We start from the raw sequence: 60,948 nt of genomic DNA on the forward strand, positions 1-60,948 counted from the left end.
TTACAACAGCAATGTAGTGAGCTTTGATGAAGATGAAGATTCTGAGCTTTGAGTAGAACAGAGTTTCAGCAAGTTAATATGAGTTGTTTTGTTCAGAATCGTTAACCTTGCTTCTCATCAGAACTTCATATTTATAGGCGTTGGAGAAGATGACCGTTGAGTGCATTTAATGCTTTGCGTGTTCCGTACAGCATCGCATTTAATGTTATACGCTTTTGTCAACTACCTCGAGCCTTGTTCACGCTGTGTCTACTGACGTTGCCTTTAATAGCTTTTAACGTTCCTTTTGTCAGTCAGCGTAGCTTGCCACTTGTACTTCCTTCTGATCTGATGTTTGTGAATACAACGTTTGAATATCATCAGAGTCAAACAGCTTGGTGCAAAGCATCTTCTGATCTTCTGACCTTGAAGTGCTTCTGTGCGTGATACCATCAGAACTTCAGTGCTTCTGATCTCATGTTCTTCTGATGCTTCCATAGACCCATGTTATGATTCTGCTTCGACCATCTTCTGATGTCTTGCCAGACCATGTTCTGATGTTGCATGTTGAACCCTTTGAGACAAAGCTTCTGAGCGCTGAATTATGCATACTCTTTATATATTTCCTGAAAAGGAAATTGCAATGGATTAGAGTACCATATTATCTTAAGCAAAATTTATATTATTGTTATCATCAAAACTAAGATAATTGATCAGAACAAATCTTGTTCTAACAATCTCCCCCTTTTTGATGATGACAAAAACATATATAAATGATATGAATTTGCGATCAGAAAGAGCAGACGGCAAAAGACAAATTACACAGCTATAACATAAGCATATGAATATGTCTCCCCCTGAGATTAACAATCTCCCCCTGAGATAAATAATCTCCCCCTGAAATAAATACTCGAAGAACTTTAATAAAAGACTTCCCTGATTATTTCGGTAGAGACGATCACATAAGCTTCTGTCTTCAGAGAATTCATAGCTTCTGACTTCTGCTTCCATTGGACAGCTTCGGAACTAGAATTTCTTTAGATCCCTAGAACACTCACAGCTTCTGATTCCTGCTTCCATCTAGGACAGCTTCAGAACTTGAATTTCTTTGATCTTCAGAACATTCACAGCTTCTGATTTCTGCTTCCATTTAGGACAGCTTCAGAACTTGAATTTCTTTGATCTTCAGAACATTCACAGCTTCTGATTTCTGCTTCCATTTAGGACAGCTTCAGAACTTGAGTTTTCTGGATCTTTAGAACATTCACAGCTTCTGATTTCTGCTTCCCTCGGATAGCTTCAGAGCTTGAATTTCTACCAACATCACTTCATGCTAGATTTGTATCAGAACATTGTTGAATGTACCAGAGCATCATCAGAGCATCTCTACATCCTGAAATGTTACAGAACAAAAACTAAACGACAAAAGTCAGCATGAACGAGTTAGAACATAAAATGTATATTAGAACACATGATATGTATCAGAGCCATATAGGCTAAAATAATGTATCAGAGCAAATAGAATTTTGTCAGAGCAAATAGACAAATATGGATCAAATTCTATTATCAGTGCTTCTGATTTATTCTTCTTTCTTGCTTCTGATTTATGAAGCTTGACAGCACTTAGCTTGCTTCAGTTTCCATGAGTTTATTCTTTTTACAGAATAACACTTCTTATGGTTTTGCTTCTTGTGTTTGCTTTGAAGATTCTCTTCACTTCTTTATACCTGCAAAACACTTAAACCATATAGAACTTGCAGTTCTTGTTAGTAAATGTGTGGGAGCTTTACCCAGCAACTGATAGATTAATCAAATCATTTATCATTTATCTTCTCCCCCTTTTTGTCATATCATCAAAAAACAGAAAAGATTCAGAGACAAACAAAAAGAGACACACAGAGGAGGAAGATGATTTCATTTAAGTTCAAACATCAGGTACAGAAGTACATGAGGATAAGTAAGATCAGATGCACAAAAAAAACAGATGCAACGAAAAGAAAGAAACAACACAGACTCCATCTAAGAAGGCCCTAGCCTTGACAAGATCTTGGCCAGCATTTCTTGAACCTCATTGTTGTGTCCATCTTGCCTCACCATGAAAGCTCTATACTAAGCATTGAGTGAGCTTTGCTCATCCTGTCTCTTCTGAATTTCTTCCAGAGTCCTTGCAAGACGAGAAGATTCATCAGAAGAAGCTTCACCGCTTTCAACCACAGGAATAGCAACTTGATCTGTAGCTTCCATGGATAGATCATTTGCAGGGATTTCCTCAACAGGATCTGATTCAGCAACATGATCTTCAGCATCTGCTTCTTGCATAGAAGCATCTCCATATTCTGCAGCAGGAATTTCCGAGTCTCCATTCTCAAGTGCCTGAAGAATGGCAGCTAGATTCCTGGGAGCAGAAGGACCTTCAATTTCTGGTGGGTTAACAACTTCTGGAATGACCAAGCTTGGGTCTTTCTCAGAAGGGTTTTCCCTCAGATAGTCAAAGAGAGTCTTGAAGTCTCCGAGCAGAACAGGATAATCAGGAATAAAGATAATGATATCCCTGCATGGATTTGCTTCCATTTCAGCAGCCAGTCTTAATTGTTCCATCTCATCCAAGAAGGGCTTCTCTTCCAACAGATGTCTTCCTTTGAGACTAGCAAACCAGAAGTCTTCATAATTCCTCAGAATTCCACGAGGCCGTGGGGCAGCAGCTACACAGGCTTCCTGAAGTTCTAAAAACAGAGCATCTGATTCTCTGCGAAAGATCCTCCAGAAGTTCCGCATAGCAACATCATTCAATCCAGAACTTTCAGCAATTCTGAGAGTATCAAAGATACTTCTGAGATTCCTCTTTATGTTTTCAAAAACTACACCAATAGGGTATACAGGGCGGAATTTTATTTGGGTTTTTGAAAAGGCAGGGTTGGAAGTGAAGTACGGATGAGGTTCTCTATCCAACCTATAAGAAGATTCTGCTTCAGTATCAGAATCTAACACTACCACTTCAGCTTCAGGACGAGGCTTGGGAGTGTAGTTGCAATCACGGAGCAGCTGCTCATGTGATGCAGAGGTTGGAAGAGGAGAATCACAAAGATTGTTTTGAGAGGTGGAGGGAGTATGTTCAAAGGTGGCATTGGGAGAAGGTTGAGATGGAAAGAGAGTTTGAAGGGGTGGTATATCCAGAACAGGATTTATGGTAGGTGGAGAGGAAGGAATGGTTATAGGAGAAGATGGAGGTGTAAGAACATGGACAAAGACAGGTGATTCTGATGTGGCTTTTTCTGGTTCAGGTGTAGGGACAACCTCTATTGGTGCAACTTCTGAACGAACAGCAGGAACAGAATCAGGTTCAGAAATGCATATACCTTTGGAACCTCTCAGAAAAGCTTTGGCCACATCCTCAGTCTTCTTCTGCTTCTTACTCTTCGGCTCTTCAATAATCTTTGCTTTGCCGCTAGAGATTTCTTTCCTTCTGACATATGCCAGAACTTCTGGTTGATTCTCAGCCTCTTGAGAGACATTTTCTTCATCAGACTCTTGAAGAATCATCTTCCTTTTTCTTGTTTTCTTCTTCTCAACAGCTTCTTTCCCTTTCTTCTCAAACTCATCAGAGACAGACTTAGCAACCTTTGCAATGACCTCTTTAGAAACATCTTGTTTCTTAGAGACAGCAGAAGGATAATCATGCTTTCTTTTAGTCCTTTCTTCCTTCTTCTTATTTATTTTCATTGGAGCACCCTTCTCTTGATTTTTGAGATATTTATTTTCTTCTTGTGATAACAAATACCTAGTTTTGACTACAGGTACCTCACAGTTGAAGAAAGTTTCAAACTCAGCAAGAACATGTGCTCTTCTGATTCTTGTATCAGTAAGAGGTTGAGGAGTCTTACTGATAGTCTTAATTACTTTCATCTTCTTCAAAGTGAATGCATTCAGACAAGCCCCAGATGTGACAGCAAGGTCTTTCACAATACCTTCAGATTCCAAGCTTTCAACAATCTTTGAATGCACCAAAAGATTTGAAATAATCCTTCCAAAAGGAATGATTGTTCCACCTTTTTCTCTGAAAGCGTTTCTGGAATCCTTTACTGCTTTCCACAAATGGTTGAAGATGATGTAGATCGCATCAACCTTCTTCCTAGTGGCAATGCAATAAAGAATATACTTTTGCTCATTACTGATGAAATCCGAGGCATGTGTTCCTTTCCTATGGTAGAAACACCCAAGAATGATCTTTGTCCAGATTTTGTAGACATCTCTCAAATCCTTGACGCTTTTTGTTTTCTTGACATTTGGATAGAGAGTGGATAGAACATCTTCCCAAACTGCCCTTTGATCAATCTCAAAAGCCCCTTCAGGGTTTTTCAGATCAAACATCACTCTTAGGATGTTTTCAGTAATAACAACAAACTTTCCATGGACGAAAGAAAGTATTGATTTTGGAGCAACCACAGCATGTGCCCAGAATTCCTTGACAAGATCCGGATAAACTGGGCCAACGAACTCAGCAAACAACGAGGTCCATCCTTGAAAGATGATGTCTTCTTTAAGATGAAATCCATGTTCTTCAAGGTTGTCAAAATCAACAATAAGTTCACATAGAACTTCTAATTTGTCCTTGGGAATAGAGCATGCAACAACAGGAGTAAGTTGCAAAATTTCTTCTTGGAGATGGTGAGGAACAGATGTATCAACATTTTGGGATGAGAAGGCAGCCATGGATGCAGAATGAACAAAAACGAACAAGAGAAGAGAACTGGGTTTTTGATTAGGGTTTTAGAAAACGGCTAAGAACTTTTCAAACGAGAGAATGCAAGAAGAAAGAGAGACAAGGGAGCGAAAAAGATGTATGATATGATTTGAAAAGAATATAAGGAGACGAATATAAAATAGAGAATGAAAAAGAATAAATAAACAAAATGAATAGTTTCAGAATCAAAAGAAATCATTTTCATTAAATGACGAGTGACGTGAGGAGAGAGATCGTGGTAAAAGAAATGATTTAAAACAGTTACCTAGGTCGGCGTCTTTTCAACTGCACGCTTCGTACTGACCGTAGGGACACGTGTTCATCATTAGATAATGGATGACAGGTGTGAAATATTCAATAGGCTTTACGCCTTCTGATTCCGATCACTGCTTCTGAATTGATCAAGTTTCTCTTCTGGAAACACTCCTTCTGAAGTGTGCTGATATAAATCTGAATGATCTTCTGATCCATTACTTCTGATATACACAGCTTCTGGAGATTCACTTCTTTGTTCTGCAGCTTCTGATAAGACAAAACTGTATCTGCAGAAATTCTTAAGCTGCTTTGTTTCATCAGAAACAAGTTTATCATCAAACCAGATATTTATTGATTCGTCCACAATCAATGTTTCAATATTGTATATTCTGTAGCATTTAGAGCATTCAGAATAATCAAGAACGAAACATCATTGCTTTAGAAACAAACAAAACAGATGGTTCCAAGACTAATAAACTTTCTTTTCTGATCTCCTACGAACATAGTTTCTTCAACAGATTTAAGTACCAGAACTTGGAAGACAGTCCTTCTTCCCTTCAAGTGTTGAGACCAACTTGAGTCCAGGTGACATGACATGTTGACTTTTATCTTCTTTGTCGCCAAGAGAATCTGCAAAAGAAATAGTCTTTTTCTTTGGTACCCACATTTTCTTGGGTCCTTTCTTGTTAGATTTTCTCAAGTTCTGATTGAACTTGGGTTTAACATTGTAAGCAATAGGAGGAACAGCATGATAATTTTTAATGTGAGTTTCATGATATTTCCTAGGTTGTGTCACATGCTTTTTGGTGTGTGTTATGTGAAAACTTTGAGCATGTGAAGTGTGCCTAATATCATGGGAGTGGCCATACTTGAACTGATCATACAATGGCTTGTATGTGAATTTCATTTCATCAACAGGTTCAAGTTTGTATGGGGTTTCACCCTCAAAACCAATGCCGACTCTTTTGTTTCCAGACACAGCATATATCATAGAAGCTAGCTGACTTCTGCCAATACTTCTAGATAAGAACTTCCTGAAACTTAAATCATATTCTTTCAGAATATGGTTTAGACTAGGAGTGGATTTTTCTGAATCAGAAGGAGATCCAACATTATTGGATAATTTTAAAAGTTTTTCTTTTAATTCAGAATTCTCCAACTCAAGCTTCTTTGTTTCAAATTCAAATAGCTTTTTCAGCTTTTTGTATTTGAGACTAATCTGAGACTTGAATTCCAGAAGTTCTGTTAGACCGGAAACTAACTCATCTCTAGTAAGTTCAGAAAATACCTCTTCAGAATCTGATTCTGATGTAGATTCTGATCCGTCATCTTCTGTCGCCATCAGCGCATAGTTAGCCTGCTCATCTTCAGAGTCTGAATCATCTTCTGACTCATCCCAGGTTGCCATAAGACCTTTCTTCTTATGAAACTTCTTCTTGGGATTTTCCTTCTGAAGTTTTGGACATTCATTCTTGAAGTGTCCAGGCTCATTGCATTCATAGCACATGACCTTCTTTTTGTCAAATCTTCTGTCATCAGAAGATTCTCCACGTTCAAATTTCTTTGAACTTCTGACGCCTCTGAACTTCCTTTGCTTGTTCTTCCAGAGTTGATTTAGCCTTCTGGAGATCAAGGACAGTTCATCTTCTTCTTCAGATTCTGATTCTTCAGGATCTTCTTCTCTAGCCTGAAAAGCGTTAGTGCATTTCATGATATTGGATTTTAATGCAATAGACTTACCTTTCTTTTGAGGCTCATTTGCGTCCAGCTCTATTTCATGACTTCTCAAGGCACTGATAAGCTCTTCCAGAGAAACTTCATTCAGATTCTTTGCAATCTTGAATGCAGTCACCATAGGACCCCATCTTCTGGGTAAGCTTCTGATGATCTTCTTTACGTGATCAGCCTTGGTGTATCCCTTGTCAAGAACTCTCAATCCAGCAGTAAGAGTTTGAAATCTTGAAAACATCTTTTCAATGTCTTCATCATCCTCCATCTTGAAGGCTTCATACTTCTGGATTAAAGCGAGAGCTTTAGTCTCCTTGACTTGAGCATTTCCTTCATGAGTCGTTTTCAAGGACTCATATATGTCATAGGCCGTTTCCCTGTTAGATATCTTCTCATACTCAGCATGAGAGATAGCATTCAGCAAAACAGTTCTGCATTTATGATGATTCCTGAAAAGCTTCTTCTGATCATCGTTCATTTCTTGCCTTGTCAGCTTTACGCCACTGGCATTTACCGGATGTTTGTAACCATCCATCAGAAGATCCCATAGATCACCATCTAGACCAAGAAAGTAACTTTCCAGTTTATCTTTCCAGTATTCAAAGTTTTCACCATCAAATACCGGCGGTCTAGTATAACCATTGTTACCGTTGTGTTGCTCAGCAGAGCCAGATGTAGATGTAGACTTTGCAGTTTCATCAGCCATCTTTTACTGAAGCGTTTTTCTCTTCCTGAATCTTTTCTAAACACGGTTAAGTGCTTGCACCTTAGAACCGGCGCTCTGATGCCAATTGAAGGATAGAAAAACACTTAGAAAGGGGGGGTTTGAATAAGTGTAGCTTTAAAAACTTGACAGATGAAAATAAATTGCACAGTTATTTTTATCCTGGTTCGTTGTTAACTAAACTACTCCAGTCCACCCCCGCAGAGATGATTTACCTCAACTGAGGATTTAATCCACTAATCGCACGGATTACAATGGTTCTCCACTTAGTCAGCAACTAAGTCTTCCAGAGTCTTCTGATCACACACTGATCACTCCAGGAACAACTGCTTAGATACCCTCTAAGACTTTCTAGAGTATTCTGATCCACACGATCACTCTAGTTACAACCTGCTTAGATATCCTCTAAGACTTCCTAGAGTATTCTGATCCACACGATCACTCTAGTTCCTTACAACTTAATGTAATCAATTCTAAGAGTATTACAATTGCTTCTTAAAAGCTATAATCACAAACTGTGATATTTCTCTTAACGTTTAAGCTTAATCTCACTAATATATTACAACAGCAATGTAGTGAGCTTTGATGAAGATGAAGATTCTGAGCTTTGAGTAGAACAGAGTTTCAGCAAGTTAATATGAGTTGTTTTGTTCAGAATCGTTAACCTTGCTTCTCATCAGAACTTCATATTTATAGGCGTTGGAGAAGATTACCGTTGAGTGCATTTAATGCTTTGCGTGTTCCGTACAGCATCGCATTTAATGTTATACGCTTTTGTCAACTACCTCGAGCCTTGTTCACGCTGTGTCTACTGACGTTGCCTTTAATAGCTTTTAACGTTCCTTTTGTCAGTCAGCGTAGCTTGCCACTTGTACTTCCTTCTGATCTGATGTTTGTGAATACAACGTTTGAATATCATCAGAGTCAAACAGCTTGGTGCAAAGCATCTTCTGATCTTCTGACCTTGAAGTGCTTTTGTGCGTGATACCATCAGAACTTCAGTGCTTCTGATCTCATGTTCTTCTGATGCTTCCATAGACCCATGTTCTGATTCTGCTTCGACCATCTTCTGATGTCTTGCCAGACCATGTTCTGATGTTGCATGCTGAACCCTTTGAGACAAAGCTTCTGAGCGCTGAATTATGCATACTCTTTATATATTTCCTGAAAAGGAAATTGCAATGGATTAGAGTACCATATTATCTTAAGCAAAATTCATATTATTGTTATCATCAAAACTAAGATAATTGATCAGAACAAATCTTGTTCTAACAAGAGGGTGTACCTGCAAGGTACTCCGATGCCAAAGTAAGGAAACGAGCAAAGGAGTGCAAATACAAGCTAAGAGTTAGAAAGAAGTGAATACCTGACCCTCTAGTGAAAGAGGGTATTTATAGCCCCTAGCGCTGCGCCATGATCTCGCTATTTGGGTTGGATGCCCAAGCCCAATTAGGAGACTGCCAGGTTTCCTAGGCGGAAATATCGGAGGTGCATGAATGCCCTCTGTCCTGGTTAACCGCTCTGAAGTTTACGGGAGACGCGGTCTTTTAGGGACCACGTGGACTCCGCGTTATTCGGGGGTTGAATATGAAGGAGCCCTACGAGGAGCAGGGTCCTCGGCGGAGAGCCTGCTCGTGGAGAGCAGGGTCCTCGACAGAGAGGATGCTCGCGGGGAGCATCCTTGCCGGGCGTCAGACAGTTCACGAGGAGCATTATGTCGAGCATAGTGGAGACGAGCATTCCAGGTCCAATTATGGGGCACAGAGGGGTTTGGGCCTCTAAGGCTAAGTGGGCCGAAACTAGATTGGGCCTAATCTTGGCCCAGTTCAGAACAATATATATATATATATATGATCGTACCTGATCAGAAGGATCGTCAAGGTCGGTAACGAGATGAGCTTCCTGTGAATTGGGGGTGTACCTGCAAGATACTCCGATGTCAAAGTAAGAAGAGAGAGCAATCATTGTGCAAGTACAAGGTAGAATGAGAATGAAAGAAGTTACCCGACCCTTTAATAAAAGAGGGTATTTATAGCCCCCGCCATTAGGTCAAGATTCCCTAATTCAGTTTTCAAAAGTCAAAATCACATAGAGATTGTACTTAAGGTCAGGAGTTCGAATTCAAAAAGATACAATAAATATATTAACCTAATAACTACTTACATATTGTCATAAACTTATAAAATAATATTTCTATTATTCTTACAATTATTTTTTAATTATAAAATTACAAAATTAAAAATATACTAACCTAATAAACTATTTCCATATTTTCATAAAACTTATTAAACAATATTAATATTTTTTTAAAATTATTTTTTAATAAAATTAAAATAAGATAAATTTTACATGTTTATTCCATATAATATATCTCAAATATTGTTAACTTCTTTCTTTTTATTTAAAAAATAAATTGTTATATTACTCTTTCATGACACCATTTACAACAAAACAAAGAATACTCATATGACAAGCTAATTATATGACAAGCTAATTGTTAGTTTTAACATTTGATACTAAAATCACTTTGTAATAACTTAAATATAATATAATACATATATTATTTTCTTATAAATCAAAAACATGCTCGGGATTAAACTCATTACATCATTTTATTCTTATTATAAGAAATATTTTGAAAGATATGGATTTAAAACTCATTTTAAACTAAAGATTCTAACACAAGAATCACTCCAACTAAATATAGTTAGTTAACTGAATTTATTTCCTAAAATTCACCAATTCTCAAAAGACAAAAACACACATTGAATTTTTATTTGAGGTTATTAGTTCAAATTTTAACATACGTAAAAATAATCAAATATCATTGTTTTAATATCAAAATAATAAACTTATAATTTAATCGTCATATATAATTTATATAAAACAATTATACTTTTTTGAGAGATAATTTAATTTTACACAAATAAAGTTGTATCTAAAAAATCATTTTAATTATTTCAACTATATAAAATATGAAAAATATATTAAACACATCCACGCAACGTGCGGATCATATTCTAGTTCAATTAAATTCACAAATTCTTTGACGCAATCAAATCTTTTTGTATTTTATCCAAAATCATCTGATGTATCTCTGATATATCTTATTAAATTGGTTGATATAGTTTTCCTTCCTCTTGGTATATCCAACATGTAGATATGTATCAATTTCATTGTATATTAAATGATCTTTCAAATAATTTGAACTCACATCCAAGGTTGTCATGATGGCAACCCTAGCCACATGTCACCTAGGTAGCAAATCTGTGGTGTCGTTTTCTTTACCTCCCCGTTTCACTTGGGAGGACGGCACGCTAGACCCTTCACGCGAAATTTGGAAGGAGAATGCGCCCGTGGCGGGATGAATTTTATTTCAGTTCTTCCTACGATATCACACGAACTTTCTTATTGTCCTACGAGTAGGAAAGGGAAAAAAAGATCTCAACTAAACCCTAGGAGTTTGCTAAGTGTGGGGATTTCACCTAGACTAGAAATTCTGGAGTCCGGGAGGTCGGTTATACATAGGGAAGTGTTTAAACACCCTACATATCTGTAGTACTCTACAGGAACCTTCTCTGTGTCATTGTGTTTGTGTTTATTGCTAATGATTGGGAAAGTTTCTCCTTTGTGTTAGGAGAAGGAATTGAATTGAATAAAAGAAAGACAGACTGACTATTTTTGGTATTTTATTAGCTCGCTGAGATTCCTTGTGAACCTCATGCCTACATATCCCTAGTGGAAGTCAGAGCTTAATGTAGTTCGGGGAACTAACTAGGGAAATTACTTGTTTTTTTGGTGCCTTGCTTAAAGCTCAAGGTTGAAGCTTGAATTAAATCTCTGTTTACAGTAAAGAGACATGAAATCATCTCTACAGAGAGGTATTTGTACTATTCTACCACAAACATTTAAAGGAGTGACAGAATAACTGAATTCATTTCATTCAAGAGGGGGACCTTACTTGTGTATGTGCAAGTATACCAGTCAAATGCCTCTTAAATGAAAGAAAGATGCTTATCCAAATTAGGGAAAGTTACCACATGTCTGGGTTTTACTGCCAGCTCATGCCTTTCAAAATCCTAAATGGGAGACTTGATTAAAATTGAAATTGAAATGTTTGTTTGAATGTGGTAGAGTAGTAAAAATATCTCTCTATAGAGATAAGCTATGTCTATCTACTGTATAAAAGATTTGGCTTTAGCTGGCTTGTATGAGGCCCAAGCTTGAGGCTTTTTGATTGATTAATTAATTATTATTGACTCTGGGAGATGACTCCACTGGGGATTAATTACAGGGTATTTTTGTGTTCTGTACAAAGCCCAGAATTGAGGCTGACTCTACTTAGGGAGACTCTATTTATGTGCCTTGTACAAAGCCCAAGGTTGTGGCTAACTGTTGAGGATAATTGAATGAATGACTCTATTTTATGTGCCTTGTACAAAGACCAAGGTTGTGGCTGACTCTAGCTAGGGAAAACATTATTTTCTGCCTTGTACAAAGCCCAAGGTTGTGGCAGACTCTTGAATAAACTGAGTATGGATGACTCTATGGGGAAAAGATCCTAGGTGTTAGGAATCTTTGACACATGAAAATATGGTTTAAACTGCCTTGTACAAAGCCCAAGGTTGTGGCTACTGAATGATGCAGAACTCACTGGGGAGACTCTATTATCTGCCTTGTACAATGCCCAAGGTTGAGGCTGACTCTTGACAGGGGAGTTTTATTGTTTGGTGCCTTGTATGAAGCCCAAGGTTGAGGCTAACTGTTTTTGTTGGTTTTGACTCTACTGAGGAGATTTTATTTATTAAAAGACTGTTTTTCTTTGGAAGCTAACCCTTTCCAGGGATTTTGACTCAGCTGGAGAAATTGTCTGTTAAAAGACTGATTTTATCATGTTTTTGGAGGCTGACCCTTTCCAGGGGTTTTGACTCTTTTGGGGAAATTATCTCCTAAGAGAAATGAATCTTTATTTTTTTATTAATTGACTTTGGAGGCTAACCCTTTCCAGGGAATTTTATTGAAATGAAGGAATGTGTGGAAGCTAACCCTTTCCAGGGAATTCTATTAAAAATGAAAGAATGTGTGGAAGCTAACCCTTTCCAGGGATTTTGTTGAAATGGAGGTTGATTTTAATTGACTTTGGAGGCTAACCCTTTCCAGGGATTTTTATTGAAATGATTGGCAGAAAGATTATCTAGTGGAGACTTCTTGTTTAAAGCCCAAGATGAAGGCTGACACATGCTGAGGAGAAAATAAACATAGATCCTAGACTCTGCTAAGGAAGATTGATGAAGATCAGGGTGACAGAGACTGTCCATGTCTCTCATTCCAAAAGGTGTACTCAATGTAAAATTGAGACAAACTTAGCTTGTTTAAAGTCTGGTTTAAATTGGAAGAAACTCACCAGGGTAGGCTAAAAGGTGACTAAAGACCTGTTCCTATGTTTATAAGAAACCTGATGGGTCCTTGTATACAAGCTCAAGAGGAAGCTGGAAATGCTTTTAAGAAGCCTGTGGGTCCTTGTACAAAGCCCAAGAGGAGGCTAATCGAGGGTCCTTGTTATAGCACAAGAGAAAGCTATGTAGTTTTGAACTTATTTTGGCTCTAAGAAAATGGGTAAGAGGTTTCACCGGGAATAATTCCTCTTTGGGTGGATGTGTCCTATTATTTGGATTCTAAGGTTTTTACCAAGATGTTTCACCGGGAATAATTCATCTTGGGGGTTTGAACTACAGATCTCTAATTAGGAAAGAGCCTTCACCGGGAAGACATTCTCAATCCTAGGTCATATTCCTATAATATATATATAGTTTAACTGTCCTAAGGTTTATACTCAAACGTAGTTCTAAACTAATATATATGCACAGTTTATATTTGACAGTAATTTAAATAAAGACTGTAAATTGAAAGCTTGTAAAGCCTAACCTGGATGGAGTGGAGGCCATTGAAGAAGTATGTACAGAGCCTGAACAGTAATTTTTGTTGTTTTGTTGATAACAGTTGAATATATATATGATAAACAGTTAATGGTTTTTGAAAACAGAAGAAGTGAAGATGGACAAAGGTCACATAGGTATCTGAAGAGTTTCACCGGGAATAATGCCCTTCAAATACCAGAAGAATGTTTTGAAAACAGAAAGAAGATTTTGAAAATACAGTTTTGAAAACAAGCTAAGAAGAGAAGGTTTTTGGGACTTACACTCTATTAGAGGCCCAATACTTTACAGTACTGGTGTAAAAGCAATTTGAAAATGATTTTGAATGATACAAGGTTTTGTTGTTTGAAAACCCTAATCATTTGATTTATTCGGAGATTGAAAACAGTTTTGAAAATTGACAAAAGTCAACTTAATTAAGGTAAAAATAAAGACTTTTAACTAATTAAGACCTAAACAATTAGGGTTTTATCATAAAATTATTTACAAAGTGATTAGGTTAAAATAAAGTGACAATATATATTTAAAGTATTTAAGAAAGCACTTAAAAACATACTATTTTAAACCTAATTAAAATTCATGAAATAAATAATATTTTTATGATTTTTTTGACTATTCACAAAATAGATATATTAAATAATAGGTGTATGAAAAATGAAGTGAAAATGATTTAATTTGATAGGTGAATTAATTGTGTGAAGTTGTGAAGAAAATAGGTGTGACAAGTGATAAAAAATTAGGAATGTCTCCACCAAGGCTTGAACTCACGCCCTTTAGGTCACATACCCAAAACCAAACCACTGGGCCAGCGCGCACATGGTGATAGTGATACACATCCAACACATTATATTTTCAGATAAACGTGTAAATCATGAAAAAAATAAAAGGAATAAAAAGTCTGGGGCGAGGGGGATTCGAACCCCAGACTTGAGGCATGAGGAGACTAAGAGCGCATGTGAGGCCACTAGGGCAAACGATGTATTCGTTTAAAACACGCTTTCAGTTAAATATATTTTAAGCCCTCCCCTAAGAATTCAAAAATGGCGCCACCCACCATCTTCATCTTCAACCTCAAGCTCTTCAAATTTGAATTTCTGAACTTACTCGTTTCTCAACCAAACGTGATGATGTAAAGATGAATTTCACTCCAAATTTCCTCACGAATCTAAATATGTAACTAATATCTATTTATATTAACTACATCTAACTAATTTACCAGAAATCGTGAAGAACCCTAAATTTTAAAAATCAAATTAAATGACTATACTGAAAGATAAATGAATGATGATAGAGGGTTTTCAATCCTCTGATGATGCTGAACAAGATAGAATCGAGCTTTATCACAAAGAGTGCTTAAATTAAAGAGGTGGGGTTCAGAAACTTACCTCTGAAAATGGAGGTCGTGAGGATGATAGAGAGCACCTGGGCTTGAATGAATGATCTCAATAGCTTCCCTGAGACTCAATGATGCTAACTGAATGCTTATTGGAGCTTGAATCCTCCTGAATTGCTCTATGGACCTCCCTCGATTTCAGCTTCAAGTGAACATGGAGGTTGTTGAATTTGGAGTTACAGATGAGCTGCAGCCATCTGGTTAGCTTCACTATGACCTGAGGAGTGTGCCTGGATGATTGGCTTGGCTTGAAACCTCCTGAATTACTCTATGGACCTCCAACTGCAAGTGCTCCAAATGAGAGGTGGAGATGATGATTCTCCACGCCCAGCAGTGTTCCAGAGGTTTGGATCACCTCCAAATGCCTCCCTCAATGTGTTTGAATACTTATTTTCAAAGAGAGAGCTTTGGTTTGAAGAATCCGAGTCTTCTTGCCAAAGGACCTTTGAAAAAACTAAGTATGAAGAAAGAAAAGAGAAAGCAAGAATTTTGTTGCTTTGGTGTGTTTTTTGAATGAGAATGAGGCCTCTATTTATAGGCAATTGGTTCAGTACTGATTGAGAGAGTGAGCTTGCTTAGTGGGAGAGTTTTGGTTTCTTAGCCATGAAGAAATTCAAAGAATATCCCAAGTGCAATGATGAGAATTTTGATTCCATTTGATCAATCCCCTAGCCCTCGATTTTGCTTGATCTTAGGGGACAATTCTGAGCCAGAAATAAGCTCTAATTGGTTGGTGAGAAGATTCCTTGGGTGATTCATCAATTTGCCATAAATTCACAAATGTAATCATTACATAATCACATGTTCTTGTTTTTTTTAGAATCTTCTTCAATTCTTATGGCATGGTGAAAATGAATGCATGGCATTGTTTCAGATATGTTATGGGTCGGGTAGCATCCATAATTGAGGTTATGTGCACAAAATTTCAAAGTTCAAAAATGATGCATGACCTATAATTTCACTTCATGAGGCCAACTTTGAACAAGCATAACTCTTAGCTCAAATTGAATTTGGAGAAGGTTGAACACAATTTGGAAAGCCCTAAACATCTACTTCAAATCATTAGTTTATGTCTTCTTCAGAATCATTTGGGAAATTTGTGAAAAATGAGCCCAAAGTTGGATGAAAACTAGGTTAAAACACTTAGAAAATTTTCTAAGTGTTTATGACCTAAAACTTCAAAATTTTCAAAACCCTTAAATGGTTGATCTTTTGAAAAAAGTTCTTATGTGAGATGTTGTTTTATTTTGCAAGATCTACAACTTTCATGTTGGAAGTTTTTTGAGTTGTGTAGGTGAAATTTTGAGTTCTCACCATGCCCTCAAAAACCCTAATTCTCGACTTTTTGCTCCTTGATGAATTTCTTTGAATTTCTTTGGTCAAATGACTTTGACATCCATATATTGATGATATTGATCTTTGAAAGTCATTTTTTGACCAAAAACCTTAAAAGTCAATGATGATCCCACACAGTTGACTTTTCCTGACAAAGTGAATTTTTGGGCTTTTGTGTAGAAACAAGATCTTTTCCTCAAATGAATGATGTAAATGGATTATATTGAGGTAGTAGAGATTCTTAAATCATGTCTTGAGTTTTGGATCCATGCCCTGATTAAAAGTCAACTATCTTGGTGAATTAGGTCAAAAACCCTAATTGTCGACCAGAGGACAATGATGAGTGTAGACTTTGAATTGAGGTGTAATGTCCAGTGGATCTTGTCATATGAGTTATTTGAAGATGATTAATGTCTTTGAATGGTTTCCTGGGGCTTTTTAGGGTTTCCCAAAGGTGATCCCTGATTTTAGTCCTTGATAAGGCTCAAAACCCTAGTCTGTTGATCTGAGTAATCCTGTACTTAGATGATTGGGTGTCTTAATCAATCATAGGTGTAATAATGAGGCTTTTGAGTCTTATGATTGTATTAGAGACTAATCCCTCTATTGATTGATCCTTTGCCTGAGTTTTCTTGTCTTTGAACACCCTCGATTGAATGTCAGGCTGTTCTGGGTACTTGCTTTGACTTGATGAAAAATCCTGAAGATATGTCATCTCAGGGGGGTCAAAAATTAGGGTATGACAAAATCTAAATAAATCCTAATTGTATTTTTACTAATTTGTCACCTATCTATTTTGCAATTGCAGTAAACAAAAAAAATACAAATACAATTTTAATATATATTAATTATTAAAAACGTATATATAAATATATATTTTATATTAATAAACAAAATAATAATAATAATAATTAAAATAATATTAATGACAATCATAATAAAAATAAGAATAATTTTAAAAAATTTCATACAACTTATATAAACGAAAAATTCAAATGATATTTTATTTAAAACATTATAAATAATTTATTTAATAATAATAAATGATGTTTTAAAAAAAAATCTAATTTATTGTCTTTCATATTAAAAAAATTAATAATATAATTGTAAACATAATTTAAATGGCCTGCAAAATAAATTTATATGCAAATAAAAAATTAAATATCAATTGTTATAAAAAAATATAATTTCATTTCTAATATACCTGTGCAAAGCACGGGTCGGCCGACAATCTAATTTGTTAAACAAGACTCTAAACAAGGGCGTATGATTTCAACAGACCTATTTTTCTGTCCATGGCAACGAAAGCCCTGGTAAACTCTTTCAATTCATCTTTATATTTTTTCAGCATTCGATTTGGCATATATCTATTACAAATTTATGGTCTAATTATTTATTTATTTTGAGCTATGCTATATGTACACTAAGTTCTTACACCTTTGCAATTTACAAAGTATATAAGCAATGGAGTTAGTGTTGCACATGTTTCAATATTTGAGAAAAAATTATTAAAAAATTGATGACTATATGTTCATAGTATAAGGTGTAAATGTATAATTGAGTGTCATGATAGCATTTTACAAAATTAATTAATCCCATCGCCAATATGGTGTAAAAAGCTTTGATTTACTCCAAGCCTTATGCACTATCGGTGCTCATGTATCTACAAGTTCCAAGAAGCATCCCATATATATATATATATATATATATATATATATATATATATATATATATATATATATATATATATATATATATATATATATATATATATATATATATATATTATTTTATAATGAGAGATAAGAGGAATAAATATCAATCATTGGATTTATCAAGAGAGAGAATGTTAACACATTAATGTGGCTATTAATTTCTTTCTCTTGATGAATCCAATGAGAGATGGATCATGAGAGATGGATATAAATATGTCTCTGAACTTATAAAACAAGAATGAATTAACTTTTGAATCCAAATAAGAGTTATACTATGAACAAAGAACAAAATAATAATGATGTGTCTGATTAGCCGTATAACTTTACGAAAAAGCCCTTATGCTTTTACAACATATTGTTCGCTGAGACGCGATGTACATGCTTTCACACTTTCTCTCTTTCATACTTTGAAGCTACAAGACTTGTCAGATAAATCAGTCATACAAACACTTGCTTAAATTCTTTTCAGAAACGAGGCTTGAGATTTATTCTAGTTGAGTGCCATCATCAGAGGATATTTGGAGTGATCAATAAACCCTAGCTTGCATAAATAAACCATATGCTTATTATCTTCAAGGAACAATTATCATAAATAAAATCGTATTCATCTTCAAGAGAGCTTCGCCTGGATCACTAACTTGCAAAACATGGTTCCTCACTGAGTACTTGAGCTATTACACATTTATTTCATGGGACTCGTGCATATGGAAAACCTAAGTGGAATAAGATATGTTTTGTGTATGTTGATGACTTCTCAAGGTACACTTGGGTTGACTTTCTTTGATAATAATCAGATACTTTTACCGCTTTTAAAAGCCTATGCCAACTTTTACATTATGAGAATGGGAAAGAAATTGAAAAGATTGTTTGAAACCATAATGATCATGGATGAGAATTTAAGAACTCTAGGTTTTGTTAACTCTATTCTTATGAAGGTATATCTCATGAGTTTTCAGCTCTCATCAATCCTTAACAGAATGGGATTGTTGAACATAAGAGTTGAACACTCAAAGAAATGGCCAGGGTCATGCTTCATGCCAAAACTATACCTAATTACTTTTGGGAAGAATCCATGAAAAATTCTTGCCACATTCACAATTATGTGATCATTCGACCATGATTCAAATCTACTCAATACGAGGTATGTAAAGGAAGAAAGCCAAGTGTAAATTACTTTCATATTTTTGGTAGAAAATTTATATCCTTGCAGATCGAGAGCAAAGACCCAAGTAGGATGCTAAAAGTGATGAAGGAATCTACTTGGGATACTCTACAAATAGTATGACATAATGAGTATTCAATAATCATAGAAGATCTATGATGAAGTCTATAAATGTTATTATTAATGACATACAACTTGATGATGTCAATGTAGAATAGGGTGAGTACACTACTCTTGAGCAGAATGCCACACCAGGTGTACCAGACAAAGTTACAAACATCATTCTGTCTCCTGAAGATGAAAACTCATGAGGTGTACAGGATAATGTTCCGGTAAATAAAGAGTCATCCACAAGAATTCAGAAATATTATCATATAGAAAAATTAATTGGGGATCTATATGAAGGAGCCATTACCAAATCCAAGGAAGTAGTTGTAAATATGTGTTTCATATCTAAAATTGATCCCATGAATGTCAAGGAAGCCCTAAAGGATGAATACTAGATACTTTCTATGAAGAATAACTTGGTCAATTTGAAATAAATAAAGTTTGGGACCTGGTCCCCATACCCAACTCAACCAACATTATTGGAACCAAATGGATCTACAAAAAACAAGTCATACGAGAATGGTAATGTCACGAGAAACAAGGCTAGTCTAGTTTCTTAAGGATAAACCTAAATATAGAGGGTATATGTTGATGAAAATATGCTCGTGTTGCTCGCTAGGAAGTTGTAAAAGTGTTACTTGGAATATCATGTCTTCTAAAATTCAAATTGTATCAAACGGATGTTAAACTTGCCTTCCTGAATAGATATATAAATGAAGAATTTTATGTTGAACAACCCAAAGGGTTAACTTATCCTAGTTCACTAGATCATGTGTACAAGTTTAAGAATACACTCTTTGGGATGAAACAAACTCCTAGAGCTTGATATGGACTACTCATTGAGTTTATCATTAGAATGGCTATGTGAGAGGGGGAATTGACAAAACATCCTTGGTCAAGAAAGAAAAAGGAATACTCATGATAACATAAATTTATATGAATGGTATTGTATTTGGAGGAATGTCAAGCAAGATGGTTTAATATTTTGTTCAACAAATGCAATTTGAGTTCATAATGAGCTTGGTAAGTGACATTACATAGTTTTTTGGTTTCTAAGTTAAAAAAATTTAATATGACATATTTGTGTCCCAAAGCAAGTATGATGAGAATGTTTCCAAGAAGTTTGGCCTTAAAACTGGACGGCATAAACGTGCTCTTATTGCCAATATGTCAAACTCGCTAAAGATGATCAAAGAGTGATTATTGGTCAAACTATCTGTATAAGTATTATTGGAAGTATACTGTATATATCTCACTTCTATTCATGCTAACATCACCTTCTTTTTAGGTGTGTGTGCTCATTATCAAACTAACACTAAAATGAGGTAAAATTCTGACAAGCTCCATCAAATTTTCACGAAGGGAGGAAGATATTAAAGAAAACATGAAGACTGGCTGAAATTTTTAGATACACGCACAAGCACTTAAAGGCTAGAATAGTAGCCCAACAAATTAGGTTTAATTGAGATGGAGCCAACAATTGAAGTGACATCAAGAGCCTTTTACTACTATAAGTATTATATTTTATGACAACACTTTCACCTCACCCAACAAAAAATCGAGATAAAATTCCTAGACGTCCTACATTATTTTTTTTCTCAAAAAATATCATTTATTCCCTTAGTTTTAGTACATAACTGAGGGGTTGAGATTCTCTAACTTTAGGGAGGGAACTTCCCTCTAACTTCCCCTCTATCTCTCTCCTATAAGACACTCTCTCTCATCATATTTCCCTCCATTTTTTATTTTTCTTTCACTTTTTCCTTTAAAAAATTGCCTAAAGTCACCAAAGTTAGAGAATGCAAAGTTAGAGAATCCTACTCCATAACTGAGGGGTAAAATAATTTTTCAGGGTACATGCTGCAAATCCCACCAAGTGCAGTTTTTGTTTTTATTTCTTTAAAAGTGGCACATTTCTTTTATTTTAGCTTTCATTTAATTATTAAATAATATATTCCATCGGTTCTCTAATAATTGAGGGGTATGATACCGATATTTAACTTGTAAACATCATTATTAAGGATGGATTGCAAGACAGAAAAATTCTTTGATTATGTGTTGTTGTTCTTCTAACACCAACCTTTAACAAATCATTTTTATGTTCTTGCAATCTACCTCACTTAATGGTGTTGATTCTGTCGTTGTTGTTGTTTTTGTTGTTGTTGTTTCCACATCTTGTCATTGTTGAATGGTAAAAGAAAACATTGTTATATTTTAGAATAACTTCTCAATGTTGTCTGTCAAAGAAAACATTCTATGAGATGTTGCTTTATTCGGTTGACAATATTGACAAATTTATTCTCAATATTGAAATGTAGTTGTTTAACAAAACAGGATCTTAAAAAATTTGTTTAGAATATAGTCCTTCGTTTGATTATTGCAACATATAAAGAAATTGGTGAATGATATAAAATTGAAAAAGTAAACAATACATATTATTTTAAATTCACCATTTTTTTTGCAATTAAAATAATCTATTAACTCGGCAGTTTAGACACCGAAGGGAAAAGTCCCTATTTTCTTTTATTTTATATTTAAGCAACTTTATTGAATTTCTTTGTAGTCCATAAACAAATTTTTATCGTCAATTTATTGAATATCAACGCGCAAGATACTATCAAAACATTAATACACAAGAAATATTAATGATAAGCGTGAAATCGTCACTATTAGAATTCAGAACGCTAATGTCACACTATACATCTGAATCACTAACATTATGATCATCAAACATGGGTAATAAAAACATTAGGATGGAAAAAATTGACCCTTAAAGAAAACTAAAAACAAATAATTTCTTGTCTTTATATAAATGATAAATTATTATTATTTTCTAACCTATGTTAATTTAACTTTAGAAACAAATAAATGAGAAGTCATTGAGAGCATATTAAAATATAAGAATATGCAACAATTTTTGACATTTGATCTTCATCAAAATTCACAGGAATGATGATGAAGATGTTTTCAGAATTCTTCTTCAAAATTATATTGATAGGTTTAAACACAAAATATGTGAAATTATAAAAATTTATGGACTACAAAAGCTATATATTTGACATCGGTTATTTGTATAACTAATAGGTAAAGTTGAGTGTTTTTCTATAAAATACAAAATTGAAAATTGTTTGGGTTCCAACCTATGAGCAGTACATTTTTTCTCTCGGTTTTTCAATAACCAATAATCAAAGTGAAAATTTTTTATGACGTTCTTCGTTACTTCGTCTTTAAAATTGTAATAAATAAAAGAGGTTTTTCCTTAGAGTGTTTTCTTGAACTTTTGATAGGTGGTGCTATATGGTTGTCAAGGGTAGGAATATCAATGTCCCATCCCAAGGAATTTTCCACTTCCAAGAAGAGACTCGAGGGGTATCCTCCTAAGATATAGTCAATACTCAAAGATGCATGTATGGTCTTACAGATTCCGTCGCAAGTCTTACTACATGTTCGACCGGAGGGTATAGAAAGATCTCATCCATATCTTACATGTTCATTTAAAAAATGAACAAGTCTAAGAAATAACGGGTCTTAGAATTTCCCTCTCACATTGCATAATTTGACAAGGAAACATGCTACTTCACTTCAGAGATATTCATAGTTAAACTTAATAAGAGTATACATTTGAATACCATCCAACAAGCAAGTATTGAAGAGTAATTCAATATTCAGAAGTTGTGATGTGGGCTGATCTTCTGATGGTTACTCAGAAGATGTCGTTGACCAGAAGATGTTATCTTTTGGGTCCCATTAGCTTAGCTGTTTAGTAGTAAGGGTACTTTAGTATTTTGTAGTACTGGTAGTACTGTTTGTACTTTAGACTTGTTCACTAAGTTTACTGTTTTAGGGCTTATGTGGCAAGATTTTCTTTTCTTATAAATAGCCTTGTAGTAGCTGTCATTTATAACAACGCAAGTAGAATACAACATTTATTCTCTCATCTCTTTTGCGCCGTTATTCTATTATTCTCTTTGTCACCATCTTTATTCTTTGTGCACCAACAATTGGTATCAGAGCTCCGGTTCCAAACACAGGGAAACACGAGTGAACGTGAGTTTGTGTGACTGTGTGATTGATTTTGTTTCGGGGAAACAAAGTTGTGTTGAATCACATTTTTTCTTGATTGTTTGTGGGTTGGGAAACACTGTGTGAGTGTGAGTGAAATCTGTTTTTGTCTGCACAAGTTTAAAGATGAGTGGAAGCAACTTGAATACCAAACTTCCAGTTCTTGATGGTAAAAACTGGAATAGATGGATGATTCAAATGCGTGTATTATTTGGTGCTCAAGATGTTCTAGATCTTGTCACTGGAGGATATATTCCGGTTGCAGCGGATGCAACGGAAGAACAAAGAGAAGCGCAGAGAGAGACGAAGAAGAGAGACCAAAAGGCGTTGTTCTTCATCCATCAGTGTGTGGATGTGAATGTGTTTGAGAAGATTGCTGATTCTATGACGTCAAAGGAGGCGTGGGATATACTGGTCAGGTGTTACGGTGGTGACGTATCAGTGAAGAAGGTGAAGCTTCAATCCCTGAGAAAGCAATATGAAAATCTCAACATGAAGAACAATGAGAAAGTCTCTGATTATATCTCTAGAGTAATTGTGATCACTAATGAGATGAAGGCTTGTGGAGAAACTCTTTCTGAACAAGTAATCATAGAGAAGATATTGAGGTCACTTACTCCTCAATTTGATTATATTGTTGTATCCATTGAACATTCTAAAGATCTGGAAACCATGAGAATAGAAGAGTTGCAAAGCAGTTTAGAAGCACAAGAGTTGCGTCTGACTGAGAGAACTTCTGAGAGAGAAGTTGAGCAAGCTCTGAAGGCTTCTTTTGTCAAGAAGGACCAGAAGCATAGACGTGGTGATAGATTCCAGAAGGAAGCCTCAACTTCTGATGATAAGAGATATCAGAAGGGAAAGGATAAAAAGAAAGTTCAATGTTACTGTTGCAAACAGTTTGGCCATTTTGCTAGAGACTGTTTGGCAAACAAAGGAAGGAGATCAGAAGAAGCAAATATAGCCAGAGGAGGATCAGATGATGAACCTGTGCTATTGATGGCTTCAGAGTCGGACAAAAGATGTTCGTCAGAATGGTGGTATATGGACACTGGGTGTTCAAATCACTTGACTGGAAACAAACAATGGCTGATAGACTTTGACTCTGAAAGGAGGACAAAGATCAGATGTGCTGATGATAAGTACCTATATGCAGAAGGTATGGGAAATGTCAAAGTCAAAGTAAAGAATGGAAAGACTGTTCTGATCAAGGATGTTTGGTATGTTCCTGGAATCAGAAGCAATCTGATGAGTGTGGGTCAGCTCATTGAGAAAGGTTTCTCAGTTGTTATGAAGAATAACCTCTTGAAGTTGTATGATTCCAATCAGAAGTTGATTATGCAATCTGAACAGGGAAGCAACAGAACATTCAAGGTGAATGTAGAAACAGCTGAAATAGAGTGTCTGAGTGCTGAAGGCTCAGAAGGTGATAGTAAGCTGTGGCACAAGAGGTTGGGGCACTTGAACTATAGAAGCCTGGGGCATCTAAGTTCTAAGAAGCTTGTACATGGCATTCCAAAGATTGTGAAGTCTGAGAAGTCATGTGAGGTATGCATGAAAGGCAAACAACCCAGATTGCCATTTGTATCAGAAGTTGCTCCAAGAGCAAAGCATGCTCTGGGAGTAGTGCACTCTGATGTGTGTGGACCATTTCCAGAACCTTCACTTGGAGGAAATAGGTATTTTGTGTCTTTTGTGGATGAGTTCACAAGAATGACGTGGGTAACTCTCATTAAGTTTAAGAATGAGGTGTTTACAGAATTCCAGAAGTTCAAGGTGAAGGCTGAGAAGCAGAGTGGTCAGAAGATAAAGATTCTCAGAACGGATGGTGGAGGCGAGTATAACTCTACAGAATTCCAGAAGTTCTGTGATGATAATGGAATTGAGCATGAAGTTACTGCTCCTTATACTCCTCAACACAATGGTCTTGCTGAACGTAGAAACCGTACTTTGCTTGATATGACGAGAAGTATGCTTAAAGAGAAGAAGCTTCCTCATAATCTATGGGGAGAAGCTGTTGCTACTGCAGCATATGTGCTCAACAGGTGTCCAACGAAGAGGCTGAAGGAAATTGTTCCTTTAGAGAAGTGGACTAAAGAGAAACAGAGTGTTAGTCATCTGAAGGTTTTTGGTTCTGTGTGTTACAAACACGTTCCAGAAGCTAGAAGGAAGAAGCTGGATGATAGAAGCAAAGTGATGTTATTGGTGGGGTACCACAGTACAGGTGCATACAAACTCTATTGTCCAGAGACTAACAAAGTTGAAGTCAGCAGAGACGTCATTGTGAAGGAATCAGAAGTTTGGGATTGGAAAGAGTCTCAACCAACTTATGATGTAGAGATAACTTTTGAAGAAAAGTTAGAGTCAGAAGATGAATCTTCTGAAGACGAGTCAGAAGATGAAGCATCTTCTGAAGATGAGTCAGAAGGAGAATCTGATTCTGATCCAGATTCTGATGATGATCCAGATTCTGGTGGTAGTCATGATTCTGGAAGGGAAAACTCTGAAGACATAGGGTCTGGAGGACAAGCTTCTGGAGATGATCATGGAGGTGGTGACTCAGGAGTAGCTGACTCTGAAGTAGCTCAGCGACCACAAAGAGTCAGAACTATACCAAGAAGGTTTGCAGATTTTGACATGTTGCAAGACACAGAAGTTGACTCAGAAAGAGAGGTCATTCAGTGTGCTATGTTAGTAGATTCTGAACCAGTGAGTATAGAAGAAGCGCTCAAGAAGAAGGTCTGGCTGAATGCCATGAAAGAAGAACTTGAGGCTATAGAAAGAAACAAGACTTGGAAGCTGACAGAACTTCCAAAGAATAAGAAAGCCATCAGCGTCAGATGGGTTTTCAAAGTAAAGCTGAAGCCAGATGGATCAATTGGTAAACACAAAGCAAGGCTAGTGGCTAGAGGTTTTCTTCAGAAACCTGGACTAGATTACTTTGAGGTGTTTGCTCCTGTAGCTAGACATGAAACAATCAGGCTGGTGATTGCGTTAGCTGCAAACAGAGGATGGTCTTTGATGCATCTGGATGTAAAGTCTGCATTTCTGAACGGTCCATTACAAGAGGAGGTATATGTGTCACAACCCCCTGGCTTTGTGAAAAAGAATAAGGAAGGGATGGTGTACAAATTACACAAAGCTCTGTATGGATTGAAGCAAGCACCCAGAGCTTGGAATTTGAAGATTGATTCATTTTTCAAGAAGCAAGGGTTTCAGAAGTGTGAGATGGAATATGGAGTTTATGTGCAACATTCTGGAAGCAATATGATTCTGTTGTGTCTGTATGTTGATGACATATTGCTTACAGGGAGTTGTCCAGAAGATCTGATGAAGTTCAAGAAGGTGCTGATGAATGAGTTTGAGATTACAGACCTTGGGAAAATGTCATATTTTCTAGGGATGGAGATTCTGTACTCAGAAGATGGTATCATTCTGCATCAGTTGAAGTATGAGTTAGAACTTCTGAAGAAATTCAAGTTGGAGAATTGCAAAGCTGCTGTTACACCGTCAGAAGTGAATCAGAAGTTGGACTCTGATTCTGAAGGTGAAGATGTTGATACTACGGTATTCAAACAGCTGGTTGGTTCTCTAAGGTATTTGTGTAATACCAGGCCTGATATATGCTATGCAGTTGGATTGGTTAGTAGGTTCATGAGTAAACCTAAGTGGTCCCATTACCAAGCTGCTGTCAGAGTCTTGAGATATGTCAAGGGAACTCTGAAGTTTGGCATATTGTTTCCTTCTGGGAGAAAGGAAGAATCAGAGTTATTGAGTTATTCTGATTGGTGTGGAGATAGAGTTGATAGAAGGAGTACTTCTGGATATTTGTTCATGTTTCTGGGAGGCCCTATCTCTTGGAGTTCCAAGAAGCAACCTGTTGTTGCTCTATCAACCTGTGAAGCTGAGTACATCGCAGGCGCTGTAGCTGCATGTCAAGCTGTGTGGCTTCTGAATCTATTAGAAGATCTGAAGATTAGAGTGAAGAAGCCTTTGAAGCTGATGATTGATAACAAGTCTGCAATCAATCTTGCCAAGAATCCGGTGTTACACGGAAGAAGCAAGCATATTGAGACTAAGTATCATTTCTTGAGAAGCCAAGTCCAGAATGGAACATTAGAAGTTGTGCACTGTAGCACTCAGAAGCAAGTGGCAGATGTTCTGACAAAGGCGATCAAGACAGATCAATTTCTGCTCTTGAGGGATGGAATTGGCGTTGTCAGCTTTGAGTGAAGAATATGAATTAAGGGATGGTATTGAAGAGTAATTCAATATTCAGAAGTTGTGATGTGGGCTGATCTTCTGATGGTTACTCAGAAGATGTCGTTGACCAGAAGATGTTATCTTTTGGGTCCCATTAGCTTAGCTGTTTAGTAGTAAGGGTACTTTAGTATTTTGTAGTACTGGTAGTACTGTTTGTACTTTAGACTTGTTCACTAAGTTTACTGTTTTAGGGCTTATGTGGCAAGATTTTCTTTTCTTATAAATAGCCTTGTAGTAGCTGTCATTTATAACAACGCAAGTAGAATACAACATTTATTCTCTCATCTCTTTTGCGCCGTTATTCTATTATTCTCTTTGTCACCATCTTTATTCTTTGTGCACCAACAGCAAGAACTAACAATATGATTATTCCTAGTAAAAAAAATGTTAAGATTCAATTTTTAGAATCGTCTATTTGGGAAGAAACTCAGCCTTGATATAAAAATTAGATGACCCACTGTCTATTTAAGAATTCACGTAGCAGGTTCAAAAGAGATAAGATATGAGTTCCTCAAAAAGCTTAACTATTTGAGCATTAGAAATGGTTTAATTAAACCCATATGAGTTTCTTAGGAAACTAATTGTTTATTAAAGGAAGTTTTCTTGCTGTAAATAAATACTTAATTATAAATAAAAAATACATTATAAAATGATACTTGTCTTTCACAATATTCCACCTGGTTCCTCAAAGGACTTGATCACCTTTTCCATGTCAGCAAGCTTGTCAAAGAATCGTGAGAGGAACTCTTTGAATTTGTAAGACTTAAATATAGGTGGATTATGTTCATCGATAAGATCTTGTGCTGGCTCTATGAAACAATCACCTGATGGAGCTATAAAAAATGCAACAGATGTGCGAGCATGACTTGAATTTGTCACAGCCCTGTGCTCAGCACTTTGTAGCTTACCATTGCTGATTATCTATAACCAAGTCAACAAAATTTGAATATTATTAAGTGAAGCAACTTTATGGAATGTGTATAGATTAATCATTAGGTGTACCTTTAATGCATAGCCTATATTGATGACAAATGCATGAGGAAGAGCCTCAACACCAATCCATTTTCCATCCTTTAATACTTGAAGACCAGATATATCATCTTGGAGTAAAATGGTGATGAGGTAAGCATCATAGTGCTTGAGTAAACCAAGTGTTAAACTCGGATTAGGACATGATGGATAATGATTAGCAGAGATAATCATTGATCCGCTAAGATCATTGTCAAAATGCCCACACTCTAGACCAAGCCCTTCACTAATCAAATTCATAATCCTCGAACCCAATTCCTTAATTTTAACCGAAAAATCTCCAACACATTTTCTGCAAGACAATATCTATTAGAATTTATATATAAAGACATGTGTGAATCAGGGTGTAAATATCACAATTACTTGTTGAACAAGTGATGACTCCAAACATAAATGGCTTGAAAAACGATGTTTAATTATAAAAATATTCAAAACAATTTTCATTACTATTAATTATACATTATATGACCAAACTTTCACCTTTATCAACAAATAACCAATGCATATGTCCTAGGAGTGATTATTCACTTACCTGTAAGAAGCTGGATTTTGAGGCCACAAGTGTTGCCACTCCTCCAAAGGATAAGCAGAGTGTCTAAGACACTCCCTCCAATAATGAACCTTTTCAGTTTCATAAAAGTAAGAGCTAGTAAACTTCTTACATGTCTTAGTAGAGTCATCAGGATACAAGTTATGCTCGTACTCATCAGGAAACTGAAACACCTCCTTAAAAACACTCATTGTTTCCTTCATTTCATTCTCAGGAATTCCATGATTGATAACCTGAAAGAAACCAAACTCCTCAGCAGCTTTGATAATTTTCTGAACTGTGTTTGCTCTATTACCATCATGTGCTTCCCTGAGATCAATCACTGGGATGCTGTGGCTGATTGGGATTTTGACATCACCTGGTCTTGTTTCTGGTGGGAATATGTAGTTCTCAGGCACAGATTTCATGCTTGACCAGTTAGAAATATGCTTCTCCATATTCTTGATTAAACTTAGTACACAATGATAATGGTGAAGACTGAAGAGTAATACTACTCCGACCTTATTTATAAGCAAATATTTCATTTTGAGGTTCATTGAGTAATGAATGTATTTGGTCTACTTTGCAAACCAGATACATTCATTATTCAATGAACCTAAAAAAGGAATTTTTGCTTATAAATAAGGCAGTAGGGAGTACATCATATGCGATATTTATGTTATCTTTTCTTTGTAGCAAAATGCGGTGCATTCAAGCATGCATTATGATTTCAGGACGTGTGTTTTGGTTGTATTTGTTTTTAAAAGATAAGGGAAGAGATTCTTCGGAAGATGCGCCATATTTAATTTTTTGGACTCATCCATGTAAAATGATATTGGTTTGAAAAATAATATTTCTTATTTTAATTTCGATATTGTCTAGGCAAACACCCGTGCGATGGGTTTGTTTGAAATATTACTTTTATATTAAAAGTTATAATATTTAAGATAGAAAAATATTTGATTCAATGAAAAATATAATATAAATTTGATTTGATATAGATGAAGTTAAATAGCATAAATAATAAAATATATTCTCTTTTAAATGATCATATATTTTGTATTCAGTTATATACTTTTAATAATTGAATAGAATGATTATGATTATTTTTAGAAGTGAGAATATATTGGACTGAGATAATTTTGTTAAATTTTAAATAATTTGTTAAAGTTAGACTAATTTTTATAGTCTGACCTGCCTTTTTAAATTTTTAAATGGTCGGTTAACCTACTTAAAAATCTAATTCATTAAAAATATATTACAATAAGTAATTTAATTATTTCTTTTATAGAATAAAAACTAAAAGATTAATAATACTAAATTGTATTAATTTAAAGAAAGTTAATAATATTAAAAGATTAATAATTTTAAAAGTTTTTATTTAAAAAAAAATTGACTTGACCGTGATCTGGGTAGAATAAGTTGTAAATCTATAGCGTGTTTGCACTACTAGAAATACACGTATTACCTGCGGAATTTCCTGCGGAAATTTTTCCGCAGGTATACCTGCGGATTTTCCTGCCACTTTATTAAATAAAATAAATTCTGCTGCGGATAAGAAATTTGCAGAAAATTCCGCAGGAATACCTGCGGAATTTGCTGCGGAATATATATTTCCTCCAATAAATCTGACTACAAGACAAAATCCGCAGGTAATTTCGCAGGAAATTTTTCTGCGGATTTTGCTGCGGAAATCTAATTTTAAAAAATTAAACCACAATACATATTCCGCAGGTAATTCCGCAGGAACATTTCCTGCGGATTTTGCTGCGAATTAGACATATTTATATTTTTTCTAAAAAAATTAATTTTTGTTTAAATTTAATAAAAAAAATTGATCATTATTTTATCTACGTTATTAATTATTTTTATAATGTATTTTAATTAAATTTTTTATTTTAATCTTAGTTTTTAATAAAATAAAATGTATGCAAATTTTTATATATATTTATTGAATTATTCAACTTATATTTTTATGATATATTTTAATTAATTTTTAATTTACTGTTAGTTTTCAATAAAATAAATTGTATGCAAATTTTGATATATATATTTATTTAATTATTCAACTTATATTTTAATAGTAGCTATAAAAGTTTTAAAAAATATAATTACAAAATTATAAGAAAAATTAAAATTATAAAAAAGTGAAATATGTTTGACAAGGAATCGAACCACAGTTTTAATCCCAAAAACTCTAAGTCTTTACCAATAGGACAGTAAATTTAACTTTAATACATTTGAAACAAACATAATCTATACATTAGTAATGTTATATTTTAAACTAATTGTTAAACCACTAAGCCAATAGTATCAATTCCTTGCAACGTCTACAATATCAGCTCCTTCAAACAAAATTGGAAAACCTAAAAAGCAACCTCGCCGCAACCCTTGCCGTAGCCCGATTTCTGTTGCCGCAACCCTAGCCGTAGCCCGATTTCTGTTGCCGCAACCTCGCCGGAGCACGATTTCGCGAACCCTAGCACCGTCGTCTTCTTCATCTTCACACTTCAACTCAGGTATTCAATTTGTGTTCCTACTAATGTCGTTTTGCTTGCTTTTCCATTCGACTTTCTTGCTCCTGTTGCTTGTTCTCATGATAATTGTGGGTAAAATCATAGTGGTACTGTCTTGAGATGATAATATATGTCGATTTATGGGGTTGTTGCCAGGAACTTTTGGGAAGACACGTTCACTAACCTCTGCATCAAATTTGGTTGAAGTTGTTCACACTGGTGCGGCGTTGCATTGCTGGTCATCTCCCTCCAATATCGTAAGTTACACATCTTTATTTGATGAACACTGTCAGATAGGGGGATTCATAATTTTGTAATTGGTTTTGATTAAAAAACAGAAAGAAGATGAAGTTATTTTGACTTCAGTAATCCCAGCAGCAGTAACTCAGTAATTGTTTGGATGGCTTTGTTGTTTGTTGTGATTCTCATCATCAACTACATACCTTGAGTGCTTAGTTTCTAGCTTTTTAATAGCTTCTTTATGTATAATGTATGGATAATGTATGAAGTTTAATTACTCTCTGTTTTGGTTGTGTAAATGTAGTATGAACTTTATTGGCAATTAAAGAAGAAATAAAAACTTTACTAAGAGATCAGAAACAAATACTTCACTTGAGACCTTGAAATTGACATATCATCAACTGAAAAACTCCTAATTTCAGGATTATGGCTTGACTCTTTGTTATTAATTTATTCATCTCAGGTTAAATATGTATATGATGGTTACTGCTCTTAACTGAAAAACTCCTATAATGTTATTTTTCTGTCAGCAGTTCTGGTGCAGAAACTTTTGATTACAAGCTAGCATTTACATTTTCTATTATTGTCATTTCTTTTTATATGTTTTTCCCTATTAGATTCTTTTGCTAAGCTATTTTAATAGTAATATTTCTCTGTTTTACAGAAGCACCAGGGAAAGCACACCTTGTAGTTTAATAAGGGATTCAAGTTCCATTCATACCCCTGGTTCAACCACAAGACAAAGAACACACAGAAATCTAAGGACAGAAATATAATTGAAGTATGATGAGTACAATTGTTGTCTCCTTATTTTTTTCTCCTATGTTTTCATATAATGATATTTTCTTTATGTTATCTTATAATCCTTAGGTACAGAGAAAGAATGAAGACTACATATGATAAAGAGTTTCTATCCTAACAGTGTTGCACTCTAACTTTTCAAGTTTTCCATTCCTTTGAATTCTCTCAAACTATGCCGCCAAAAAAGTCCAAGAAGAAGAATATATCAACTCAATTCACTCAACTCCAACCCAATCAATCCCAACCTATTCCATATCTTATTCAACCCCAACCCACTCCACCTCAACCTATTCCATATCTTATTCAACCTCAATTCACTCAACCCCAACCTAGTCCTCATATCATTCAACAAACCCCATATCCAAGTAGGCCTCAACTCACTCAACTCCGACCACAACCACAACCTCGTCCTCATTCCACCCAATCTCACCCTTTACCAACTCAACCCCAACCCAATCAACCTCAATCTCGATCACGGCCTAAACCCACCCAATCTCACACTCAACCTTCTCAACCTCTACCTAATCAACCTCAATCTCGACCTATCCCTTCTCAACCTCATCCTAGTCAACCTCAATCTCGACCTATCCCTTCTCAACCTCATCCTAGTCAAACTCAATCTCGACCTATCCCTTCTCAACCACATCCTAGTCAAACTCAATCTCGACCTATCCCTTCTCAACCACATCCTAGTCAAACTCAATCTCGACCTATCCCTTCTCAACCACATCCTAGTCAAACTCAATCTCGACCTATCCCTTCTCAACCACATCCTAGTCAAACTCAATCTCGACCTATCCCTTCTCAACCACATCCTAGTCAAACTCAATCTCGACCTATCCCTTCTCAACCTCAACCTCAACCTCATTCTCAACATCAATCTCGACCGATCCCTTCTCAAATTATGGTCATTGAAGCCCCATCTTCATCTAGCCATGTTAGTGGAGACACCGTTGGAACTAAAATCCCAATACTTCCGGAAGGTGATGGGTGAGTCTCTTACTCGCATTATTTTCACCACTTTAAGTCAATATTTGTGCTTAAAATGTCTTTTTTTCAGGTTTGATCATCATAAATTGGTAGTTGCAGAAATTTCCCACATCATACGCACTCATTTGAGTGAGGGAAAACCATCATGGAAGAAATTATCATCTAATCAAAGAGATTCTTTCTTTGACTTATTTCAGGTAATCTAAGCATTGCCTAAACATTTGAGTTAGGTTAGGATTGATTAATCTCTGAATAAGAAACAGTAGGAAATTAGAAAACTAAACCTTTAAAAAACAATAAGTCATTAGAACCATGAAGTAACCTTAGGTGGGGACAAATTCAGCATAGAGAAAACTAGACATGTAATAAATTGGTGAATTTAATGTTATGATTGATGAGTGTTTTTAGATTCACCTAATTGAATATGCTAGATCTAATATGAAACTTTTTCAAGTAGTCTTGTAAAACATTTATATAATTGTGTGGGGATGTCCTTAAACCTTAATGTGCTTAAGTGTCTTTTCTGTTTTTTCATCTTCTTTTCTCCATTATGATTTTTGAGGCTATGTGATGCAGCTAACCCGAGCTGCACAAAATTGATCTGTTTTGCTCACAATACATGGTTTTTTTAATACAGAAAAAGTTTTCATGGCCACCGGAACACAAGGTTACGGTGCGACGTAACTTTGAAAGAAGAGGTGCAGCAAAGATGTCTCAGCTACTACAAGATGTCCGCAAAGACTTGGAGTATAGACCGGGTTGGATGGGAGCTGATGTGTGGCAGCAATTATTGGAACATTGGAATTCGTTAAAGTTTAAAAAAACATCTGAGACGAATAAAAGAAACCGGTCTTCTATGGATGGCGCATCTCTTCACACCGGAGGGTCTATTCCTCATCGTTTGCATTGGAAAAGAATGGTATATATTATATGTTTTTCATTATATTTCGGTACAGAAAATATACTGACTTGTTAATTTTGAAGTTTAGTATCCAAGGATGAATGGTTGTTGTCATGAGAGTAACTCAAATCAATTATAGGGATTGTGTCTAGAGATTTAACTTCTGAAAGATTTGGTCTTTTGCTTTGTGGGAAGATGAATTTATAAAGCATTTTTATAAACATAGTCAAAGAAGGAAAATCTAGTTTATAGTATAGTGACATACAGGGCACACTACCAGACCATTTATAAATCCACAAGCTCTATCATCGAACAGACATATAATGTTGGTAGGGAGTAAAAGTTAGAAATACAATTATCTAAATTAGAAGCAAACTAGTAAATCTATTAACTTTTTATATGAAATAAAGAGAATTAACTATCACCTTTAATGGAGTCCAAAGGGATGAGAAAGTAAGTTTATCTTTCTAGTAGGGAGATCCATATATGAAGTGGAATAAGATGTGAGTTCTAGTAGGGAAATCACATAATCGAACCGAACTGTTATTAAATAATCGAATAGTCTTTTAGTTAATGAACTGAATCATAATCTACTTAATAGTTTGATACGATAGTAAAAGAGAAACATATATGAAGTGGAATAAGATGTGAGTTCTACTTAGATGTAACCATGATTGAACTGTTTCTTTGTTGCAGGTGGTGTTTTGAATTAACTAACTGTACATAGGATATAGACAATTCTGTTTTTAATTATTGATCAGTGTTATCGTTTTGGTTAGAGACACTGGAGAATATGAGTATAATTTGACATGTTAAGTATCACTATACCAATATCATATACTTTGATACATAAAATTATTGAGTTCTATTTCTTTTGTAATTTGTAGAGGAAGGAAAAGGGTGCAGATCCATCATTGACCGAGTTCTATTTTCGCACACATCGGAAAAAGGATCAAAGTTGGGTTGGAGTTCATGCTGAATCTGCATATGTAAGTATTTCGGGAAGTGTTAATTTGATTGAATTTTAAATCTACACACAAGTCTTTTGGAAAATATCACTTTTATTGAATTTAGTTCCTTACTATTTTTTTCAATTTTCTTTTAGGATAAATTTGAACAGAAAAAGTTGGAGATTTCTTCTCAGAATCCAACTATTCCAGGAGAGGACGAAGCTGATAGTCAACCAACTAATGAAATGCCACCTGATTTGGATATATGGGTAGAGTCGGTTGGAAAGAAGAAAGGGAATAGGGTATTTGGTCTTGGAACCGCATCTAAGACTTTGGTTTCTGTATCAAAGAAACCCTCAAGTCTTTCAAGTGACTCTCAAGAGGTTGATGTTTTGAGAAGTCAAGTCCATGCCTTAAATGCATCGTTGCAAAGACAAGAACAAGAGAAGATGGTGATGAGGCAACAATTGCATCGACAGGAAGAAAAGATGGCCGAAGCGAATAATAAAATTTCATTTTTAATGAATCATTTAGGATTTGTTGGGTCTTCTTCTCATCCACCACAACCCATTAATGAAAGTGATCACACAAATGAAGATGTCGTCGATGAAACAGATGAAGAAGACCTTAGTAATGAATTTTGATTTGTATTTTTTTCATTTTGACTTAGTTTTTGGATTGTATTATCTTTTTAACCTGTCAAACAAATGATTAGTAATAACTTGATTTTTTGAGTCATTTTTAGTAATGACTATGTAAGTACTTCTTACCAATTATGTTCTATGAATTCAAGTTTAATTTAAATTGAAAATTATAGTTTTATTTTATATTATAGTTAAATATATATAATGGTTCAAAAGTTTATTAAAATAAAAAAATTATTTAATTTCAGAAAGAAATTTCCTGCGGATTTACCTGTGGATAGACATTTCCTGCAAATTTACCTGCGGAATTAGCTGCGGATTTACCTGCGGATTTACCTGCGCATTGTTTCCTGCGGATTTACCTGCGGAAATACCTGCGGAATTACCTGCGAAAACTATTACCCACGAAGGTTTTAGCTGGGGACATAAATCCGCAGGAAATTCCGCAGGAAACACGTTTCCTGCGGAAATTTAGCAAAATTCCGCAGGTAATTCCGCAGGAAATACGTGTATTTCTAGTAGTGTTGGATACGCGTTGGAACTACCAAAAGTACGGTGAACTTTCACGTTAACTAGTAACAAACCCGTGCATACGCACGGGTTCTAGTTTGGTACGGACATTTGTTTATATAATATATTTATTTTAAATCAAAATTTTTGGATCATAAATATCATTTTTCGTATATGAAAATATATAGATCAATAATAAATTTTTTCCCATAAACAAATATTATTTAAGTTTAGGTATTATTTAGAAAAATATCTGGATCGATAATAAATTGTCATATATAAAAATATATTTTTTCTCATATACCATTTTTTAATTAAAAATTTTTGGATCACAAATACCAACTTTTATATAAAAATATTTAGATCATTAATAGATTTTTCTCATATACAGATATTATTTATGTTTAGGTATCGTTCACAAAAATATCTGAATCAGTTGTAAATTTTTGTATGTAAAAATATTTAGATCAATAATAATTTTTTCGCGTATACCTTTTTTGAATAAATGTTTTCGGTATCATAAATACCATTTTTCACATATAAAAATATTTAGATCATTAATAGATTTTTCCTATATATAAATATTATTTATGTTTAGGTATCACTTACAAAAATATCTGAATCAATTGTAAATTTTCATATATAAAAATATTTAGATCAATAATATTTTTTCCCGTATATGTTTTTTGAATAAAAATTTATCATAAATATCATTTTCATATATAAAAATATTTTGATCAAAAATAGTTTTTTTCCCGTATACCTTTTTTGAATAAATTTTTTTGGGATCATAAATACCACTTTTCATATATAAAAATATTAAATCATTAATAGATTTTTCCCATATGCAAATATTATTTATGTTTAGAATTGTTTATGTAAAAATATTTAGATCAATAATAGTTTTTTCTTCCCGTAGAGCTTTTTGAATAAATTTTTTTGGGATTATAAATACAATTTTTCGTATATAAAAATATTTAGATCAATAATAAATTTTTTTCCATATACAAATATTACTTTTGTTTATTTATCATTTACAAAAATATCTGAACCAATAAAATTTGACTATAAATAATAGTACTATGCTACAATAGAATAATTTAAAATGTAAATAATAATTTTTTTATTAACAATTATTTAAAATGATCATAATAATCTTTTTATTAAAAAATAATTTATTAGAATATTTTTATTAATTATTTATTAGAAATAATAATAATAAAGTAATAAAAAGTGAAAAAGTGAAAAGTGAGTTGGAAAGTGAAAAATGAAAAAGTGGAAAGTAAAAAGTGAAAAAGTGAAAAGTTAGTTGGAAAGTAAAAAATGAAAATGAAAAACTGAAAAGTGAAAAGTAAAAAATGGGTTGAAAAGTAAAAAGTGAGTTGGAAAAACAAAAGATATTTCTTACTCCTAAATTATTAATTTAGACTAAGATAACAAAAATGTATGTTAATGATTTTCAGAGCAGCAACTTTTTTTATATTATAGATGTATAAACTCAGTTTTGATAGCTTCTCAATTTTTAAGGTAACATATCCTTGAAATGCACAAATAGAATGTTGAACGCATATCAAACATAACTAGTCTATAAATCTATTCTCACCACTAGTTTTCATTGTTTTCTTTTAGAGTGTGTTTGAATGAAGTATTTTAACGAAGTAATGTAATGTTTTGAGATAATTTAAAATGATATGTACAAAATATATTAATTGGATACAAAAATGAAGAATTTTAAAGTGATTCAAATTTATGGACTATTTTATCTAAATTAAACTTAATCATTTTAAAATGACATCAAAAACCAAAGATGAAATTCCTCTCATACTTCATAGAATACATTTGTTAATATTATTTTTTCAAAATTTGCAAATCGATCCTCATATTTTTCAAAATTATAAAATTGACCCCAAAAAATTTCAATAAATTACAAATTGGTCCGTAATAATTTTTAAAATTTACAATTTGGTCCTTCAAATATTTTAAAATTGCAAATTGGTACTTACTTTTCAATTTTTTAATTTGGTCCAAAAAGTTTAAATTTTATAAAAAATGACCCAAAAAATCTAACAATGAATTATCTTAATACTCCATCCAAACAAAATAATTTAATAATAATGAATTTCAATTGAATCATTTGAATTACTTTGAATTTTTAATTCTTTTAAAATTTCCAATTACCTCAAGTTATAATGACTTGACCCAAATGACTTGAGGGAAAGTAATTTTTTGAGGGATTTGAAAATGATTTGACCAATATCTCTTGTTTGGACGAAAAATATGGAAAATTGTTTAAATCATATAAATTTATGATGTATTTTATTCAAGTTAAATTTAAGGAATTTTAAATCACACTAAAAAGTAAAGAATTTGAAATTGCTCCTTCACTCTATATACTACAAATGTTAAATTGTTTATTATTAATTTTTGAAAATTTGCAAGACGGTCCTCATATTTTATAAAAATTTCAAATTCACCCATAAATTTTAAAAAATTACAAATAAGTCCTTAGTAATTTTCAAATTTTACAAATTAGTCTCTTCAAGTTTTTAAAAATTGCAAATTGGTCCCTAGTTTTCATTTCTTAAATATTTTAAAATTTATAAAAATGATCTCAAAAATTTACCAATGAATCATTTTAATATTTCATACAAACAAATGAATTTAAAAATGAATAGATTTCAATTGAATTACTTAGAATTTTAAATTCCTTAAAATTTCTCAATTACCTCATCCAAACACACTCTTAGTATTAATTTTAGAAATTTCTTAATACACCTCTATATGATGAAAAACACATCTGAAAATTCTAAAATATCTTTTGGATAGGCATATCCGAACACACTAAATTTTTAATTTTAGGTGTTTTTGGATATACATATCCGAAGTATTCCAATATTTCATTTTCAGGGGTTTTCGGGTATGAATATTCGAATTAACCAATATCTTAAATTTCTTTTGATTTTATTTGATTTCATTTTGAAGAGATATTTATTTATAATATAGTTATAATATAATTTAAGTAGTTATTATCAATAAAGAATAATTTAAATTTTTAATTGAAAATTAAATATTAAAGTAAATTTCTATATGAAATTAAACAAAGACTGCAATTATTAAATTTAGGCAGAGAAATGTAATTATTTTTTATTTATATAAAATTATGAATAGGTTTTGGATAAAATACATAAAAATTATTTTTTAATTTAATTCTAAAAGTTAAATTTAATTTTGATGACACTTTTATTTAGAAAAATAAAACTGATATTTCTATTTAATTTTTTTTTAAAAGTTTTTATCATAGATTGACAATTAATTATTAAGTTGTGATTAAAAAATTTATTATATTAACAATATATTTATATTATAATTAAAAGTTGAATGTTATAAAAATTAATAATATTAAAATAGGAGATTTAATATTTAATGAATACACAGTACGTTAACTTGTAAAAAATGATGAATAATTTATAAACTATAGGGATCATCTATAAAAAAATTCAAAATCAAATCAAATATTTTTTCAAAATAAATAAATATTTATTAATTAAATAAAAATACTATATTATAAATAAATAAAATTGAATATTTATTTATTATATTATAACTATATTATAAATAAATATTTTTACAAAATAAAATTAAAAGATATTAAAGATATTGGTTATTTCGGATATGCATTTCCAAAATATTCCAATATTGAGTTATTGGGTTATTTGAGATATATATCCGACACCATTTTCAGGTGTTTGTGGATATGCACATCTTTACGGGTAATTTAATTTTTTTTTTTTTGCGAGAAACCTCTAAAAGCATACGGATGTGCTAAGAAATTCTCTTAATTTTAGTAAAATTTTTTTTTTAGTTAATGACAAATATTTATGATGACTTTTTACATGTTTAAAAAACAAAAAATTGTATCGTACTTTTTTATATTTTATGTTGACATATTGGTCTTGTTTTTTTATATTTATAGTTAATCAATTAAAGTTTTTATCTTTATACAAGAGATATGATAAAAAATATGACTAATAATAATTAATTATTTCATATGTGAATCGTATCTAACAATGACAATTTCTGGTGATTTATTTATAAATATTTATACATTTAACAATAAAAAAGATAAATAATAAAACTAATATTTTTCATTAAATAAACTTTTTTTGAGAATGATACACAAAAAGTTGGGGAATAAGCCAAGAACCCACTCAAAAGTATCTAAATCTGAAAAGAAGCAAACTTAATCTATTTTATTTTTACATAATCACTTCTAATATCAAGGGGGTAAAGAATCAAAAAGAGTGAAGGTGTTAGATGTGCGGTCTAAATTAGCAAAAAAATCCGCACAGCTATTACCTTCCTTTCAAATGTGAGTAATAATAAAATTCATATCCAAAACAAACTTGATGCAGTTGAACCATATGTTTCTGAGCTGTCAAAGAACCTGATCAATACTAGCATAGGAGAAAGCATTAACAATCAATGTTGAATCAAATTCAACCTACAGATTATTCACTAATACTTTTTATGATGAAGCTTTCATCTCCAATATGATAAAAGCCGAGAGGATATGTCATAGGAGCGTAATATTTTTTTATTTTTTTAGTAAGATAAACCACATGTTACATTGGTGTTTTAAAAAATCAAGGTAACATAGCTATAAGTTAGCGCCTTTTTTAATCCATAAAAAAAATAAACATGTTATCTCTGTTTTTTTGAGGACCAAGGTAATATAGCTTTAATTAAGGAACCTCGCTTTATCCCTAACTTATAGAAAAGTTCTTAAAGAACTCTCCTATCAGGTATGGGAAAATTTGTTTCCTCTCGAAAAGTCTTTATTATTTCCTTCATGAAGTTGAAAATGGTAAGAGGAAGATTAACTCTGATGTTATAGGTAAAGAATAACATGAGATGCTTGTCATACTAAATAAGTGTTTCTAGTTCTTTCTCTCTTGGCAGGAGTTTTACCACTAGAAGTTTAAACCAAAACATGACAATTGGGATTAGAGAAGCAGGACTGTAGAGATTATTTTGGTTGGCAAAAAGTCAGTGAAGGTGAATTGCCTAGACATTGTTGAATTCATAATATTTAACATAACTACCAAGCTCTTCACATATAATTGTCATAACAATCAGTGATGGAGTAATTGATAAATTAATAGCATTGGCATAAAAGTATATGTTTTCCTGATGACCATGTACAACAACGGAGGCATTAAACCAGAAATCTTTAACAAGGTTAGTGGATATGGGACCATGTAGAATGTTAAAGCAATCATTCAACTTTTGTTTGTTAACAGCTTTCCTCAATTTTGGTTCAAAACGTTCGAAATCATTGAAATCAACATTCTTTTCAGTGATAACGAAAAAAGATTTGCATCCATTTTTTATAAGGAAAAAAAAGGAATTTGAAACAAGAAAACAGAGAGTTAGTAGTAGGACGTTGAAAATAGGAAAAGCCTTTGAAGCAATATTTAAACTTCAAACTTTGAAGACACGACAATTTGATAATCAAAAAGAGACTTTTCGACTTTATTATATAGTTGATCATTGTTATTCTAGTGATATGATTCTAATGCATGTGTGACACGTCGGTGTTCTAACCTCTCTTTAATTGTATTTTTTATTTTTAAATTAAATGTTCTTACTCGTCGGTGTTCCTAGAAACCGAGGTAACATTTAGCATTAAAATTGGAACCTCTATATTAATTGTATTTTTATTTGTAAATTAATTGTTCTAACCCGTCGGTTTTTCTAAAAACCGAAGGATAATTTAGTATTAAAATTGAGGGTATTTATCAAATCCTTGCCATCCACTTCATGACTATGAACGCTCGAGGCATTACCATTAGTGGTCCACGTGAAACATAAATAAATTCCATTATAAAGAAGTTCTCTATCATGAATTGCATTATGAATATCAAGAATTGTGCCTCTCAAGCAAGTATCAACATGAAGAGTTTAAGGTTTGCAAGAATGTTTGCCATGAAGAGTTCTCTATGATGAATTGCAAGAGCAGAAAGTTATTTGGTTTTAAGGTTTGTGTTCTATAATATTTATTAGAACAAAAGAATTATATATTTATATAACCCTTTTTCTGACTATCCCACTTTTTGTTCATATAAAAAATAAATGCATGCAAAAGCGATTGAAAACATCCTTGCATCTAGCATTTGATCTATCCTAAAATTATATGATTTGAAGATCTAAAATCTAGATCTTCTGGAAATTAATTTACCTAATCCTTTTTTTGGTTTTGAAAAAAGAGCTTCATAGTAATTGATCTTTCTCAGAATATCAAGGAGCTGAAGATCCAACATATGATTTTCATGGACAATTAATGTAATATTATGGGTAAAAATTGTAATGAGTTTTATTAAAAAAAATTGACCCCTTGGTTTTCTTGATAAACCGAGATAAAAGGCGCTAGTTTTTGTAAATAATAAAAGTAGAGAAACCAGGGTTCGAAACCATGCGCTAATAAACTTTTACCTTGGTGTCTTAAAAACTGAGGTGATAAGGCTTTACTTTATATGACGACCTTATTCACCTCGCTTTTATTGCCGAGGTAAAATGCATTTTGCGCCTGACATTAGAAGCGTTATTTGTAGTAGTGACTCCAATCTCTATCCTTGACCAATTCAATACCACGCAAAACTCCACAAAATTCTGTGAAAAGAGAAGATTTTCATCTAAGAGGCTCGGAAAAAGCTAAGGAGAACTCACTTGTGTTCCTTTGGAAGATTCCACCGCAACCCGGAGAATTGGAGTTTTACACAAAGGAACCATCGACATTACATTTCATCCAACCTAAGGGAGGAGGGTTCCAAAAAATTCTTTACTTAAAGGGGCCCTAGGAGGATTAATCTTGATTTGGAACGACTTGAGGACTTGAAAATCAAACAAATAATGTCAAAAATAGTGCGTAGAATTTGCACAACAGATTTTCATTTGTCTAATGATTGAGGCTTTCACATGGACGCAGTTGGGCTTCTTGTTGAGGAAACAAACAACATTTATTGCTTCCCAATTGGCATTTAAAACTAGAATATATGCATACAACTTTTATCATAAAAGAACCTTGAGGAGAGGAGGCTTTTAAAAATACATTCCAAAAATTAAGGATTGAAATATGAAAATTATAAATTAAGAAGATCTGACAACCAGTTCCAGAGCTGAGTGGCAAAAGAGCAAGAGAAAAACAAATACAAATGATAAGAGTTCTCGACATGCTTATTATAGAGAAAGCACTTGGAAATAACATTAAAACCCCGGCAAATGAGTTGCTCATCCGTAGGAATTTTTGTCGTGATGCATATATATATATATATATATATATATATATATATATATATATATATATATATATATATATATATATTATCAATATTAATTTTAAAAATTTGTAGCCGATGTTAATATTTAAATATTTTTTTAGTAATTTTTATATATTAGTGAAAAATATTTTATTTTTATTTATATCTATAAGGGACCATTCATATTGATGTTTATAAATATTTATCAATGACAAATATGTAACTCGTTATTTATCGATGACAAATATGTAACTCGTTTATTTTTATATTACTCAATGACAAATATTTGTCATGTGTATTTTATGTATTAATAATAATTGGCTAGTCCATCATTTAGCCAAAAAAATACGCAACACAATAATATGTTTGTGTAAACATTGGGCCTTGGGCCGATATCAATCAAAGCTAATTTGTGGGGTTTTCCCCTTTTCAAAAAAAATTAATATTATACTCCCTCCATTTTAAAATGAGTGTCATTAAAGTTTTTGTAATTTTACTAAATTAACTTTATTAATATATTGAAACTAGTGTACCAATTAATAATTAAATGACACAAATAAAAAATAACAATTATTTTTACATTGAAAGTGAGAATGACATTCATTTTAAAACAAATTTTTTTCTCTAAAACAACATTCATTTTGAAACTGAGGGAGTAAGAGGTTTTGATATTTTAATAAAGTGGCGCGGTAAATTTATATTTTCCTGTAAATATTAGTTTATACATGAATGCAAATTTAATTTTAAAAGGTGGGACATGTTTCTAGAAGAGTAAAGTCATATAAGGATTTATTTGTGTTTATGGTGGTAGTTGATTAATATAAGTTTATATAAGGATAGTAAAATGAGAAAAAAATAATTTTATTATAACTTAATGCATCTTTTGGTCTCTTAAGTTAATTTAAGTTTTTACTTTAATTTCTTATTGAATAAATCTTACATATTAGTCCCTTGATCTATAACAATTTTGTAAATCAGCTTAATCTCTTTTGTTAAATATTGAGAAAACACGTTAACTTTTGCAGATATGGCAGTCTAGGTGGTATTGCGTTATCTTACACTACTTTTATAAATATTTGGAATTTATTAGCTTTGTAATGAAAGGCTTGATACCCCGTAAAACTTAATTTCATTTCATTTTGTGACCAAAGTTGAAACACTAAGAGGAGAAGAAGACAACTGCAAACCCTAGTTCCTTAGAAAACGAAGTAAGACGAAAATGAAAGTGCTTGAAGAGAAACAAATACCACCCTCCATTATTCAAAGGTACAAATACTGATAACTCACAATTTGTAAAATAATCAAACCTTATTACTTGACTTTATTTTGTTGCTAGCAAGCTTTTTTAGGTTAATTTAAATTTATTTTCCTGCTTTAGTTTATTTTGTTTAAAGCACAACATGTGCTCTCTTTTGTGAGTTTAATGTGTTTGTCACTTGTGTATGACTGTTTTATGATAAATTTGGGCACAACAGAACTAGAGTGTCACTTCAAGCACAATTCCAGCAGGTCTTAGAGGAAAAAGAGGTTATAAGGATTGAAGGTCCTTGGCATTAGAGAAAACATGGCAACAATGTGAAAATTGGAGTGTAAGTGAGCTTGAAAATTGAATGGATATGATTAAACACTACTAGAAAAAATAATGCAAAAGCTACTATGCACAGAATTGCACATGTTGTTGTCTCCCTGCGCAACAGACCTATTGCAGGACGTGTTGTCCCATGTGTGCTTGAATTGTACTACCTGAAGCTGACATGAAGGAAATGAGAAGGACTAATTTTTGTTTATTGAGCCAAAACAAGGAATATTCACAAGTCCCATAATACAATGACAAGACAAAACTCTAAAAGTTAGAGGGTATAAAAGACACCTTTGGGAAAAACTGGAGAGATGTTTAGAACTTGAAAACTTGCGAAATTACTCTAAAAAATATCATATTGAAGAAGAAGAAGAATAAGAAGTTTGAACCTGTAGTGAGGTGTTATTTCACTCCTCCCTCCATTGAAAAAGTGTTGAGCATCCTGCGTGATAGAACTCACCCTTATAGATTGAAAGGAGTAGAGTTCCATACTTAGATTTATATTTTCTTTTAGTTATTGTTAAGAGATATTGCATGTACGAATTTGTGATGTTGTATTTATTTTATCCACTATAAGCTAAACCTCTTTATGTTGAGCAATGTGAAATTTAATGAAAATTAATATTTTGTGTTAACATGGTGTTGTATAAAGTAATATTTTATGTTAAATATGTAAAATAATGTTATATATTTGTTTCTTTGCTTGATTGTAACATCCCATACATATATGTCTGGAATAATACGTATGTAGAATTAATTTTAGGTATTAAAAACAAAAATAGGCATCTAAATTACACCATGATCAATGTATGATACAAAACATATGTACTAGTAAATGAATAATAAACATGATATCTCAAAATAAATTACACGATCCAAATGATACAACGGAAACTAAAAGAACCAGTTGAACCATCATCAACGTCCTACTCGGGTCGTCTTTACTTTTGCCTTAGTCTTTCCTCGAAGTACCTAAAATAGCAACATGAGTGGGGTGCGATTACTAAATCTTGGTGAGATCTAGACTAAACCATTGAGTCTGCTTGGCTCTACAAGGTGTACTAGTACTATTGACACAACGGTTTATTCCAATTTGTATACCACATAAGCATACAAGTATCACTCATAGAATCTAAATGATTCGCCTCTAGTGTATTTGACGCCTACCATCTTCACACTATGCTTCAATTACCTCAAGAGTCTTATAGTATAGTGAATGTCTTTCCCCGACCAATAACTCCTCATTCGAAATGGGATTCGGGTCACAGAGCATTCACGAACTGCGAAGAAATCTTTCCCCAACCAATAAATCTTCAATCGAGTTAGGATTCGTGTCATGGAGAATCCACTCGTCAATGGACATCTTTCCCCAGTCAATAAATCATCGCTCGAGTTGGGATGCGCGTCACCGATTTCCATCACGAAGTGAAAAGTCTTTCCCCAACAACAGTCGTCATTCAAGTCACGGGCTCAACCCATCTTTAACTTCAAAACATAAGTTATTGGAATATTGCCCTTTCGGCTCGCCCGACGACTTCGCCTCGCCTACGCATCCAGCTCGCTGGGCGAATTTTCCCTTGTTCCTCATTTTTGCTTTGGTTCTTTTCTTGTTCACTTGAACTTGCACTTGTTGCACTATTTCTCTTGTTTTACTTCACAATTAGCAAACACATACCACATGCAACAATTATATGCATTAAAGCTCTTATTCAAGCAAACATGGGGACTTCAATCATCAAAAGCATTAAAAAGATCTTTAAAATATTAAAATTTGGTTTGGAATTTATATGCATATTTGACACTTATAAGTGACTATACTAGAGATAGACTAGGAAGAAAAATCAACTCATGAAAGTTGTTTGTTTCTCGTTGATAATCTGATTCACCAAGAAACAATCAACAATAGCATTGTCAATAACTGAAGCTGAGTATATTACAGCATCTAGATGTAGCACTCAAATCCTTTGGATGAAAAGAGAGCTAGAAGACTTTAAGATATACTAGAGTACTATCCTATTCTTTGAGATAATACTTCTGTTATTTGTTTATCTAAGAATCCCATTTTACATTCTAGAGCTAAGTATATTGAAATTAAACATCATTTTATACGAGACTATTTTTATAAGGGAATTTTAAATTTTAAATTTATTGATACAGATCATCAACGGGCTGATATCTTTATAAAACCCCTTGCTGAAGATAGATTTGTTTTCATTCTAAAAAATTTGAAAATGCAGTTATGTCGAGAATGAAAAGATGAAAATCTCATAATGGTTATTTCTCACAATGATAAAATGAGACTCTGAGATTTAGTGTTTCTAAGCGGTGTGTCTACTGAAGTATGAAGGTCTCATGTATCAGAAGCTTCCTAAGTCAGATCATTTTAGAAAATTTATGTCTTATGGACTCTAAAGCGTTTATTACATTAATTGATGTCAAGCAAGCGAAAGGTTTTTGGTTAAAATTAAGATATTTGTCTTACTCTAAAACACGTTTAATGCTTGAGTGACACATTGGGAGAAGTTATTTTCCTTGTAAATAGGTAAAATCTCGCACGCCACACCTTTATCATATCTTTGTACTATTCAAGATTTCTTATCATCATTGAAAAAATCTCTATTTAAACTCACTTCACTCACATTTCACACACTACGCCCTTTTCATCCCACACTTTCTCTCTTTCAAACCAAAATATTTCTCCGCAAATGAAACCCTTGTTCTTCACCATGGCTGATCATCAAAAACAAACTGAGTCCTCTCAACAACAAGAATAATCTTAAGAACAACCAAATGAAGGAATTCAAGAGATGCAACTATCTACTGCAATCAAGGACTTGGAAGTTCTTAGTGAGATGATCGTTGATTTTGAAAATATCAAAGACAACGATTATGACCTCATCGGAGAAGTGAAACAGGGGGATTGGAAGAGTATTGCAACCTTCTCAAAGAGCCAGTTTACCGTGAAATAGTGAAGCAATTTTTGGATTCATGCTACTGGGTCAAAGCTTCAAATCTCTTCATTCATTCTAGGAAGTCATCTTGATCTACTTACTCTCAATTTAACCCACCACCTCCTCCTCATGATACCTTTGAAGTTATCTCCACTTCTCAACGCACATAATCTTCTAAAACCATCCCTTTTGAAACTCACCCCTCTGAAAAAAAACAAACCCACCAAAATTTAAACCATCAAATCCCTAACCTTATGTAATTTTCCAACCATAACTACACCTTCCATAACCATTATACCTGAACCACTTCTACCACAAATTCTTGAACCACTTTGTTGCACCCCAATTTTTTACCACTGAAATCCCACCATAGCCTAAGTACTAGGATCATCATTGTCATCATAATCATCATACATTTATCATTTTCTAACCAAAAATACAAGAAAATTGTTGTTTGTTGCTTGTGTTCTAAGACATGAGACTGATCAAGAAGAATTTGAAGAAACTAGGGTTTTGAGGCCCACAAAGAAATTCAACATTCTTCCATGATTCAAAGGGTTCTTAAATAAATATCAAGTCCCAAAGATAGATCAATGCAAGATCAATCACCTTTAAGTTCATCAGAAGCTCCAATTAGGGTTTTGACGTAATTTCTATGGAGGGTTGACTTTTAATCAGGAGATGGTTCCAAGACTCAAAATATGATTGAAGGGCATCCAAGTAAACATTATAGTTCATTAATATCATTCATTTGAAGAGGAGATCTTGATTCATTTGAAAATCACAAGACAACCATTCATCTGGAAAAAGTGAACTGTGTAAGTCAACCTTTGACTTTTGAGGAAAATAGTCAACCATGGACTTTTAAGGATCCAAATCATCATCATATGGATATTGTAGACATTTTATCAAAGAAAATTCAAAGAAATCATCAAGAATCAAAAAGTCAAACTAGGGTTTTTAAGTGCATTTTGACCTAGTTCATGGATCTCAAAATTTCACCTACACAACTCAAAAAACTCCCAACATAAAAGTTGTAGATCTTGGCAAAACAAACAATTTATCACAATGGAACTTTTTTTCAAAAAGTGATTATTTTGAGAGATATGGAATTAAGAAGATAATTTTCAAAGACTTGGAAAATTTTTCAAGTGTTTTACTTGGATTTTTTCATAACTTTATGGCCATTTTTCTCAATGATCCAAAAGGAGTTTGAGGAAACTTTCAACTACTCATTTGAAGTATGTAGCAAGGGATTTCCAAAGAGCTAAGTAGCATGAAAAATCCATGGCTCCATTCATGAGATATGATTTTGTCAATATGCCACCATGAACACTTGAAGAATGATGAAGAACATGAAGAACAAATTTGAATTTGTTCAAAATCTGCAAGAATCTTCAAAGTACAGCCCCTCTAACTTGTTTAAGAGGCCATAGTCAGAAGATTACACACTCTTTAGGGATATAATCCAAGTGCTTAAGCCATTAACCATTGAATCATTTCATTTCAAGCATAAAGGTTACACTTCCATTCTAATAAAGTGACTTTAATCACCAACAACTCTTGCATTGAGATCCTAACTTGTTTCTTACGTCCCAAAAGCAAATTGAAACCAACAAGCAAGCCTCTAAGATCATATCAAAGTCCTTGCAAGCATGCTGAAAGTTTCTACCATCCATTGAAACCATAACTTTCTCATTTCTTCACAAAGAAGCAACATGGTACAAAATCACATGTGAGCTTCAAATCAATGAGATTTCTCTCTCCACAAACCGTAATTCTTGCCTATGAATAGAGGGCATTGCTCATTGCATCAATTACACCAGAATTCTCCAAGTCCATAGTCACTTGAAATTCTCCATTTTTCTCATCTTTTCACTTTTATAGTGAATTCTTGTTCTAAGAGTTCTGGGTGTCAAACAAGAGTTTGAACAACTTCTAAACATCAATTAGAAGCTGTCCATACCTCCCTTAGCCTCTCAAACACTTCCAAACCAAAAATCACTTTTCAACCTCCATTAAAGGCCTTTTTAAGCTCATAACTTGTCATTTTTCAAACCAAACACTTTCAAACCAAAAAAATTGTTCTAATAGATTCTATTTACTATATTGAAGCTATTCAGAACCCCTAAACACTTTCCAAACACCTATAACCAGAAATCACCCTTCAAAGTTTCACTTTAAAGAACATTTGAACCAAACTTGCCAAAACAAAATCCACTCGTGCGTTTTGAGGCCTTTTATGTTTGTTAGCTTATAAACATCATATAGAAGCTAACCAAACTTCTATTTTGGATTTGTAACACCATTTCCATAACTAACTCGCCATAACTTTTTCTCTTTCAAGTGGAATTCGAGTTTGTGGTTAAAGGTACAATCAACAACTTTTGAGCATCCTAAAAGCTTCCCTGAGGTTCATAGAAGCTGTGTGAATCTTTGATACACTCCCAAGTCCTCTCATTTGTGCTACATGAATCCATTTTCAGAGGTAACTTTCTTGATTTCGTGCATACTTGTTTGAGCAGTGTTTTGATTGAAACTTGTTCCTATTCTATTTAGAATCATGTAAGGATTAATAGCCCTAGGGATTTAGGGCCTGATTGTGTGTTTTGATCATTTAATTTGATTTTGAATTTTTAGGGTTCTTAAGGTTTTTCCAGAAATTCACATTTATCTCTGATTATTAATGTTATTTAATGATATGGTTAGTTCCGTGATTAAATTCTGATCATTTTAGAGTCATAATTTGCCAAAATTGATTGAGTTTTGAGAAAGTTTGAATTGAGTCATGGATGTTGTTGTTGTGTTCATCGTGAGGAAGAAGAAGATGGTGTTTGCGCCATCTCTTCATTTTCAAAAATAAGTTCATTTTATTTTGAATGGTGGGTGTTCATTAAACGAATTCATCGTTTAGTCCACTTGGTCACCAATGCGCCCTTAGTCCTCTTGCCCTCAAAGTCTGGGGTTCGAACCCCCCTCGCCCCAGACTTTTGTTTTATTTTCTCATTTTTTCCATGTTAACTAAACTTCATATTTTATGAACTGAGTGTGTCCCTCTATCACCACACACACGCAACAGGGTTGGTTAGTATTTTGAGTGGCAAACTAAAGGTCATGGGTTCAAGCCCCATTATCCACATATCCTTATTTTTTTATCACATGTTTATTTTAGTTTCTCATTAAACTTTGGAAAATCATAAAAAAATAGTAGATTAGGTCTTTTTAATCCCTTTTTTTTGTGTGTTTTATTTACTTTGAGTATTTTCATACCATGTTAAAAAATCACAAAAATATTTATTTTATCATCATTTAAAAATTAATCAAAAACATGTTCTTTTATGTTTGAAAAACCAACTAAAAATTGTTTTATTTTAATTATTACTTTGTGAATGTTTGTTAATATTTGTTTAGGGTTAGGTTAGAGTGTCTTTCACTTATCTATGTACCCTTAGACCTTTTCTCCTAAAGAAATTGGTATTTAACAATCAAAATTAATTAGGTTTAGGTGTATGTTTCAAAACCCTAATTTCTAATACCCTAATTTGAAAACTTTAGGTTTAAAACCCTAACCAAAAAATTTTGCAACATGTTAATCTTTGTTTATCCATGTTTATCTTTGCACACACTTGTTGATTTTAATCCATGTCTTTGTACTTAAACGTTAAACTTTGTCATGTACATATACTTGTTGACTTTATATCCCTGTGATTTGTACTTGTTATTATTTTTATTTATCTAACCCAATGTTTAATCATCACATTAATCATTCATTCATACATGATTTGAATCCAAGGGCTTAGATACATCCATCTCTTGCTTGTTAACACTCACTTGTTTGTTCTTGTACATACATGAGGTATTTATTGTTAATTGTTTAAGCTTGATGTTTTATCCAAAGGATGAGAATGATATTGACTAAATTGTCAAGGTACCTAAATTCTTTTCCAATCTCTTTTAATTTTGTGTTAAGTATTTTAAAGCTTTTCACTTGTTTGTGGTTTAGTATTGTTAAAGCTTAGCCAAAACCCTTTTGTTTTGAAACCTTGGTATTGAGAATAGAATTTTTCCTGGTGAAACTATTCTTAATCCATTGATCTTATTTTTAAACCTTGGTGTTAAGAGATGAATTATTCTCGGTGAAACTTCTCTTAACCCATTGACCTTGTATTTTAAGGCTTGGTCCTTCTTTGATTTGTTTTAAAATTTGTTAAGTATTTTAAAGCTTAACCTTTTAAAACTTATTAGGTATTTTAAAGCCTAATACATTTTCAACTTGTTAAGCATTTTAAAGCTTAACCCTTTTTAACTTATTAGGTATTTTAAAGCCTAATCTTCTTTTAAACTTGTTAAGTATTTTAAAGCTTAACCCTCCTTTTAAAAACTTTGTGAGTATTTTAAAGCTCACACCCAAAAAGATTTTGGCCACTTTAGCCCCCATTTTCCCTTTTTCTTAAAAAAGAAAAAGAGGAACTACAGAAGCTCTGACTTCCCTTTTGCACTTAAGGGGTATGTAGGCCTAAGATGCGATGTCTTATCGAGCTCACTTTCAAAACCTTCTCTTCTCATCCCCACCCTCTATTTCAAACAAGTTTTTCACATAGGATTTTCACATAGGATTTTCATAAAAAAAAGGTATTTATAAACAAAAGATAATAACACAAAAACAAAGAGGTTCCCATGGAGTACCATGGATATAAGAGGTGCTTAAAACCTTCCCCTTGTATCACAAACCCTCCGTAGGCAGAACTCTGATAAGTTTATTAGTTTTGATTTTAAAAACTTCTGTGGGTTTTATTCTCTCTTTCATCCATGACTTTAGTCTCACCAATTTCAGCGCTACAAAAAAAGTTGCGACTCTGCTGGGGATATTGATCAAACTATTGGTGTATCTTTGGAAGGGTTGACCCAATCTTTGTTTTTGTTATTATCTTCTTTTCTTATTATCTTTGATTCTACTCTTATTACCAAGGTTTAAAAAACAAAGAGTTTGGTTGAGCTTTAACAATACAAAACCATTTTAAAAGACAAGGTAAAAAGCTTTAACAATACTTTAAACACTAGATAAAGAGAATAGGGAAAAGAGTTTGAATACCTTGACAATTTTAGTCAAAAATATTCTCATCCTTTTGGACAAAAACAAACAATCTTAAACATTCAACAATGGATACCTCAAGTGTGTGTGTGATATCATGTGACACAAGAACAAACAAGTGAGTATGATAATCAATAAGTAAGAGAGGTGGATGTATCTAAACCCTTGGATTCAAACTCATCTATGAATGATGAATGATTGATATGACAAATAAACATAGGGTTAGATAAGAAATACATAAGAGAAATTAACAATATAATGGTTAAAATATCAATTAAGTACAAAACATGGATTAAATAAACATGTACAAGATAACAAATTTAATTAATAGTGGATAAACAAAGATCAACATGTTTTTTTTTGGTTAGGGTTTTAAACCTAGGGTGTGTTTTGTTTCGGTGCTAGAAAAATAATTCCTAGGAATCTGAGGCTGGAAATAATTATTCCTTGGTTTGGTAGATGGGAAAGAAAAAAATGCCTTGGAATAAATGCTACTCATGAAATTGTAAATATTTATTCCCATGTCAAAGGGTGGGAATCTTTTATTTTTAAAATTTTAAAATCATAAATAAAATAAAATTCAAAATTATTCCAAGGAACCTTAATTATTTACCAAACAAGTTGATGGAAATAAAATTCCTAGAATTAACATTCCTAGGAATAACATTCCTGGAATTATAATTTTAATCTCTCAACCAAACACACCCCTAGGGTTTTTGAATTAGGGTTTTAAATTAGGGTTTAAACATAAACTCCTAAACCTAATTAATTTTAATCGTTAAATACCAATTTCTTTAAGAGAAATGGTCTAACGGTTCATGAAGAAAGTCAAAGACATTTTATTCTAACTCTAAACACATATGTACAAAACATTCATAAAGTTCTATGAAAGAAATAATCAAAACAAAATGATTTTTTAATTGATTTTTCAATATAAAAGAAATATTTTTGATTTACTTTTAAAATGATGATAAAATAAATAATTTTGGGATTTTTTAACATGGTATGAAAATAGTCATGAAATAAATAAACCATACAAAAAAGAAGGGATAAAAAAAATTAATTTTACTATTTTTTATGGTTTTTTGAAGTTCAATGAAAAAACTAAAAAAAACAAGTTATAAAAAATAAAGGGGTGTGGCCACTAGGGCTTGAACTCAAGCCCTCCCACTCAATGCACAAAACATCAACCAACTGAGTTGCGCGCGTGTGGTGATCAAAGGATGATCCCAGTTCAATTCAACCTATAACAAGTTGTGAAAACATAAAAAATAAAATAGCAAAAAGGTCTGGGGCGAGGGGGATTCGAACCCCAGACCTAAGGGTCATGAAGCGCTTTAAGAGGAAAGTGGAGAACCAAGTGTGTTGGATACGATGTAGTCACAAACAAACACACACCATTCAATATAATATAAAAACGCACGCTAAATTGGAATTTTGAATTTCTGAGCAACTTCATCTTCTTCGTTGAAGAAGAACAATCAACAACCATGGACAAATTCAAACTTTCTCAAAACTTAATCAAATTTGAAAATTCAAGACCCTAACATGCTCAGAATTAACACACGAATACAACAATATGATTAACATAAATTAAAATATATTCAAATTCATGAATTTCTGGAAATCAGTGATGAACCCTAAAATTGATTTTTAAAATTAAACTCCTAGCTTAAACAATCAATTATCAAAACCTTAGGGCTATCAATTAGCATGTAAAAACGAGCATTTTGGTATCAAGAATTGCATGAATTGAGCTCCATTCAAGGAAGCTCAAAGTTGAGTTACATACCTCTGAAAATGAGGTCGAGCAGAGTGTTTGAGAGGACCTGGGAATGCTTCAAGTATCTGGACACCTTGAGGGACCTTCAAGGAAGCTTTTGGAATGCTCACAATGCTTTGATCATCCCTACAAATACTAACTTGATACCACCTGCAAATGGAAAAAGTTATGGCTAGAACTCAATGTTCTAGTTGTTACATGCATTCATACTATCATGAATTTCATAGTTCTCTTAGAAGCTTATAGGGGCCTTTTCTACTCAGATTCTGATTTCAGCAACAAAATTGACTTCACACCACTACGTGCTTGAAAGTTAATGATGGAACAACTCCGCCGGGTTTTCACTGAAATGAGAACAGAAATGGAGACTGACGTGAATCAAGGTATGGAGGTTATTCAAGCCTTTTCTCTTTGAGAAGAAGAATTGAGACAGGTTCCTCAAAGGCCAAAGGTAGATGTTAACCCTTCTATTTATAGCTTATACCCTGCTGGACTTAGGCTTTTAAACACAACTAATATGCTTTTACAAATCAGCAATAACTTTTGCTACAAACAAGACCTTCAATCTTTAGTTTCCTAAAATGTCTCCATATTTATAAATTGTATAAAGATGTATATTCTTCAAATATTCTGATCAATTCTCCTGACATGTCAAATAAAATAACGCTTTATATGCTTGTATCATATCCCTGAATATTCTCCACCAATCTGCAGTTGTTAAATCATAATTGATTTAACTGATTCACTTCAGCTCCTGGTGTGAAGTTGTGACATCTCATATGACATGTTATTCCATATGTTGAAATGGTTCAACATAACATGTTCTAACATTCTAGTGGAACTTCTTGTTGTACATGTTCTTCTTAGTAGGTTTCTACATTACATCATTCCTTCTATTAATTTTTTTTACAAAAATTAAGCCAATCCTAAAACTAGAGAACTTACAATGATGATGAGATTGTTGCATAAAATTATTGTTAATTTGGTTTGGTGATAGTGCTGGAAATTAATTGTGTTGTGTTTATGTGAGTTTTTTTAATAATTGAATTGGTTTTGTTGTTTATAATTGTTGAAGAATGTTTGTTGATAAATATGTGGACACTAAGTGTTTGTCTAATTGCTTGAGATAGTTGTTTTGTTCTTGATTTTGATTAATGGCATGAAATTGGAGTTAATTATTGAAGAATTATAAGTATTGATGATGATGAATAAGTGTGGAATTGGTTGAAGGCTTGATGCTTAATTGCTTGAATTGCATGATTAGTGATAATTGTTATACTTGGTTCTTGATCCTTACTTGTTATCCATGAGTGTTGTCAATTTTGGAAGTTAATTGTTGATTCTTAATTGGTGTTGATGTTGAATTAATGCACATAAGCTTGTTGCCATGAAGGTGATGGTGATGCTACTTATTGTGTTACTTAATTTCATCTTGAATCCAATAGTCATGATTGTGGATGTGCATTGAAGTGAACTTGAGAATTACTTGTAGTATGGGACATTGTTTCTATCATTGAATTTGAGTTTTTATGCATAATTGTCGATTCTTGAATTGTTAAGCTACTTGAAAATTAACATTGTTGATATGTGGTGATTCTTGAAATGAAATAAACATATTAATTGGTAACCAAATTCTTGAATATGTGGTATCCATGCTTGTTGATGTTTGAATTAAAATTGTGTAATAAACTTGTGGTTCATGAGAATTAAAGTGTTGCTAATGCTTGAGTTTGCTTCATGAAAATATTTAGAAAACATGTGAATAAAGTGTTGTTGAATTCTAATTGTTGATTGTGTTAGTTCTGTATTTTATGATTGGCAGGTTTTTGTAAAACAAATAATATGAAAGAAAAGATAGGACATATTTGCTATTGAACAGGTAAAAAAGATGTCCTACAAGATGTCGTAACATGTTGGGTTAAAGACTTTCAACATCTGGAACAACATGTCCTATAAGGAAGCACAAGATATCATGCTTGCTGAGTTGAAAGATTCAGTCTGATTTGAATAATGCATAATAGCCTATGAATATTATGCAATCTTTACGGACGCAAATTTAAAGGTTGAAGAAAATAAAGAGGAATATTGAAGAATAAATGACTTTTTATAATTGGATACAATTTAAAAAGATTTGATTGAAGACTTATTTTTTGTAGTAGATATTACTGATTTGTAACAAAAAAATATACTACAATTAGAGGCCCAATTCCAGTTGGGAATAGGTTATAAGTAAAAGCATTATAACCTAGAAACAAAATAAGCTAGCCGAGAATAGAAACGATGTAATCATTATGGCTAGGTTGCTAAACCTCCCGATCCGTGGGAACATTGTTATGCACTTGGCTTGTTGCTTAATTGCTGATACAAGATTGTAATAGAGCTTATTTGAATGTTAATTGATGCCATTATGTGCTGGAAATCGCTTCTATGTTCATGAACTTTAATTTCGGTTTCAGCCGACTTTTTTGTCGATTTTGGTACTGTTCCGTTTTGAAAATCGTACTTTCAGGCCGATTTAATAAAAACTGACCGCATTTTTGAATTCTTTGGCACGCTTGTAGGTTACCATGTAAATTTCATTTGATTCCGACAACTTTGGTTTTTGATTATTTTTTCTGATTTTGATGCTTTGTCGGTTCGATTGACATGTACATATCTTGTTTAGCTTCCATTTGACTTGTATCCATGTTTGGTTAGTATTTGTATTTCATTGCACTTGTGTTTGCTAGTTTCAGATACATTCCGCATGTACTTTGTTTGTTTTACAAAACACTTTGTGCCGTTTTGAGCTATTTTGTTTTTGTTTTTGTACATATAGCCTATTTCATCATTCTAGGTTGCTTCATTGTTATTTATAATGTGTTTGTTAAGTGTGAACAAGGGTTCCATAGCTTGAGGCCAATGCAGTTACTTAGAATTATTTCTGAACCCTAATTTGGTTTAGATGATCATCTTATCCTTTCTTTCATGGGTTTTTTTCGATATTTTCCCATTCCTTTTGGAATAAATAAAGTTCAGTTGCAACTTTGTTGTATTTATAGCGTGCGATGCGCTCAGGTATTTTTTGCGCCAACACGAAGCTAAACTCCTTACAAACATTGGTTGGGCGATTAAGCATTAAGTCTATGTTTAGTTCGTGAGCTTAGTCACTTAAGGAAAATCTCCCATTCTAGGTTCTTGATGATAAGCAATGAAAAATTTTCTCTTAGGTTTGTGAGCTTAGTCAGATGTAAAATCCCAACTTGGTTCGAGATTTGCTTGGTGTAAAATCTTGGTTTAGCTCATGGTCAGCATGTGTAAAACCCGATTTAATCCTAAGGATGGAAAGTTCAAAACTCTCCAGCGGTTTGAGATAACTCCGTATAAAATCTCGATTTAGATTGGAAACTAACTGCTAAAAATTATAGTTCGTGTTAGGAAGGAAGACTAACTACTTCAATCCATTATTTGCTGTTTGATAGGAAGTTATTCTGAAATTTCATTTTTTCTTGTATAAGGGGGTTGTGAGTTTAATCTACTAAAAACTCATAGGCATTGTTTGATACTCTTAAGGATTTCGTGACTTTAACAAATGATATTTCTCGTAAGATTTGAGTGTATTTCTTGAGACAGAAATCTAAAATCTTTAACAAATTAAAGTTGAGGTAGAGAATCAAACTTACATAAAAATTAAGTATTTGCAGTCAGATAATTGAGAATTGAAAAGAGTAGACTAATTCGAATTTCAATAGATTCTATGAAGAACATAATATTTAAAGGCATTTCACGTTCATATGGAACAACTATAGACTCATCCTCCTCTTCACACGCACACCCCACAATTAGTAACAACACCTCCCCTATATTGTATAATTTTCCTTCTACAATATTTCACTTAATTCATTGGTGCCTCAAGTGATTTTAGGAGCAGGTCTGTGTCACCATGTGATGTGAGTTAAAGAATTCCTTGAGAAACTCCTTGTATTTGAAAGACTTTAAAATAGGATAATCATTCTCATCACCGGTTTCTTGTGCTGGCTCAATGAGACAATCATCTGACGGAGCTATGAAAAAAGCAGCACTTGTGCGAGTATGACTTGAATTGGTCACAGCTCGATGTTCAGCACTTATTAGCTTACCTTTACTGATTATCTGTATCCAATATTGTAACACACCACAAATCAATAAAACTTGTTACATTATATAGTTAGTTATTAAGCAAAGTAACTGCCAAAATAGGTTGATTATTAAGTGTACCTCTAACAAATGGCCTATGTTGATGACAAATGCATGAGGAAGAGGCTTAACAGTGATCCACTTTCCATCCTTTAATACTTGAAGGCCAGATACATCATCTTGCATTAAAATTGTGATGAGGTAAGGATCTTTATGTTTGGTTAGACCTAGTGTTAAACTCGGTTTAGGACATGGTGGATAATGATTAACTGAGATAATCATTGATCCGGTAAGATCGTTATCAAAGTATCCACACTTCAGACCGAGCCCTTCACTAATCAAATCCAAGATCCTCGATCCCAAGTCCTTAATTTTAATCGAAAAATTCCCAACGCATTCTCTGCAAGAAAACGTACCGATCTATAAAAATTTATAACTAGTTGCGCACAGTGGTGGAATATACACAAGGTATTCATTTTTATTTACCTGTATGTAGTTGGATTTTCAGGCCATAAGTGTTGCCATTGCTCCAAAGGATGAGAAGGGTGTCTAAGACTGTCCCTCCATAGATGAACCTTTTCTGTTTCATATCTCAGACTGCTAGTAAATATCTTACATGTCTTCAAATCGTCGTCAAGATACAAACTATGCTTGTACTCATTTGGCATCTGAAACACCTCTTTGAAAACACTCATTGTTTCGTTCATTTCATTCAGCGAGATTCCATGATTGATAACCTGGTAAATCAAAGAAATGTTAGATTTCCGTTAAACATGTGCTACTATATATATTAAAAATTGACGATTACAATTCGTAACAAAAGTAAAGCATTTAGCATGAACATGAAAGAATCCAAACTCCTTAGCAGCCTTGATGATTTTCTGAATTGTATTTGCTCTATCACCATTCTGTGCTTCATTGAGATCAATTATTGGGATGCTGTGGCTGAATGGAATTTTGAGATCCTCCCCTGGTCTTGTTTCTGGTGGAAATATGTAGTTCTCAGGCACAGATTGGATATTGGACCAATTTGAAACAAGTTTCTCCATATCCCTTTTAGGTATAGTTTGATTATTGGTCAGTACACAATGCTATTAATGGCAAAAATTTGGGAGAGGTATATGGTGCATTATTATATTTTTTTAATTTAACAAGACAGCATGAAATTGTTGACCCGAATAAATTAATGGCTCTAGTCATGTGGTTTGGTTGTATAGTTTGATATATTGTATTTGGAGATAATCACGAGATAAGATTCATCATATCACAGTTGTCATAAGTTGGTTACAAAGTCATATTCTTTTCCATTAGGAGTTTGGTGTATCATATGGCATAATTTTTAAAATGTGATATTTATAGATGTGATTAAGGAAGAGGTTAGGTTTCTGGACTTATTTGTTGATCAAGAGGTCCTTTTTATTGCATAATAAAATAAAATATGGTATAACACTTCACACTCAACATCCAAAATATGATATAACACTGAAAAACACTCAATCACTAAAACCACAAAAATCATAAATGTAACATAGTTCAGGCATATTAGCTAGCAAATATTTGGCAT

The 60,948-nt window shown here is 33.2% G+C and overlaps 3 protein-coding genes across 4 annotated transcripts; 1 reads left to right on the plus strand and 2 right to left on the minus strand.

The window, feature by feature from the left end:
- Positions 1-27,905: 27,905 nt before the first annotated feature.
- Positions 27,906-29,563, minus strand: LOC131619090 (hyoscyamine 6-dioxygenase-like). Its single transcript, XM_058890233.1, has 3 exons — positions 28,960-29,563; positions 28,401-28,719; positions 27,906-28,319 (listed from the first exon to the last, which is right to left on the minus strand). Exons 1-3 carry the CDS (start codon positions 29,511-29,513, stop codon positions 28,062-28,064), a joined length of 1,131 nt encoding a protein of 376 aa, XP_058746216.1. The 5' UTR covers positions 29,514-29,563; the 3' UTR covers positions 27,906-28,061.
- Positions 29,564-32,683: 3,120 nt separating this feature from the next.
- LOC131644468 (uncharacterized) lies at positions 32,684-36,158 on the plus strand. Its single transcript, XM_058914981.1, has 5 exons — positions 32,684-33,503; positions 33,574-33,700; positions 34,141-34,422; positions 35,292-35,393; positions 35,510-36,158. The coding sequence occupies exons 1-5, from the start codon at positions 32,686-32,688 to the stop codon at positions 35,996-35,998; spliced, it is 1,818 nt and encodes a 605-aa protein (XP_058770964.1). The 5' UTR covers positions 32,684-32,685; the 3' UTR covers positions 35,999-36,158.
- A 22,779-nt stretch (positions 36,159-58,937) lies between these two features.
- LOC131619098 (protein DOWNY MILDEW RESISTANCE 6-like) lies at positions 58,938-60,509 on the minus strand. Of its 2 annotated transcripts, none has more exons than XM_058890240.1 (4): positions 60,227-60,509; positions 59,871-60,121; positions 59,466-59,784; positions 58,938-59,360 (listed from the first exon to the last, which is right to left on the minus strand). In XM_058890240.1, exons 1-4 carry the CDS (start codon positions 60,431-60,433, stop codon positions 59,130-59,132), a joined length of 1,008 nt encoding a protein of 335 aa, XP_058746223.1. In that variant the 5' UTR covers positions 60,434-60,509; the 3' UTR covers positions 58,938-59,129. The 2 variants fall into 2 exon arrangements, with proteins under 2 accessions (XP_058746223.1, XP_058746228.1); XM_058890245.1 differs by having other exon boundaries at positions 60,193-60,367.
- Positions 60,510-60,948: the final 439 nt, after the last annotated feature.

Source organism: Vicia villosa, linkage group LG1, assembly GCF_029867415.1.
Source record: "Vicia villosa cultivar HV-30 ecotype Madison, WI linkage group LG1, Vvil1.0, whole genome shotgun sequence".
Classification (NCBI taxonomy): Eukaryota; Viridiplantae; Streptophyta; class Magnoliopsida; order Fabales; family Fabaceae; genus Vicia; species Vicia villosa.

Excerpts from the sequence above, each read along its gene's own strand:
- LOC131619090 (XM_058890233.1), bottom strand. The coding sequence starts at position 29,513 with ATGAACCTCAAAATGAAATATTTGCTTATAAATAAGGTCGGAGTAGTA. Across the intron at positions 28,720-28,959 it reads CAAAATCCAGCTTCTTACAG|AAAATGTGTTGGAGATTTTT; the intron begins GTAAGTGAATAA and ends ATTGTCTTGCAG. Across the intron at positions 28,320-28,400 it reads ATATAGGCTATGCATTAAAG|ATAATCAGCAATGGTAAGCT; the intron begins GTACACCTAATG and ends ACTTGGTTATAG.
- LOC131644468 (XM_058914981.1), top strand. The coding sequence starts at position 32,686 with ATGCCGCCAAAAAAGTCCAAGAAGAAGAATATATCAACTCAATTCACT. Across the intron at positions 33,504-33,573 it reads ATACTTCCGGAAGGTGATGG|GTTTGATCATCATAAATTGG; the intron begins GTGAGTCTCTTA and ends TCTTTTTTTCAG. Across the intron at positions 35,394-35,509 it reads TTCATGCTGAATCTGCATAT|GATAAATTTGAACAGAAAAA; the intron begins GTAAGTATTTCG and ends ATTTTCTTTTAG.
- LOC131619098 (XM_058890240.1), bottom strand. The coding sequence starts at position 60,433 with ATGGAGAAACTTGTTTCAAATTGGTCCAATATCCAATCTGTGCCTGAG. Across the intron at positions 60,122-60,226 it reads AGGAGTTTGGATTCTTTCAT|GTTATCAATCATGGAATCTC; the intron begins GTTCATGCTAAA and ends TTGATTTACCAG. Across the intron at positions 59,361-59,465 it reads ACATAGGCCATTTGTTAGAG|ATAATCAGTAAAGGTAAGCT; the intron begins GTACACTTAATA and ends TATTGGATACAG.